The 72,089-nt window shown below is 40.9% G+C and overlaps 1 long non-coding RNA gene across 1 annotated transcript; it reads left to right on the top strand.

Annotated features, from left to right (window-relative positions):
* The first annotated feature begins 31,202 nt into the window (after nucleotides 1-31,202).
* LOC132330602 (uncharacterized) lies at nucleotides 31,203-63,688 on the top strand. The gene is made up of 2 exons (XR_009487355.1): nucleotides 31,203-31,298; nucleotides 62,893-63,688. It is a non-coding gene; the product is annotated as an uncharacterized LOC132330602 (long non-coding RNA).
* The last annotated feature ends 8,401 nt before the right edge of the window (nucleotides 63,689-72,089 follow it).

Here is a 72,089-nt window from a genome sequence, read left to right as displayed (position 1 = left end):
GCTCTGGCAGCTGGGGCATAGGAAATGGGCATGGAAACTACTGGGAGAGGGGAAATACACAGCTCCAGAATCACAGGGCTGACTTGCCCTAGCAAACACTTTGATGTTGTAGGTGGGGAAGGATGAAACACATCAGGCAAAAAGAAAAAAATGCCCCCCTCCCCCTTCCTCCTTCCCCCTTCCCCCCTTCCCAGCCTTATGCTTACAAGGGAAAGCCCCTGCCTTTGGCTCACTTAGCAGAAGGCAATAAAGCTTCCTATTATGAGGCTTTCTCTGATGTATCATAACTGGTCTCAGGCTCCAGAAATCTGATCCCTCAGAACAAAATTTACAGTAGATGTTAATAGAGACTCCAGCCCAGCAATACTATGAACAAGGCCCTGCATGGGCCCAGGAAAACTTAAAATTCAGTCATATGCTTTATTCTTCATCTTTCCTGACCTGTTTCTTTTTCCTAGGCTGCTCTGCTTTTAAACAGAGGTGAGCCAAACTCAGACTACTTGTGTTCAAGGAATTAATTCCCCCAAAGCTACAGGCTGAGAGCCAACTTCTTTTTTTGGGTCCTTTGCAATGGCAACAAATCTATGTGTGCTTGTTTGAGTTGGTCCTATTAAAGATAAGGATGATCTGCGGGGCTGGAACCTGCATCTGGAGTCAAAATTCCCAAGACTCAAAGGGTTTAGATCAGATGTCTGGGAATGGAGCCCTTGTTGTTCACTTTAGACATATGATCTAAAAAAACTTCAAACTTGTAGCTCTTTTCAGATTATCTTCAGCTGTGAGAGGCCTGGAGATTCATATTCTTGGCTTACCAGTATGACTTTTCTTTCTGTGCCTCCCATCACCACAGTTGATTAGAAATACCTTCTTTATTAACTTTCAGCTCCTGCTTCATGCATGAAGGTTAATAGCTGAGAATATCCTTAGAGAAGGTACCTTGTATTTAACAGATAAAGACTAGGATGGGGCACGAAAAGGGGAATAAAATTCTCCCTCAGTCCGCTAGAGGGAATCTCCCTCCGAGTAGAGCTGAAAGCCTCGGCCCAGCCCCTGGCGTAGCGTGCAGGGCTCCCCTGGGTCACACAGCCTCTCCCTCCTCCTGCTACCCTCAGTGAGCTCCCATTTCTAATTTAGTAACCACAACAAAAACATCAAAATTCTATAATGGCTTTCCTGGAGAAAGATAGGAAAATTAGCACCCAAGAACAATATGCATCTGAAATAGCTAGACCTTTAAACAATAGATAAATGTCCACTAGACAATGGCATTTAAATATATAACCTGGATTAACAAATTTAAGTCCCATAATTTTGTATCCCTGGTATATTGCTTATGGTATTTTTGGGTTACAAACATTGATATGAAGCAGATAGTTCGTGTGCATTATGTGGGAAGCATTTACATTATATATAATGCATAAAGAAATCTACACAGCCTTCAGCACGCCAGCTGTTTCTGTTTATGACACTGAGTTATTCATGAAATCCAGGAAGACATTTTGTAGTAAAATATGCTACCTGCTTGCTTCTAAATGTCTGGAGCTGTCTGTCCATCTTCCTAAATAATTAAGGGAGCAATGTGAAATTAAGCATCATGTTTCAATTCACCTTTTCCCTTCATCAATCCTTTCTTGTAAGAGGAGCCAGGAACTAGAGAAAAATATGACTCACAGGGGCTGTTTAGGTGTTGCTGTCATATGTACAAAAGTAAAGAGAATGATAATATGCCTTTCCTGTCTGTAATAGTGTTCACTGTAGCAAACCTTTCTGCTTGTTACAGTAGAGTAAATGGGGTGTTTAATTTGGGATTGAGTGTAGTCTGGAGTCAAGGTGCAGCAGTTTTATTACAGAATACAATTTTATTGGAGACTGAAGATTTAAATTCCACCATACATACAATATATATGCACGGAAGTTCTGCTTTGCAGATACAGGCTAGTACACACACACACAGAGTTCTTGTATGTTAAACACAAGCTTTGATTTTTGATTTTATGTAACCACGGGATTATGCCATATTTCTGCATTTTCTAGTGCACTGTGAAGCCTCGTTAGAATGCAGGCTCCTCCAGCCATCAAGGAAAGAAAATACACACACGCATTCAAAAGGAGCAAGTGCTATTTTTCATTTCCTCTTTAGATTTTTGACAGTACCCGCAATGTCTCCAGTTCATGACCCTCAGAAAGAAGCTTTTTGGTTTGGAAAATATTTTCTTTGTTCAGCGTTTTTTTCCCAGCAAACATATCATACCCTGCTCCCTTCCCCCAGAAAGGTGCTTGGATCATGTAATCGTTTCTCCTTTATTTAGTTTAAATCTTAAGACAGAAGACTTTCAATAGAACGATTTTCTGGCAAGGCCACCATATGATGTGTATATTTGGAAATCAAATTATTTAGAATTATGACCATGTCATCAAAATAAGCCATTTTGAAATGCACTGCTAGCTCTCCAAACAGATTGTATGGGGAAAATTGGATAACACTTGGCTTGAGCGCTTAGAAGCCAGTAAAATCAAAACACTAGGGACCGTTTCATTTCATTTTCCTCCAAAGAGGAGAGCCCCTCCGGCCGCGCGGGGGCTGCGGGACCCGCGGGAGCCGCTCCCGGCCCGGCCCCGCGCCCGGCCCGCCGCCAGGTGGAGCCCGCAGTGTAGGGACATCTGCCCGCTCCTTTTTCCCAAGGATTCCGAGATAAATAACAGCCGAGCGGGGATCCTGGCGCAGACAGGATATTTAACACCCGCAGATCAAAAAACGTAAAGCTTTTACCTACCCCGGTACAATAAACCTGGCTTTAAGAGCCTTGTTATTCCTAGATTTAATAGCTTAGTCATTTCTTTTTTTCTATTTACAACCTTTGCAAACCAAAGAGAGAAAAATAATATTGTTGTGCAGACTATAAATACTGTTGCCGTGAATCTATTTTATCTGGGGAGAAAGTACACATAGATTCTCAGCTGGCAGTGTATTTGTGTCTCATCCGTGGTAACTGGCACACTGTCAGGCTGCTCTCTCTAACGTGCCACGGCGGCTGCGTACCTTGCTGAAAGGAAATGATTTCTTCCCAGGCAAAGGAGGATCCTCATCCTGCTAGGGGCAATCACACGCAATTTCCATTTCGTTAACATTTTCGCAACCCTCTTTTTTTGGAGCTCTCTGATAGCTAGCTAGTGGTAGCCAAGGTCACTGCCTGCTTTGGCTGCTGTTTTGCCAGCAACATATTTACGCTGCAGTGTTGAATAAACTGTATCCAACTTTTTTTTTTTTTTTTAAGGAAAAAAATTAGGCTGGACACAACTCTTATGAAAGACCGATACTGACAGTCAAGTATTAATTCTTTTATTCGCATGTGCACATAGCTTTAGAATGAGCTTATGCCTAGATCTTGCCAATGACCTCAACCTTGATCTGGAGGGACCATTTATTCACGAGCAAAACATTCATTCTCCTTACAAACTGGTCCTGAGACCGCTGCCTGTGTGACATTTGGTCCTCTATTAATAAACACAAGACACAAAATTACTGTGATTTTGTCCTCTTACCATTTGGGGTTGTATGTCATGCACACAAGCACTATGGCTACTCCTGAGAAACTTTAAATTAAAAATTAGCATTTAGTGGCTTTGTAGATCTCACAGAGGAATTCCGAGCAATCCGGCGGCGACCGAGGGCGGTGAAAGCACAGGGAATCAGGCACAAAGGCGAGCCTGGCGAGAGAGGACGGCCTTTTTTAGCCTTTTTTAGCCAGGGCGAGGGCATTTCTCATGACCGCACGACGAGCGTGCACAATGAGTGTAACGCAGGTCCCTGCTCATCAAAATCATAGAGCCACCATTTTGCAGCCCCCATGCAAGAGCGAGAAAATGGAGGTTCAGAACAACTAACACACCCACCTCAGCGCCGAGTTCCTCTGCTCACTCAACAGCCCTGCTCTTTTTTTAATTATTCTGAAATGGCAATAGATTTTAGATTAGGAATGAGACAGGAAATGAGAGGAAAATCCTATGTGCATCTGGAAAACACACAGTATAAAAATTAACTCAAAGCTCAAAGAAAACAATGTATGTATACATGTGAAAGCAGTCTCCACATGAATTTTCTAATAACTGTAAGATGTATCTTCATCCTAAATCATGCAACTTTAAGAAGATTTAACACAATAGGTACTGTTGTATTGCTGCTGAAAGTAATGAAGTATTTTTTTAAATAAAATCGTACAGCAGAAGTAATTACATTCAACTCTGAGCAGGAATTAGCTTGGCACGGCAAATGATGAACCTTGCTTTATAAGAAGGGGACTTTTTAATATGATGATTTGGCAATTTGGAGGGATGGTTACTTTCATTTTAACAGGCCTCTGCTTAGTGTATGTCTCCCTAGGGATGTAATGAAGGTTAACAACTTACACGTGGGGAGAAGGGATTTTAGTGATTAGGGAAATTGCAGGCTCCAGTTTATGTGAGCATGTATGTGACAGGGAGAGAGAGATTCCTCCTCATTTCAGACATTGCTGCACAAAAGGCACATAAATGTGAAACTTTTCCAGGGAAAACCCATAAGTAACGTAGATAGTAGTTCACCAGGGGCTGAACTGAATGGCAAATATGGCTTCAGATGGGGTCAAAACAGAGAGGGCTAGTTCACTTCCAGCAGTGCATCAGCATGGTCTATCCTACCAAAAGTCTTGCTTTCACAAAACAGTGAAGATCGTGTATTGGGCTCAAGAAATCATGACTGGCAACTCAGAAGAGCTGGACTTAACCTCTTTCTTTTCTGTACTTCAGGAACATTTTTTCCCTGAACTTCCTATGTACTTCATGTGAACTGAATTTAGATCTTGGAAGAAATTCCAGCTGAATTTTTCACTGCAATGTTTTATTTTATAAGATTTGTTATTAAATTACTTTAAAATTGATTTGGTATTAAACAGCAAATCAGAACTCTTCTTTCAACCAAAACCAGCTGTCCACTTACATTTCTGTGCATTCTTGACCCAGTGTGACAATTACCAGGGGAAAAACATCCCTTTACAATATTGAATGCAGTCCTGCGCCTGGACATTCAACAATATTCATTGGCTTGTATAATTTAAACAAGAGCAGTTTGTTAGCCTAATAAATACAAGATTTGGGCTGAGAAATAAAGGTGCTGTCAATAATCCTTTAGCCGGATAATAGAAAGGGGATTATGTGATTATTCTGTCAAAAAATTAGGTTTCATGCTTTTAATTGGCATCATATCCTGTCATGAGTCTGTAGGGTTTAAATCACAGTCCACCAAGTTAGAGTGAGAAGGAAACCTAATAGTAAATCCTTTCATCCCAGAGCCTGTAGAGTTTTTATGTGAAGTCCTAATTTCTGTTAAAATACTTCCAAAGAAAGACAACAGGAAACAGTAAACATGGCAACACCACAAATATATTTCTGACTATTTCTGTCAGCGTTCAAAGAATAAGTTGTATGGCCTGGAAAGGAAACTGCTGTATCATTAAAACCCAAGTAGGCTCAAACAGCCACCCTTTTGTAAAATGGCCCCCCTCCCCACCATCTCTCATAAATCTTCAAACTCAGCTAAAGTCATGGATTGACTTTGCCTCTTGCAGTAATGGCTTGAAACTGTTGTGCATCACAGCTCTGCGTTCAAAGGGAATCAGGAGTGTTTAAAAACAACTTCTGGTGCAGGATGCAATTATAACTGACAGCCAGATGTCTGCCCTGTCTGGTACAGCAAGCCTAGGAGAGATTGCAAATGGTCTCAAGACCTTTGGATCTAAACAGTGCATCCGAGTGAGTGATACACAGATAAACAACAATACCACAAATCACTGACACCAGCCGAGGGGTTGCTGTTACTGATAAAGATTTTAGATGTCAGGAAGAGGTTGACCCTTCCACCCTGTCCTCTCTTATTTTTAACTGCACCAAAACCAAAGTATGTTAGTGGAAAAAGTCTCAGCCCATGGAGGGTGTTTATATATCCACTGCCAGAAGTTCACCTTGTGAGGAAAGTCCCCTAAGTAATTGTTTAGTTTACAGAGGTTAACTGGACAGTAGTGAAAGATACTTTATATTTTGAGTAAATTATATGTCTGGAGCATTTGCAGAAAGTTCTGTAATACAGGGTGACCGTCCCAGGTGTATTGCCAACTAAACACATTTTTAATTGAGCACTAAAAATGGACCTTCTTCTCTCTCCAGAGTCTGAATTGATTATTATATACAAGAGATTATGGTACACAATAATCAATACAATTGATTTTTATGTACAATATTATACACATTGACATTTGATGTCAATGTATTTTTCTCACAGTACTTGTAGGAATTTTTAGATTGCTCTCTCTCTCCACACAACATCCTACTTTGTGTATCTTTTGTGGAGCATGTGCTGGGTCAGACCTACTGACTGAGTAAGCACAGGTTTATGTGGGAAGTACACAGAGAATAGTGCAAAGCTTTCAAGGAAGCAGCTCTTATCTTCCTATCTTTTACTAATATTCACTATGAGACCAACCAACTCAGAGGCTTTAGAAGTGCAAGGCTTTAATTGATTTTCCAAGGGCAGTAGACCAGGTCCTACCTGGTTCTGGTGATATTTTTAAAAGAATCTGCTGTTAAAATGACCTACAATCACCATACCATAATGTTAGGCTACAGGGAAATGGCTGAAGGGTGTTTGGATGGTAACGATTGAAGCAGTGAAGACATGTGAATAATGTGAAGAAAAAATTTAGACACTTTAAAAATAAGTATTATATTTGATATTTGATATATTTGATATGCCTTTATGACCACCTTCTTCCTGTGATATTGTTACTGTCTTTAAAATATCTGATATCTGATAACAAGTTTATCTGATTTGAATTATCTCCTGTTTTGTAGCAGGATTTTGTAAAATTTATGAAGGAAAAAAAAAAAAGAACAGAAGCTGTCCAGGAGACATCTCTTTCTTATATCCCAGTGAGAAAATTCACTGCATCACTTTATCACAGGTCTTCAGTGTGTCACAAAGACAGGTCTGTGCAATATTATTAGAATGAAAGATAAGAGACTCCATAATACAAAGATGTCATCAGTGATGGGAAAATTCCAATTTTGAAAGAGGACACCATTCCAAATATCAAGCTTGAAGGATTTAGTACCTTGAAACATTTTTCAGGTTGGTTCAATGTCATTGTGATAAAAAGGATGTCACTTAAATCACAGCAACCTGATGTGCAAAGTTGTCCTGCTGGATGAACTGCTAAAACTTTTACTCACAGAAGACTCATTTCAACCAGCCTGAAAACTGACCAGACCCCTGCACATTCCTTGGGCCAGACTGACTGCATGGCCTTTATGGTGAAGGATGACCAAAACCCATCTCTGTAGATTCTGTTCCTGCCCTGGCTGTCAGTGCTTGTCTGACTCCCATTCCCAGAGCAGGCACTGCTTGTTTGAGCATCCCCAGCTGGCACAGGCAGGGTGGTGCTCTGGGCTGGGCAGTGGGGCACCCCCAGGCACTGCTGCAGCACTGCACAGATGTGCCCCAAGTCACCTTCAGGCCAAGAGGAAAGGCCCCAGGTTTATGCTACGTACCAAGAAGCTGCTGCTTTAGTAGAAGTGTTAAAGCATTTCAAACCATAGCTTTTTTTAAGTGTGAATAAAGGCCCTAGAATTCCCCATGGAAAATAAAGAGTTACCAGGAGTGTGGATGTGAGAGGAAGGACTGTCAGGTTTGAATCTTCTCTGAAAAGCCAGATCACACAGAGGGAGGGACCTAGGGCCTAGTGGTGGCCCTATTTTGGCCAGCATTGAAGTCTGGGGAATAATTAATGAGAATGTAATATATAATAATATGCAATTCAATAAAGCCTCTGGAGTCTTCTTTAAATCAAACTAGCGCATGAACGAGTGCTGACTTTTAAGCATTCTAGTTTTTTCAAGTTTGTCATTTTAATGAAATTTGAATGGTCACACAATCCAAATCCATTTTGACATGTTGAATTTTATTTTGTTTGTAATAATTTTTAAAGTTAATGATTACTGTGTAATATTAGATATGGGACTCTTCTTGGAGACAGTCTTTATTTACATGAGAAACTTTTGAAGAGCTACTGTCAGTGTAATGTTCATTGTTTCAGCACTTCTAAATGGTATTTTAAGATCCTGGTAATTCTCATTGATAAGGGAAATACAAATATCTCCTCACCTTTGCCTTAGAGTGCATCAGGAAAGAAATGCACACAGATCAAGACGGAAAAAAAGTCTGCAAGATGTATCAGCCCTCCCTCTCCCCTGGCAAACTTCCCAGCAGTATGGCTGGGACTATGCAAGGAGACAGGAAGAAGTTCTGAGAGACCAGGGTGGGCTGCAGGCCATCTCCATAATGCTCTCTTAAAGGCAGAATTTGGGTCAAAAAGTGATGCTTGAAATGGCCCCTGTCCCCAGCCATGAGGGTAAAACACACCATGCTTTACTCAGGTGAGGGCAGATTGCTGCTGGAGATTTCATGCTGCCTTACCTGCTTAAGGGCTAATCTTGTAACCTGAGGGGAATGAATTTATCTTCCTCATTTGCTTCTCAGATCTATAAAACCTTGAAGATATTTAAACTCACCAGGATATTTTAGGCAGATAAAGGTGAAAAACAGAAGTCAGGCAGGTCCTGTGAGAACAGAGCAGCTGGAGGGACTTCCCTAGGAACCTAAATACCTTCAAGCCAAGTGCCTCAGTTTCTCCTCTGGAAAATGGTTATGAGGATAATGGTGTACTCTGCAAGCTGCAGGGTGTTGTCCTGTGAGAGAAACTAGAGCAGCACTTGGGCAGCCAGACCCTTCCCAGTGGCTCTGGGAGCACCCTTGCCATGCTTGTTATTTGTGCCAATGCTTCTCATGCAGAAGGCACAAGACAGGTACAGGGGTGTTAAATAACATAAGAGTCCCTAAACCCTAACAGGTCAGCAGGATGACTATAGAAGTTTGGTAGGACTTTCCAGTAAAAGGTAGGAAGTTCTCCAGCTGGGTTTGCTGTTTTAATTCCTCCAGCTAAGAACTGCATCTTTGATTCCTTGTAGATATTCTGAGTTGTGTGTTTTAAGGTGGTCATGTTAGACTCCATTTCTCTATTGCTACTTTACCATTAGTAAAATTGTCTCCATAAGTTTCCAGGAAAGAGACAGTAAAAGAAATGTTAACAATTTCTTGAGAAAAGGTAATGAGATAGATAGATAGATAGATAGATAGACTATAGAACTATGATATATAGTTGCATAGAGTGAAAATAAAGGAGAAGAAAAGTGGGAATAAGCTAAAATAATAGAAAGTATTAAATGATTGCATAACTACCACTCAGCTTAAGAACTTCAATGACATTGCATTATAAACAATAACTATGTTCAAGGAAATCCAAAGCTCTGTTTTGAGAACTGCAACTGCTATTCTTTATCTGGTCTCAGCCACAAAAACCATAGTCTGGAGCTACTGCTTACCTCTCAGGAAGGGTTTCTGGGCTTTCAGAATTACCACACTCATAAGAGGAAACTGAGGGAGCCAGTTTGTACTTCAGATGAGAGTTCAGAAAGTAAATCCAAGGATGTGGGTAATATTGAGTTAGATAGGAGTTTCATTGATTGAATAATCTATAGCTGCAGAAAGTACAGCTATTTTTCTACTGAGTTTCACTTATCTGACTTTCTTCTGAGGAAAGCTTTTATGGGGTACATCTATCAGATTGGACACAGAGGCACAACGCTCATCGGCGTATGTCCATTAAACTGTAATGAAACTACAATGTAGGTAGCACTGCAACTGTCTTATTTTTATATACTTTAAGTTTATATCATTATCTTCAGGTACTTTCATTCTTTAATACATCTGCAGCATACTAAACTTTGTAGCAGATAACTACAGCAAAAACAAAAAGGATAGAGTTTTGATAGGAAATGTGTGTTTTTCTCAATTGATGACCTAGGCTGGAGCTCCAGCCTCAGTCACAGGCCACAAACTCCCCAAACTTCAGGAATTGTATTAAAAATTCATAAGACAGGTTAATTAAACTCTGCTGTTATTTTCTGTCTTCCCTTGAGCTCCCTGGAGTAGCCTCACTGGAAAGATCCCATCACTTAGGCATTAGGCACTCATTTGGGACATGGCAGATGTGGACTCCAGTCTGTGCTCTAATTTACAGAGAAAGAATTGTCTTATGGTTTCCTGAATAGCAGGGGACTATGTTAATATCTAATCTATAATCTTCCTTCTCAAGTAATAGTAACCAAGGCCAGGGAATGTTTTCATCACTTTGAGGGACCCATATTTTCTTTTGATTTGGGAAATGGCAGCTTTCAACAAGCAAATGATTTGCCAACCAAAAAATAAAAAATAACAAACAGCCCTTAAAAAGTACCTACTGCTTGTTTTACCAGCAGTTTTGAAAAAGAAAAATTAAAGACCTGATTAAAGTCCCTTAACAGATTTCAATAGGGAGTGTACTTGACTTTCTGGCTTCATCATCAACCCCAAATTTGTTTCAGAAAAGTGAATGGGCTTCAGCTGCAGAAATCCCACTCTTATGCATATGAGTTCTACAGCTAAAAGAAAAATGGCTTTCACAGAACACGTCTCTTTTTTAGTTAAGGACTTTTTGGTTGAGTTTCATGCTGTTGGCATGTTGCATGTAAATAAGTTGTTAATCTACTGTTGCTTGTCCATCAGCCTACAGAACACTGTACTCCAGCTTTGTGCTTAGTAAAAAGTCATTACAAAGCTCACAGGTAACTGCCTATTAATAACTAATTAATCATGACTGCGCTTTTAGTCTCATTGTGAACAATGGCACAAGTTCCACTGGCTTGAATAGGGGTAGGGTTTGGCCTGTTAAAGTGATTAATATGTATCTTCTCACATTCACCAGGGAACCAGTAGGTTTGGCAATGCCCTGTGTGCCAAGTGTGCTGCATTTCACTGGTGCACCTGCTTGATGGGCTGCTAGGGAATGACTGAATCAGAATCAGGGGTTATCTGCAGAAATGGTCACAGATTTCTGTATCCACAGATTTCTCCCTGGACCCACGTTCTCCACATAACTTCTTCTGGCCATCCTTGGTGGAGGAGACCCACATAACTGCCCTGACAGTGCCCATTGGGGTCTGAGGGACCTCTCCAGGGGGTGGCATTGGTGCATCCTGGGGACAGGGCTGTCCTTAGTCATGCTGCTTCCTTAAATTATTCCACAAAGGTTGTTCTCTTTCAGCCAGGACTGTCTTGCCGGTCTTGCACACCTCCTGTAGGCACCAGTCCAGGTGCAGGTACTGAATCCCACCTCTCTGTTTCTGTGATGGTGGAAACTGCTTCCTCAGGCCTTTTCTGATGTTCCAGAAAAAAACTGAAGCCCCCCAGGAAAGGGTAAATTAGTTAGATGCTTCATTGATTAAATAATGTGTGGCATGTTTACGTATTTATATTCAAAGCATTTCAAAGTTTGCTCTTTCTCTCAAAAGCACAATAGCAACAACTCCTCTTCCAAATTTAAAGTTTCCAGTCCATCACTTCTTTTACCCCATCATTTCATCCTGCAGGTTTCCAGTTTGATTGCTGGTAAAGGTTTAAGAAGTTTAAATTGACCTTGACCTGCAAACATGTGATTTACAGTAGATGATATTGTTCTGGAAACACAAAACTTCTGTCCTGAAGCTAAACTGCATTTAATGATTAATATTTCTGCTCCTGGGCCAAGTTCTGGCATATTTACTAACACTGTACATTATTTTAACTCCTCCTGAAGCTCTGTTGATTTTGGAGGCACTCTTCCAAAGTGAGTCAGATTCACAATATGAATAAATATACAAACATGGGCTACTCTAATATATTGTCATGATTTTGAAGATAAAATCTTTGATCACTTCTAACCTTGTCTTCAGATCTGTTTGTAAAGTCCTTGCAAGTTATTCAAGCATATTTTAAAAATACACAGATATTGCCTGTTTTCTTAAAAAGAAATCCCTACTGGCAGTATCATGAGATATTGGAATATAATACATATGTTTGTGCTGGGAGAAAAAAAGTCCTCTTTCTGCTGTGGAAATTATGAAATATGTTCTTGTTGGAGACTTTAATGAGGTAGGGTTAAAATCACAGGGAATTACACAAGTAATTTTAATATTGTAAAAGAATATACTTCTAGTGTCCCTGTGAAGTTTGGAACAATGTGTGTTAAAGAGACCAAACTGGCCTTGAAGTGTTCCTCATACTATTGGTACCTTTTATCTTTTTTGCCATGTCTTTAGGAAAGAGCAGAGGAAGAAAAATATGAAATTGAACACAGCAAATTTAATTATAAAACAAAGCCACCCACCTTGCTGTCAGGGTCAGGAAGTATAATCGCCTCCTTTTGATGCAAGAATGAGCTTAACAACATATGTTAAATGAACAATTATTTAAAATAAAAGGAAATTGCCTTAAAAACAGCTGCAGTATCTCAGACTGTAGCACTGCAGCAGTGCAGAAAAACAGACCATTGTGGAAGGAAGGCACATGCACAAACGAGAGCACTCCTACAACCCTGTGCTGTGACAAAAGCTTTGCTTTTGACAAAAGCAAAAACCAATAATTTCACAGAGTGCTCTTAAATATCTCACTTGTATTTGATCTCAGCAGCTTATTCTGCTTTTGATTTTTTTTATATTTGTTTATTTTGGTCTTTCTTTTTTCTGTGTAATTTTTTGTTGGCTGCACGACTAAATCCTAACGCCCAAAGCCACTGTTTGCTGCACAATGGCACGATGACATTGGGTGTTTTCCAGTAAACTGTGTTTCACTGAGTGTCACAAGCACTGGAAACGCCAGAGCAAGTGTGTCAGCATTAGATGCACACCTAAGAAGAATAAAAAGAAAAGAGCTTTTTGCACCAGAATAAATCCATTTCTCTTGAAAGCACCGGGAGTCACCTGACCGAGCCCGGAGCCTCCAGGATAACACAGCACCAGCCTGCAATGGGAAAGAAATTAAGCAGGGCTGCCTCCGCCTCGCACACGCCTTTTAGCCTGTCGACGCATTGCCTGTCCGTATCCCTCACAGCGCATCTGTAGAGCCATTAAATTGGATAATCCCTCTGGCCTTTGATACATTTCTGGACATGATTATTTCATTACTCGCAGTATATCAGTAGGATCATAATAAAAAGGACTTCTGACAACCTGCCAAGAGTTTTGTGGCCTTGTAAACACAAAAGTGCTCTAATAAAATTTTATTAAGTGTTAAAAAGTCATAAAAAGTGAAATAACATAAACTACAAAATTTACTGTCCTCAGCAAATGCTGAAAATATCGTCCATAGTAAAATTAAATTAGCATGTAATAGCGCAGCAGCGTGGAGTGGGCTTGAAAGAGGATCCAGGAGAAAAAAAAATGGTGGTGGGGGGGGAGGCGGGAAAAGAAAAAAAAAGAAAGATTGCACTTGAACTGCGTACGGGTCACGGGGGGTTCGTTTATGGCGATCCCCGCGTGTTCCCGGCGGGCCGCGGGGACGGCGGCGCGGGGCGCGGCGCGCCGCCAGGCGGCGCTGTGGGAGCGGGAATGTGCCGGGCTCCGCGCCGCGACCCCCGCGGGCCGCCGGGAGCGCCCCCCGCCCCAGAAATGAGCCATTTACGGGGATTTTGGCGTCTTCTTGCAAATCAAAAAAAAAAAAAAAAAAAAAATGGTGCGAGGAAAACAATACGGGTATATCTGAGCTGGAAGGCTCCTGGAGGGGCAGGCAGCGCCGAGCGGGCTCCCGACGGCTTCGGCCGCGCCGCCGCCCCGGCTCCCCCGCGCCCGGGGCAGGGCGTCCCGTGCCGGGGGCGGGCGAGGCTGCAGAGAGAGCTCGCCTTCTGCGCCTCCGGGCCACCGCAGGAGCCAGGTATGTTCTTCGCCGTCGGTGCTGCTCAGGGAAAAGGCACGGTCGGGACGGGGACTGGGCGAGCATCGCCGCGCACGGCCGCGGCGGGGCGGCGGACGCAGCGGGACGGGACGATACGGGACGGGACAGGCTACCGCCGTTCGCCGTGCTCCCCCCGTGCCGTACCGACCGTCCTTGCCCGTGGGAAGGGACTACGTTCGTGTCCCGGCTGCTTCGGGGCCGGCAGCGCCCGGCTGCTGGGGTGCGGGCATTGAGGAAGCCGGCGAGGCGGCGATGCCAGGTTCTCGGGGCACCGCTTCCCCCTCGGGATGTCCGTCCCTTGATGCTCCGTCGGGATTTGCCCGTGGCTGGCCGGGAAGGAAGCGACCACGCTGCCGTCACATGGAACCGCTTGCCAGAGCCGCCCGAAACTTAATGCGGGAGGGGGGAGAGAGAGGGAGGGGGGAAAGAGGGAGGGAGGGGAGTAATAGTAATAAAACAAGGAAATTGTGGGTAGAAGATATTTTTATAGAAGATATTAAGCTTCGTTTTGTTCAGGTGAAAAGGATATCTGCTTCTCATGCGGCAAGGCTGATGTTCAAGGCCACTGTACGAAAAATAGTGACTCGCTGCCTAAGCCCGGCTTGTCTTTGAGCCTGAGCTGGTGCTCGCTGAAGTGCAGCCGGAGCAGCCCCGGCAGGGAGCGGGGCAGTGAGGGATCCATAAGGGAAAGCTGGCTGGAAAACAGACGATATACGAGCAGGAACAACGAGCCTCATTCTTATTAAGAGGAAAAAAAATAACCGTGAAGTTAGTTTTAGTAGAAATTCTAACAACTGTGTGCATTTCAGTCACTTTTAAATCTCTACACTGTGTATTAAGGCAGGGTTTCAAAGAGAAAAAAGAAACAGTATGGTTATATATTTGAGACATCTGAATGAACAGGAAAATTGTAGGTATAGTATAGAGCAGTGGTTGCTTCAGCTCGGCTGCCTTGAATTAAGGCTAGTTTCTAAAAATAGCTATTTCTGTTTGCACATAATTGGCTCGGTGCATGTGCAGACCATACAGCCTTAAAATGCATATTTATCTCACTGATTCAAAACTTGTAATGTTTTGTATACCCTTATGTTCATCACCTCTGATTAAGGCAATGGGGATATTACTTGGTAATTCATTATAAATTTACTGACAAATTACAGAAATAAAATCCATTTGGAAAAGGAGCAAAGGCCTTATTTTTCTTCCGTGTCAGATTTTTATATAAATCTTCCATAATTTTACAGTAATGACTGCAGTTACTAATGCTCACAGAAAGTTGTACTTTTTAAGCAGAAGAAAACGACCACGTCACATTGTCTACTGCATTTTTTTAAAATCTGAGCTCTAGACCGGTGATCCATGGAAACACACACGTTTTCAATGAAAGCTAAATAATGATTTTCTTTTCTCTCTAATTAAATTTTAAGTCTTCTCTCACCAAATATAATGTAAAGGCTGCAAAAATGCAAACAGAAACTGTAGCAGCACTGTGATCAAAGCTTTGAACTTAGATGAATTAAAAAGTCAGCAAAGCACTACAGAATTCCACATACATGTGGCTAAGGTGTGTGCATGCCTGCATAACTTTGAAGAGTTTTTAAGTGAAATGAAGGGGTTTGGAATTAGTTTGCTTTACCGAAATACTTTCCAAGATCAATGCTAATGTTTGGAGGACTTTGGAAACATTCCTGGGAATTCCGTCTTTAGGCTATGGTGTGCAGAACATTTTTATTTTTAAATAAGGTCTTAAAAAGATAACTCTGTCATCTGGCTGATCAGCTGTTTGCTATTTTGTGCTGCTCTCTGCCTGAGCAAGTACTTGTACAACATCACAACATGAAGAATCCCATTTGCCCCCTGGGGTTTTCGGACAGGAATTGGGCTACGAGCTTAAGTGTGCAGCATCCAGGTTTCAGTGGTAAGAGAAACTTTTTTTCCTAAATTTAGCATTCTAATTTGTGATGGGTGGTTTTGAGTATGCAGCATTACTTCCACAATGGAATTTTTATATCAGCTCAATATGATGTAAAATTCAAAAGATAAAGATACACCAGGCGACTGTAGGTTATGTTTAAATAGAGATATTAAAGGTCCAATGTGCAAATGTCTGACACTGCCCTAGACAAGGCTGGAACTCCTGTTGTTTACACCCAGCTTCATCCCCGGCCGTTCATTATCCGACGCTGCCTTGCAATTCCAGCTGTGACGAGCAAGCACTGGAGCTCTGCCTAGGGAAGTTTGCAGGCTGCCTGTCAGAAGGGCCTCAGAGGGTGAGGAAGGAAAGCCCAGTTACAGCAGAGTGCAGTACTTGCAGTAGGCAGGATGGAAATTATCTGGGCTCCGTGACTGGGGCTGCACATGTGGCACTTTTTTGGCAGGGTTTCTTTAAGTTCTTGCAGAATTTAAAGGCACGCACCGTCCAACAGAGGCCTACCTTGCAATACATTAACCAGATCTTTCTAGGTTGATTAATAGCTTCAGTCTTTTGTTGATGGATTTTTATTTTTACTTTTTTTTTTTTTTTTTCTGCAATACAGCTGGACCCTATGCTAAGAAAGAGATAATGGATGAAATCTTGTCTCTCCTGAAGTCAGTCACAAAACTCACTGACTTCATTGGAGCCACGTTTTTATCAACTGCCTCATAATACTTTGTATCAGCCATATGGAGGAGATTTAAAATTGGCTTTAGAAGAAATAGAAATTAGCTTCTCTACAAATGATTTGCATGGGTTATCTGGGGGGCTTTTCTCCAGGTAATATAAATGGCAGCATAAAGTATAAACTGCCAAAAAGACAAATAGGTATATAACATTTTGATTTCCTGTAACTACAGCATAACTCACCTAAAATATCATCTTAAAATCCACAAGGTTGGATTACTCTATGTAAGACCACCAGGTCTGATGCAGATGATGCAAGGGCAGGGGAAGACATTCAAAGGCACAACAGGCTATTTGCTGTTCATGACACATTTTAGAAGATGTGAAACTGTGTGTCAATGATGCTGTAACACGAGAGGCAGTGAGTTAAGCAGGGGGGACAGTATTAATTCACAGCCCTTGCTTTTGTATATTTAGTGTTATTGAATTGTGCTTCCTCTTGATATTTTAAACAGATGCATCATAATGGACTTCTCAAAATCTGATTTAAACCATAACACCAGGAAGTACAATTTTGCTAAAAGGAGAGGGAGGGAAAAAGAAACTGCTGGACTCCCTGCCACTGCCACAGTTGTCTTTTCACAGACAATTTTTTCTGATCCATTAGCCTGCCAGACAAGGATGGCACCTATCCAGTGTAAATATTACATTTTCAACATTTGGATGGCATTTTGAGCAATATTTCTTATCCCCTGAGAGTGTACACTTTATAAATACAATATTATCTGCAATTCAGAGCTAAGTTGTGGTAGGATATGACTTTATAATGCAAAAGATATTTAAAGAACGCTGTGTATGGACTCACTTACTGAAGAATAAAACTTCTTCCTCTCAGTTACTTTAATTTACAGTGAAAATGACTTAAGCACAGCATCAAACACACTTTTTGTTTTTCTGGAATAGGGAGGATCCAGACATGATTTTAGAGGAATAACTCCAAGTGTAGACAAGATCGGTTGCTACTGTTCAGCATAATCTGCACTGTGCATATCTTGAAGTGAAAAGCCACACTAGCATTTTTGGGAGCTAATATCCTCATTGGACTAAACTCTTCACTGTGTATATTCCAGTAATATCCCACGAACAGTGCCAGATGCTGACAGAACTCCGTGTTGGAAATAATTATGGAAGTGACTCAATCCTCATCCATTGCAAGCAGTGAATCTTCTTAGAGCAAGAACTTTTTCTGACATTCCCTTTCTGCTTTAAATCCTCTTTCTTGTCGAAGGGAAAATCAGCCATATTTGGATGGAGCCCCAATACAATTTCTTTGTGTTTGTTGTTGTAAGTAAAAACAGCATGGCTGGTTTGGATAGTCTTGTGTGGGGAAGGAGGAACCACACCCAGACACAGCAGTTCTATCACATGCTTAGGCTGAACTATACACCCTGAAATTTGTGTTTGCAATGAAAAAACCTGACCCGTCTTTAACTACAGGAGTATTGCTTAGGACTGTTTTAATATATACCAGATAGAGTCCATTCCATTAAATATAATCCTGATAATACTAGTTTCACTTTTTTCTGGTTGTAGGTATTTTTCCATACTTTTTTTCTCCTGTTTTGAAAGAATGTCCTTATTTCCTGACTTGGAAGTACAGAGCAATGTATTTGTCTCCTGTTTAGTTTCCCTTCAGTTTCACCTTCCCTTCAGTTTGTGGCTCATGATCCTTTGTGTCTTTGGCCTTTTATATTTACACACTTTAATAAAGCATTATCAGCTGCTGGGTGATTCTCATTTGCCAATTGCTGCCTGCAGATACCAAACATGGAGGTCTGGTAGAACAGTGGAGGGCAGGCCATGGAGCCGAGTAAAGAGGAAGCCCCACACCCACCTGGCTACAACAGCAAACTGAAAAAGAAATTACAGATTTTCATAATGAAAAGATTGGTAGGGGAATTCATGGCTTTCAGGCTGGTAGAAGTGTTTCATTGAGGACCTGAAGGAGAGACATCAGTGTGACTGGCTGAGTCTGGGCTTGTACTCAGAGCTGGGGAGTCCCTGCTGGGGGGCCCGTGGCTTTCCAAGAGCCTGTGGAATGCCCTGTGGTGCCCCAGTGCAGGCAGGCAGGGCACAGTTCTCTCTGGCAGAGAATCATCTCTTACATTTCAACCTTGTTGCTGCAAAAATAACCTTGGAAATGAGAAGCCTGAGTAAACTAAGGAGCTGGCAGGAAGCTTGGAATAATAGTTCCGAGAAGTGCGAGTTGTGCCCGTCAAATGTGATACCTCAGAGGCCTGATAACAATGCATTCAGTGGCACACAACATTAACTATTAATGGCAAGCCCAATGGTAACACAAATAACTGGCTAACCTGCTCATCCCACTGGGGGAGTCCATCCATATGCAGAGGAAATGCAAACTTACCAGGGCTTGAGCATTCCCAGGCAAAAGGAATGTCCCAGTTGAGTACCAGGACATCTCGTTCTTGTCACTCTGTTCCCTTGGTAGCATTGTGTATTTTGCTGAATCAGCACGTACGTGGTGTGCCCTGTGAGGGAGGTGAGATGGGGAATAAGCAGAAGGATCTGGCTTATGGCCCATATCAGTAGCTGGGCACAAGTCTCTTCAATTCAAGATACCCTCTGATTCTTTGAAAGCAATACAGGGTGATGTGGAATGTTATGGGAAGGACTGATACATTAACATTTTGATGATTAGCAAGAATAACAAAATAAGTTACTGAGTGACAGATACTTGCTTTGGCATTATACTAGTATGAGTGAAGCTAAGACCCATTTTTGTCAGTTTTGTTTTTTTTTTTTATACAAACCATACAGCCAGTTACACCAGGGTACCTGGGAGTGTAACACAGAAATGAAACCAAAGTCATGATGCCATGGGTGCTCTCACAGAAAAGTCTCATCTTCTTGTATCACAGTTCCTGTAGCAGACAAGCTGAATAACTCCCCCTGAAATGCTTTTGGTCCCTTGGCCCAAAGGCTTAGGATGGATCCTGTCACACTGCCTGGAGTCCCTCTACCACCCAGATGTTCTGCCTTGCACAGGGCTCTTCACAGCACCCAAAAGCACATATCCACCCCTCCCTCATGGTTTACACATTCAGTCCATTAACCAGTAAAGCATCTTGGTCAGCTCCAGGCTCCCATGGTTTAGCTGTGAGCAGGGACAGCAGAATTTTGAAATCAAATCAGAAGGCACAAACCTTCTGGTATAGATTGGTATATGTACCTCCTGGTATACACCAAAGCTTAAAGTGAGTAAACCATCATCCATTCCCTGCTCACTGTTGTTTAGAATGTGCTGCATCTGAGAGCCAGAGCCATCGGAGTAAGGAAGAACAGCTGTAGTATCTCTAATGACATCCAGTGCTAGAAAGTTCTTTGAAGTTGTATAGCTGCTGTTTCTTCTCTATGATTTCCAAATGTGGGAGGGGGGGAAGAATATCAATGTTAAAAGCATCAGTCAGTCTACTTATTTGGACAATTGTTGTCTGTGTCACTTATTCTTATGGTGATCTGAAGAGGGAAAGCAGAGAATTTTTTTGATGGTTATAAAACATGCATTATTTACTTCTGAGATGAAACCACGCTGCATAGTATTTGTCAAAGGCCAAAGGCCAACATACTTAGGCATTTCCAGAAGAGCATTTTTACCTTATTATGTATGATTGCTGATGATGTGCCTGATCACTGGGTAGATGACTGGGCATTTCTAAAGTTCCACACCATTTTCCAGCATCATCCATTCAGTGGCACTGACACTGTCACTTTAAAATCTATCAGAAGTTTGCTAATTTTACTTTATTCCCATCAGATGGCTGTTATTCCAATACAAAAGAGGGCCAGAAAGAGTATGGACTGAGCCTTAAGGAGCTCACTTGTCAGAGCTTGCCAGGACATCGGGGGCTGCACGTTGCCACGTCCCTCTAAGGAGGGCCAGTATAGACCTTAGTGCTCTGCTTGGCCAGTTTTGCCAGCCAGTGGGAGAAAATACCAGTTTGGAAGAGTTCTGGGTTTCTCAGTTCTGGGGTGTGACAGGTGTGGGAGGAGGACTGAACCCCAGGGCGGGCAGACCCCCTTTGGAGCTGGATGCTCTGACTCAATGTGCAAAAGCTCCTCCTGGAGTAATGCCAACAAGTGCTAACACAAGATACCTTACAACTCCTGCAGCCTGTGAACACCTACTGCTGCACTTGCTCTCTGATAAAGTGTATCTGGACCTTGTAACAATCATAACATTCACTCCAGAAAAGTTGTGTTTTATTGGGCATTGTAGGTCATTACTCACTCCATGGGAAACAGTAAGACTGTATGCCAAAGGCCAGATTCTGCTTTGGTGACTTAAATATGCAGGTTCCTCCGGTGACTGCAGTAGGAAAGTTACTTTTCAGCATGAGCAGAGCCAGCAGAAACCCTGGTGCTGCACTTAGCACTGCAAGCCCAGTGAACACAGTGTGGCTACACATGGCTGGCCACTGGCTCACATCAAAGGGTGGGGAGATACAAGTCTTGGCTTGTGTTGTAGCTGAAATAGTGAGATTGACATACTAGTTCACTGTTTTTATTATTTCACTGTTTCAAAGCACTAAAAGGACTTCAAGGATTTTTTTTCCACATTTCCCATCCTTTGTATGTGCAAATACCAGTTTATAACAGTTGGTATCAGGTAATAAATTGGAAATTAAGGGTATATCTGCAAGAGCCTATAACAGCATGGTAGTAGAAAAAGAAATACAAATCTCAGCTGTTACTCTGCCAGTGACCCAGAGAAAAGAAAGAATACAGACAGAAAACTGCTGAAATTTAAATGCCCACATAAGAATACTAAAATACAAAGCTGCTTATGAGTATTTTGTAATAAAATACTGTCCTGATAACAGATTTTGTTTCAATTTTGGGCTTATATGTGATTTTAATGTATCCAAACTATTTTCATATACTGTTAAAGTAATTTCCTCTTTTGATTAGGTATAACAAAATTGAAGGTTTCTTAAGTACAAGCCTGGAAAAGGGAGCTGTTAGAACACTCTTAAGTAAGTAAGTCCCATTATTGACATCTCTAGCATGTTGAAATAAATACACAAGTAAAGTTAATCGCTACGTGGTTTAAGAGAAGGAATTGCCCTAACTTTTATGTATGATTATGTTACCATGTTTAGATAAATTGCCTGATGTAGGTCATTATAAAGGGACCAATTCATTTTCTGTCTTAAAAAGAGCTCGGAAAAACATGATTTCTCATCAAACATCCACTGAAAAGACAACTCACTGTAATACACTGAGATAAAAAATGGGTTCAGGAGGGAAACATGCTTCTTTATCTGGTGGGTCCATTATCCCAGTTGTCCTTGACAGCCAATGAAGAGTCATGTAAAGTTTACATTAATTGATTTTATTGTTAATCTGCTTGAAATTTTGTAAGTCAAAAGAGAAAACAACCTGAAAAACAAGCAATCAGCCACTTTCTATCATGTTTAGCTATAAAAAAAATGCTGTTCTTCCAGAGATCCAATCACCAGCAAGCTGCAGAATGCTTTGCAATTTTTACACACACTTTTTTGTATGAAGCCACAGACTGTCTATATTTTGCATTGCCACCTCTAACACTTATATTTTACCACTGTGGGCTGCACTATTACATTGCAATGGCGCTGAGCCCACATACCCCTAATATCTCTCTTGATGAGATATTTTCTCCCACAGTGTTGGAGATGGCCTGTAACATTAAAAAAAAACATTTTCTCAGTACAGGAAGATTACAACACAGGAGATTTCAGTGCAAAACTATACAAAAAAAGACCTTACAATTGGCACATGTTTCTGTATATTTCATTTGCAAAGATGGAAAAACTACAGTTTAAAGGAAATCTCTACTCAGAGGAGAGTTTATTAACTTCTTTAACTTCTTTTTTTGGTGATTGGTGTTAGAAGTGCTGTGATAACTAAGTTCTACCTGGTTACCACTTTAACCTTACTCCTCCCCACACACTGCTGTCAGCAATGCATCCAAATAGTCAGCAGAGTAGGATGTTAGTTGTGTTGTGGAACAAAATATTACCTGTTTAGAAAATATTTCAGATATGGCATTGCTAACCAGAGGTAGGCAAAATACTCTGCGGAAGTAATTTATTTATCAGAATGTTTTATCGACAATTTTTTTTTAATTCCCCAAATGTAATTTGTAAATTCCCTAACTTTTTTTGTCTTTAGATTCAAGACTAAAGGATCAATCAAGACACTTCTAATTGTGCAACATTTTTTAATTCCTAGCACTGAGTTTACGGTGTGTAGCTAGAGTCAAATTTGCTTGGGCTAATTGTTGACAATTGAGGTGATGATTATTTCATCATCAGCAAGCTTGGTTCCTGAGGTTTGATTTGGAGGGAGCCCAAGTCACTCCTGTCTGCTGATGAAGCTGTTCCACTGCGCTACCCTCCTGTCAAAATGGGTCAACACAGTATAGCCCGTGGCCACCATGCTACAAGAGTAGCATTTCTAAATGCAAGGTCCTGACAAAAGAGGGGGATGAAGTCCTGTCACAGAAAGGAGCTTTTCTTTGCTCACTCCCAGTGAGTTACCCGGCTCACCGAGGACAGACGTTCACTGCATGCACACATCTGGCCCAGCCTCTCCTCGTGTAACATCATTCATCAAGTCCTGTCATGTTAGCCTTGCTGCCCACATTCCCCCAGCACGCCACAGAAAACTTTCCTCTCAGCACCTTACATTTCACTGCCTCGTAGGCATCCTTTGTTCACTTTAACAACAAAATGGTGCCATTCAGGAGCTGCAGCAACATAATTGGTACTTACCCAGCACAGTCCTCCAGTCACCGAGAGGTCTGAGAGTGCAAGGTCGGGCTAGGATTGCTGCGCTGTCATTCACTGCTCCAAAAAATGCACACTTCGTATTTTCCTGATGCTTTTTGTCCCTGTGATTTCAAGAATGCTTTGTAGATATTCATTCTCTCCATGTAGGTACTAGGTGAAGCTGGGAAGTTTTAAGTCTCTGTGGAATATGAGAGAAGAAAAACATAAAATTGTACTTGTCTCATTACTGCAATATAGATGCTGTGAACCCCAGTGGTCAAAAGCACTATTTCTGCTCTTTGAACATAATTTCAAATTTTTCCACTTCATAGTTCAGTCCTGACAGCAAAGTAGGCCAGTGTATTGCAACTTAATGACTTTTGAGACCAGACTCATGCAGTCAGAGGTGTCCTGTCCTGTGAAATGGAAGGCTGCAAGGACAGTGCCTCCCAGGTATGACATCCATGGAAGAAGCATGGACAGGACCATCAGGCAGTTCATGCAGTTCATAGGTTGAGCCACTCCTCAAAGGGTGATATTTTAACTTTCATTTGTACTGTATTTCATCTGCTGAGTACCTGTCTGAGGCCATTTTTAACAGGCTTCCATCACTTATAAAACTTATCTCATTATCAGTAAGGACAAGGGGAGAAGCTCCTTACCTGTGTACTTTAATACACACTCCATGAGTAGTTCATGAGTAGGTAGGTAAGGGTTGTGAGGTGCCTGCAATCTCCTGATCCCTTTTACCCCACTGTGGTTCTTGTGATTCTGGGAGGGTTTTTAAATTGTATTTCCACACACATTTATCAGTTTCTTCTTTTCCAACTACCCCTCAAAACCTGGGTTTTGTCTTTTTGTCTTATCCAGCACCTACTCCTTTCTCTGCTGTTTGTTCTAGATGACTACATTAGACTATAATTCTCCAAAAGAAAAGTATGGTGGTTTTTTTTCTTAATTTTCTCCATCACATCCCATTTGTCTCCTCAGTCATCGCAACCCTCTTATCTTGTCAGGCTCAAAAGCTTGGCACCATCATTAGGTATTTGCTTTCTATTGCCAGTATCTATTCCACTACTCAGTATTATAGATAACCTTCCCCTAGTACATCTGCTTTCATCTCTTTCTGTACATCTACTCACTGTTCAAACTATGGAGTGACTCAGCTCTATGCAGCCTTTTCTTGACATAGCTCTGTTTGTATTTGTTTAATGAGATTCACCTCAAACAGTCATTTAAAATTTAGGCATGTAGACAGAGCAGTAGGTCTGTCAATGTGTGAATCACTTGGATCAGTCTTTGAGTTGAAAAATTAGCAATTAACTCAAAAATAATATGCTGTTGAGGTTTGCTAATGGAGAGCCAGACAATTGTGCCATAGATGAACAGAGCACGGGTCTATTCACAACCACCAAATTAACCTATGTGTTTCAGAAGAAAAATGAATTGTTGAGGATCTCTGTTCTTTCCTCAGTATTTGACATGCACCAACACTGCGTCACTGTGCCCTGAATGTCTGCTGCTTGCCTGTGACACAGTCCACGAGGCACAACAGCTATGAAATGTGGATCCTTCCGAGACATTTCATGCTTGTCAGCTTGGCAACCAATTTGTGCTGGTGATGAGACTTGTCTGAGTTGCTGGGCATTGCAGGCCTGTTTCTGTTTACCTTGCCAGCCCATTTGCAGCCAGCTGTTCTCCAGCAGGAGACAATGTAAAAGCAAACACACACATGGAAATTGTCCGTAATAATTAAGATCCCAAGGCAGCAAGTCCCTTAAACATGTGCTTAAATTCGTTTAATCAGGTGACCAGTCTAAAGCTTCTCCTCAAATGTCTTCTACACCTGTCCTATTAAAATTTCCTCAAGGTGATAAAAAACTAATTATATTGGTATTCCATGCATATGTCATCCAAAAATGCCCACTTCTGAGTGGGCATTTTCCTGCAGCTGTTTCAAAATTTCTTTCATATTTTTGATTCCTCCCCCTGTTGATTCTCCGACAGTACTTCTGCCTGCCAAATTGTCAAGTTGTTGATAATTTCTCTTCTCACTCATTTTATCTTTTGTCATTTAAAAATAGAAGACTCTTCATTCATATTAAAAAAACCTGCTTATATATCTTATCTCTGCATGCAGAATACCATGGCTTATATGCTTTCTGAGAATAAATGTTCTCATTAAATGCCTTTGAACATTATCATCTTGATAATTATCATCAGTATTTAGGAGATGAGCTTCCCCATATTTTGTTGGTATTCATTAGAAGATTAAAAGTTGTTGATATGCAGACATGGAAGTAGATACTTGTAGCAACTCATAGTCTTGGAGGAAACTTAGCAATTAGACAGATAAAGCCTGATGTAACAAAAGGTCTTAAGATACTTATAAAGTAGACATAGTCAGTCATGGGCTCACACATTTTTCTGAGGGACAACCCTTGTCACACCATCTTTGCTTCTTGTTTTTGCAGATTCCCAATTTGGGTCTGCCAAAGTAGGGTGAAGTACTTTGGTAAAACAGAGTTGCTCCTGTGGAAGAGAGGCTTTGGTGGACACAGAACAAAACTGTCAGCTCTCCCCAGAAGAGTGTCAAAGCAGAAGTTTGGTGCAGCTGGGCAAATCAGGCCTGCCTGCAGTACAAGCAGGCTCACTGTAGCTTAGCTGGAGCTTTCAGCTAACACAGTCCTGCGTTCTGGGTAGTCTGCCTCTCTCTTAAGCAGACTGCAAGAAAAACTATCAGTAGTTTTAGAGCTGAAAATTTCTAAGAGGAAGAAATTTAAGAGATATTTAATGACCAGCCTTTACTGGACACCTTTTCTGGCCATTACTTCTCTGACAGAAAGTCTGTCACAAACTTGAGGTAAAAAAGCAAATGCAAACCTCATACAGGTTTCTCCACCATGGTTAGTTCTTAGCCTACTACATAATATCTACACAGAAAAAACTACTTCTCAGGATCTGAGTATCAAGAACCTCCTTATCTCCAAGCTTGCCTCAGAGAGCTGTATGCAAGCCAAGACCTCCTGCTTGGCCATTGGCTCCCATGCAAATAGAGAGGAGCTACGCTGCTCCTTTCCCATCCTCACATGGTGGTCTGAGGAAATACCAGAGCCAACATCTCAGCACCACTGTGTATTCCTCTGTAAAAATAACCCATAACACCAAAAAAAGGGGAAAAAAGCTCCACAATGGTTACTGCCAAATGCCATGAACCTGCTATCAACAAAAATATACACCATTGCATGACAACAGAGCAGTGTTTCTGTGTATGACAAAGCATGGTGGAGCCATCTGCTCGCAGTGTGTGGCCCGAGTCTTGGGCTGCAGGAGTGTCTGAAAAATTTGTAGCACATTTCTGAATGTCCCATCTCTACTGCAGATGTTTCCATCTGCACAGTAGTGTGATGCTCACATACCACAGCATTTGCAGTTTCTCAATCCCTTTAATGGGTAGTTCTAATCATGCCAGTTATCATTTGCAACCACCATGACTGCCCTCATGACTGGATGGCATGAGATACAATAGTGGTGGTTATTTCATCTCTGTAGCAGATGTCAGAGGCCCTCAGCCTTCTGAAACTCTGCTATCAGAAATAAAGGATGTGAGTGTTTCATCGCTTCTTTTGAGGGACTGTAGCTGTGGTGCCACCATGGCAAATGGGCAAGAGAGGGTTGCTGGTTTCTGTGAGTAAGATCCATTTGTGCCCTTTTGCCCTCAAAAGAGCCACCCTGGGGATGGTGCACTCTTCTGCAGGTCCTCACTGTTCTGTGTGCAGGGCACTGATCCCTCTTCCTGTTTAAAGGGAATCTCAAAGAGAAATGTGGGGTAAATCCCCAGAAGAGAGCTGAATAAAAGCTAAGAAACTGAATTTCAGTAGTGTGGAAGATATTCCCCCACAAAGCCACATAAAAATCATACAAATTGAATTCTAGACACTAGGAACTCTTAGCCAGCACTTTTAGATACCATGGATACTTATTATCATGTCTCCATTGTAGGGGTTTTGATAATCTATGATGTAGCATAGATACAGTCACAGAGACTTTACCTACCTGCATTTATCATTCTGGAAAGATCATGTCTATTAATCACAGATAAGAGCACAGCCTATTGTGTCCCTGACAATTAGAGCTCTCTGCCAGCAAAGCAGACACAAATGCTAAGATGAACAAAATGTAAGGTCTCTTTACAGAGTTTGGTTGTTTGGGTTTTTTTCATAAAGTCCTGTACATGCTATAAGTCGGGTCTTGAATTTCTGAGGTGTTCTGTAAGTGAAACTTCAGCAGGGAAGGGAGAGCAAATACCTGTTTCTAGCTGCTACAAAAATGTGCTGCAATTTTCAGGAGGGTTGGAGGGTTGCTTTGTCTTTGTGACCTGCACTAGAGAGAGCTAAACAAAACACAGGTTTGAATATACAGGAGCTGACGTGGCACCCCAGCACTGAGCACATGCAATTCCTCACTTTTGGAGGTGAGGGGAATGACTGGAAGAGCAAGAACCTTTGTGGGGGAAAAAAAAGCAACGTTTGTTAAATGTTAGTAGAAAGGAGAAAGAGAAACTGTAGTGGGGAAAAAAAAAAAAAAATCAAAAGGAACAAATAAATGGATCAACAGATGGTAGACATGGTCCCTGGTTCTGCAGGTCATGGTGTGAACTGTTTGAGTGCATTGGCCACTTCCCAGGCAAGTCTCACCTGTTTTGAGTCTGTGACCCTTCTGCTAGGCTGGACCAAGTCTGCCTATTCTTTTATCCATGTTTTCAACTGCAGAACAAAGCTAAGAAACTTTTCCTGACAAAGGAGCCATTGAAACTCTCCCCTGAAAATGTCTAGATTTGACCAAGAAGCATGAACAAATTATCTAATCAGAAAATCCCCAATGGTGGAAAACAATTCTACCCATTTATGCCTGAGCAAGATCAAATGCACAGCTTTTGGTTGTGCATTTTGCAATTTCAATCTCACTTTGTCTAGATAAATAATAGTACAAAACAGTATTTTTCCTGGGGGTTTTTGCCAGAACTTCTTCACGTGGCTTTGCTAACTTCCCAAGTATTAAGCCAGTTTTAAAAAATAACAGATTTTTTCTGAAGTTCAATTTATCTATTCTTTCCATTGGACTCTTGTACACTCTTGAGGGTGGATCTCTGATCTTCACCTGTCAAGCATCTAGTACATAAGGCTATAAAGCACTGATGCAGGAACTTGGAAAACTGCTCTTGGTTTTTGTGGTTCCCAGAACAAGGGGTCCAGGTCACCAGTGTGTTTTTCAGGCAGCTGATGGTACCTGCTGGGAGCTGGCACCTGGGAACCCTGAGACAGCTTTTGTGACAGCTGTCAGAGCCATACCCTTCAGTGTCCTTTCTGCAGGAAGATGAGGGAGAAGCTGGGATCAGAAAATCCAAGCACATTTGGGTTTTACCTGCAGGAGGCTCTGAGATGGCTGGAGCAGGCACTCCCACTGCTGGTGCACACTCCAGACAGACCCTGGCTTTCCTCTCTCAGATATGGCCTAAGGGACTGCTGTGGTACAGATGATAATTTATGATAGTTGCACATACATCTGTAGGAATAACATGTTCATAGTAATTAATATATGCTTTCAGGGTGATTCAGTGGCCATAAAGAGCACTTTAATTTGCTTCTTAATTTCCCCAAAGAAGTTACCTGCTATATGAGAAATCCAAAGCAGTGGTCTTCAAGCCCTAGCAAGATACACACCCCTGCAAACAAGACAAAAATTGCTCCTGTTCTTTTCCTTATAAAATGATTTGTAATTTATTTCTGTCAACATTCTGAACTCTGAGTAAGCTTGCTGCTGGAAGACCAGAGACAGAGAGCACATTTTAAGACTATTTGATTTTTTGAGTTTTACAAGTTCAAAGAGAAATAACATTTACTCTTGGTTGCTGTATGTTTCCCCTATATTCATTTTCAAATCAGCTGGGTTTTCTGCAGAAAACAGAACACTCATTTTCTTGCCCTTTAATAGAAGGATTTATTTCTATTTTAATTCAGGAAAGCTGCCATTTGGAGAGAGTGGAAGATCTAGGAGGAGCCTGCAGCGTGTGTCATTGGGGCAGTTGTGTATTTGTAGCACTTGTTCAGGAACCAGAAGAATGAGCCTTGGCTTCCTTGGCATGAGAAAAGCCATTGGCATTCTGGGTCCTGGTACAAGTTCTTCTGAAAAGCATGACCCTTGCACACACTGCTTTCCCAGCTGAAAATTCATCCTCTGCTCCTGCACCTGCTCTCGCTGCAACACACCTTTGGAGTGAGTCCACTGCAAGTGCAGCAGTGTGGAGGTGCTATGGCAGGAGGGACAGACATGTTCCTATTTAGCTAAAATGGTAGAAGCAGCATTCTTGCAGCAATGTAGGCATTCGTTTTCTTCTGTAAAGATGAACATTTTGCTTGCTCTGCATTTTTAATTTACCCTTAATCTGTATATCAGATTTTTATCTGACCAACAAATTCCTGTCATCTCATCCACCAGATCCTGACCATTCCCAGTATCCCATTAGGACTCTTAAGAAGCTTCTGATGTTCATGAACATTATGGGTGTTATAAGATAATGGTATTTTTTCCCATTGTTATGTAGAATAAGATGGGTCATTTAAAACTGTTAGCTTTTGGATTAAATTCCTCCCTTCTGACCATGCAGAAAACATGAAAGGCAGACTGAGGAGTTGATGTCAGCTGAAGCTTAGAGAGGATTTTCAAGCTCTGTTTGGAGTTTTTTTGGTGGGTTTTTTGGGGGGTTCTTTTGTTTGGTTTTTGGTTTTGGATTGGGATTTTTTCGTTTGGTTGGGTTTTTGTTTTTTTTTTTTTTTTAATTTAGATGAATTTACCTTTCAATTCTTACATGCAACTGAACTGAACTCTAAATAATCCAGAACCTTGGAAATGTTCTTGGGGAGAAAAGGATTTCTCTACAACTGAGAAATGCTTTCAGAAATGTCAAGAAATCTCTGAAAAAGCAACGAAATGAAAATTTGTTGGAAGACATAAATGTGATTCACGGGTGCTTTTTGGGACTGGGAGCGTTTGGAGTGTTGGAAACTAAGCCCAGGTCTCTGTCCCTGAGATGAACTGATGTCACCTCAGCAGAGCTGAAACCTGTTTGCCTCTCATGTCTGTTAGGAGGGCTGTGCAAAGTGATTTGTCAGTGTGGATGAAGACTTTAGCCAAAAAGGTCTAAAGGACATATGCAGGACATCCTTCATTGTTTTACACAGGGATTTAGGAACCAATGTGGCTTAAGCTGAGTCACATTGTGGGGACACAAAAAAGGAAGTCAGATGTGGTTTTCAGCTAATTAAAAGGTTTTGAAACTCCTTTAAAGTAGATTTGTGTCTGAAACGGTGTATTAACATTTTTATTAAAATATTCTTTCACTGTCATTGTGTTCAGGGACATGTTCACTAGCACAGGCAGAAGTGCAACTAAAACCATCTGGAAATGCAGCACTAAGATATCTAGAACTGCATCAACAGGCCACTCACTAGACACAGGCCACCGAGGAGACAGCAGATGCTAATGAACTCGAGCCTTTGCTGAGGTGATGTAGTAGCATAGGTCATTGAGTTGAATGAGCAGATTTACTCAAAAGCATTAGATATTGTGTGACTAGAGGACATAAGCATGGCTAAAAATACCAATTGAAGTCACACATAAGGAATCAACAGATAATTTGCACCCTGAAATATGAAACTCTTAACACCCCACACGTGCTTTTAAATCGCAGTGCTGGATAGAGATGCTCCAGTATTGACCTCATACAGTCAGCAGCCAGAACTAAAAGCATCACACTAAGCCAGTGCCTTTGCTTGCACTTAGCCCAGAGTGACATCATGGTGCTAAATCATTTGTACAGGCAGAACTGAGATGCTGAGTGTGACAGAGACATCTTCCAAAGAGGAATTTCGGAAGTCTGTTCTGCAGCCGTGACGCTGACAATGTCCAGTTGGTAAGTGCTGTAAAGACCATGTGCCACGGAAATCAAGGAAAGACCATCAGCCAGAAGTAACTGATTTGTGTCCAAGCTGTAGGATCCCCTTCTGCATAACACAGGCACAGGAATAAATTCCTGGATAGCCAGTGATATTGGCTACATTTTTGTTGAATAGGTACGCTTCTAGAAACCCTCTGGAGCTCCCCTACACTCTGCCCTGTCAGTTCTTCCTCCTACTGAAACCTTCTTATCTTCAGATCTCCAGCCTTTTGTTGTTCTTTGATGTCCTACACTTCTCCCAGATTTTACTGGGGAAAAGGTGGCATTTCTGTTCAGACAGCTTGAGTTTCTCCCCCTTCCTGAAAAGCAGAAGGAAAGAAGGTGCAGAGTATTAGAAAAGCCTCAGTCTTGTTTTGATCTCAGTAGGAGTTTCACATAAGTTATAACTGCAGTCCCAAGCATAGAAAGGATTATCTATGAAACTGTTTCTATAAACAATATTTTGTAAATGTTATGTAAGCTGAACTGATCAGCAATACCTAAACTTTTTATTCTTTTCATGGCAGAGGAAAGAAAATATTACAAATATGTAAAATAAGGCACTAGTACATTAGCATAAATAACTATTAAATTGTAAAGCTTTGTAGAAAACAGCTAACTGCTAATGGAATAATGCACATTTGTTGATTCTTGGAGCAGACACTGGCCATATATCATGCACCAAAGCAAGTGCTAAGAGTATCAGCACGTAACAGCATTATTTAAACTTCTTTTATGGGAGAGATTAAATAGTCATTAAAGCAGCCCATACTGAGTCACTGGCTCCATTTTCTATTTTTTGTTTGCATACAAGAGACTATCACAGGATTTGGAGTTTTCATTATTACTTATGGATATAAAGCAATTACCTTCATGGCAGTTGACCATTAAATTATCAATAATGAAAACTACCCTTCCAAAAGGACCAGCCCAAAGATCAGAAGCTTAAGATTCAGTAATTCCATTTGGTCATCCTGCCTCCCTTGTGGTCGGTCATTCCATTTCTTGGCTGCTTTGACCAACAGTGGGCCAAAGGTGGTGTTGACTCCTGGCCCACAAGAAGTGACCTAAACCCATTAACCATTGCATGTAGAACACAAAAAACAGTGACAAGATAAATGATAATTACTGCTGGTCACCCTGGTCTGGCATAGATTTGAATGGAGGAGTAAAGGACATAGACAAAGGTACATGAAGAACAAAGCTCCTGCAGAAGTGGTTATTTTTAAAAGTATGGATTTGTATGTAAAGATCTTGATTCAAGTATTTTCCCCTGCATGTTTCTGCAGCTCATGGGGTTACTCACGTTCTTAAAAGCTGAAATGGAAGCCAAAAGTTACCACCCACATAAGCCTTCCTCCATTCAGCATTAGGGACACCAGGAACAAAAAGGAACCAATCTTCTGAGGAGGAAACTATTAAATCCCACACATCCAGCCAGGGCATAGGTAAAGCCAAGTGCCATACCTGTGCTCTGGTATATGCTGCAGCTTTGTAAATTTGGCCCTTCCTTTTGTTCAGGAATGAAAATACTTTAGAGCCAAGTTAAAGGGATGAATTGTAGATTGAAAGTCCTTGGAGTGTTGATGCTCTTTATGCCAAATAAAACAAATAACAGAGCTCAATGGAATGGAAATCTCTATAGTCTGCCATACACTGAACTTGTTTATGGTTCACTTGACACAGTTTTTTCCCCTTGGACAATAAATGGACTTTTAAGCTGAAAGTTAATTTTTACTTTAAGAAAGCTCTGGCTGTAAAAAATGGACAAATTAACAGCAATGAGCACTTTCACACAGGAGAAAATGATTCATTAACTGTTCTTTCGCCATTGTAGAAGAGTCCATTTTTGGCTAGTCCTCAGAGAGTCCAAGGACGTTATAATACAAGCAACACTTAGAAAAACTTCATTGCACTGAGAAAATTCCAGGCTTCAATTTTCTTCTTGAGAGAGTTCAGCAGTTGCTTCATTCTCTATGTGTGTGTGTGTGTGTGTGTGTGTGTGTGTGTACGTTTATACACAGAATTAAGTTCTAGCAAAGGGAAAGTGCATTTATGCAAAAAGCAATTCATCAACCACTTCTGTGCTCAGAATTCACTGAGGTAATTTAGATACTTTAATGGCAAGGTAGTTTAGGTAAGGTATGCAATAAATGTTTCCCCCAACCCCTTCAAACAGTTAGAGTAATGGAAAATGTTTGCTCTAAATGAATCTTTTCAGTAAAGTAATTCTTGTTTTAATTATTTATCAGTTAGGAAATATTAAATATAATGACATAGCAGACTTCTCTGGAATCTCTTTTCATGTTGAGGGAGCACTCTCACATTAGTTGGAGTTTCATGCAAGCTCTAACTAAAAGGCTAACATAATGTAGTGTGTGACACTGATCTGTTTCTCATAATATAAAATGTGCAGCAAGAACCTACCACAACGAGGAGACCCTTTGGATCTATTTGCAACATTTTCACCATGGCCTTGACCTTAGTGATGTCAGGCATATATTATATCTCCACTATAATTTACTATTGACATCATGGATTAAATTTGTTGTTTCAGCTAATGCAACAGAGCAAGCAAGGTATATTGTGAAACAAAGCCAGCTGCTGAAATACGAGGGTTGTCAAGTATAAATTTACAAAAGATATTCAGACAGAGCACAGAAGACAAAAATAAATGGACAGAGAAGCTGTTTTTGACAGACTGCAAAGGGCTAGAGACTTAAACTTGAGCATTGTAAATCCAAATGTCACAAAACACTGCTACAGAATGTGAGACATGTCTATTTCTCAGGAATATAAATGGTGATATGAGACAAAACTTTCAAGATGCTGTGCATTTTTGCAAAGTCTATCACTATCTCCTGATAAGCAACTTAGTGATCTTTTCCTCTTAGCCTTAAAAGAAGGAAATTCATCATTTAAATTCAGTGACCAACATAACAACTGTATTTGGAACGGTAGTTTATAAAAATAGCAAAAAAAAAAAGCTTGCTATAGTTTTTTGGATTTCTAGAAAAATATAAACTGACTGATATGTTTGTTCTCTTGGTGAAATTTAGCCAGTCACATATAACTAATTCTTATTTGGGCATTCATATGGATAGATGGTAGGTTTTGGCTGCTATGTGTCTGTGGAAGAACAGCCCTATATAAAAATAAAATCCTTTTTTTATTTTTTAGGTTTTATGTCAGTCACATAACTCAGGGAGGGTTCTCTTGTAAAGGCTTTTCTGTGATTCCCAGAATGATGTACTGCCTGTCCACCAGAGAAAGGACTCAGTAAAGAGAGACACCCACGGAGCAAGGTGGGCAGCAGTGCTCAGGCAGGCCTGCAGCTGAGGCTGGGGAGCATCCTGCAACAGCCTCAGCTTCCAAATTCTTATCTCATGAAGCCAGTAACTGAGGCTGAAAAAAGAGACACAGCATGTTGGCCAAAGGCTCCACCTTGGAGACTTTCAGCTCCATGTTTGACTCAGCAACAAGCATGCTCTTTCTTACTTCTTTGCAGTTAAGGGAATAAATCTAACCTGAGGAAATTAAACTCTGACTCCATGACCTAAATAAGTTGTCAGCACAGATTTAAGAGGAACATATCATAGCCACAGGAACATCAATGAAGCAACTGTGAGTTCTACCAAAATATAAACAGAGGGCACTGCTTTGGGATAAACGCAGAGATGGGAATGATACCTTTTTGTGTGACATCTGGAATACCTCCAAAACAGCTGCATTTTGTGGAACCCTTTCCTCCAGTGCAAATCCATTCATGGCCTGAGTGATGGGGTGGCTATCTCTAGCAATTGAAGAGCAGAAGAGGTAAAATAATGGCTAGCAAGAGCAGGGCTTGCTTTGAGGGAGTTCATTCTTTCTAGTTGGGTTTTTCAGTACTCAAAAGGCCTAATCTTAAATGAAAATTGGGATGGGTTAAAGCAAGGTTTTGACACATGACTAAGAGCAGTGTTAAGACAAATGGTCTATAGCTTTCTCCTATTGTGTCAGAGATGCTGTGGAAGATGATCAATGTAGGCCAGGCCCAGAGAGATTCCATGCTCCACTCACTGCATACACCTCTCTGGAGCAGCTCGGATACACTGTGCTGCAATAGGTAAGAGCAACAGCATGCCACATGAGCTTAGCATTAATTTTGATTCATTTTGCAGGTCAAGCATGAAATGCCTCTTGTAGTGCTCTCTGGTGCTAAACGATTTACACCAGTTTAGAATTTTCCAATCTTAGCATCAATTATTTGTGACAATTTCAGATAGCTATCTAATTTTGACCATGCAGTATTCATACCTAGGACTTCATTCCCTTTATATTGATTTCCTCTAAGCTTTGCTTTTTTGGGAAAATCTTTTACACTGATACACCTGGTTAGCAGATGTGGCTTGGCTATTATATGTAATGCAATTAATCTGGAAGGCTGGCGTCACAGGACTTTCCGCGATGCTGTGGCAGCGTTATTGTGATTCATTAGTGTCACTTCCTCAGCAAGTTGTAATTGGCAGTGCATATTGTTTCTGTAAAAAATCAGTCGTTGTGCTGGTAGGAAAAAGAATGGCATATTTTCTTTTCTGAGGAAAACAAAGGTTATCCTTGTTTACACATCTAGTGTGAATGTAAAATGAACAAGCTCCATCCTTAATTTGCCTCTTCTACCTCACTGCAAAGCCTAGGTGTTAGAGGGTGGCGTTGAGATGCATTCACCAGACAAAAAGTGTTTCCTATTATTAATGGCTGGAGGAGCCCTCTGTGTAATCAAAGGGCACAGCTGCAGTGATATACGGCCAGTGACAAACGGAGAGATCTTTCCTTCTCACTGCTACAAGCTTGCCAGCTTGCAGCCAGCGACTTCCAGCGCTGTATATCTGCAAGATAAATAGCACGAGATATGAATATACGCAGTGCTTACAGTCTTGAAAAGTATTGTTATATCCCCCACATACAATCATTCTAAATATGACTCGAGTGCATTTTTCACTATTTCAGAGCTATTCTTGCTGTTTGGAAATAGATACAGCTTCTGAGCAGAGATTTAAAACCCTCTAACCGTGCTGCTTTCGGAGGTCTGGTTTGGAAGCGGATGTTGTACAGCTGATGGTGTCAGCAAAGCAGCTTTCATGAGATTCATAGCTCTCTTTTGCAGTGACAGGCAGCACTGAACTTTTCAGTGAAAGGAATCAGCTAAAGAATATACAATAATTCTTTTTTAATTTTCTGATGTGCCTATGACAAAGCAATCTAAGTAAAGAACTCATTCTCTTCAATATGTATGTATTTCAGAAAAAAAAAAAAACTTTAACCATTTCTTTTGTAGTTTTCTAGTCATGTTTTAGTCCTTTTGTTTTTACGAAAAAAGATATTCTGTGTAGCACTGTTTCCTTAAGCTAAGGATGTATCTGAACTGAAACAAACTTTAAAGCTAAATAGGGAGCAATTGCCAGCGAAAAGCAAACAAAGGTTCTTGGTAAATAAAAAATTATGTGCCCTTTAGCCTGGTTTGCTGTTGGTATAAGTGGGTCCAGATTTCCACAAACATGAAACCAAAGCTGTCAGTGGGCAAGGCCAGCCTTGCATGGAGCCAGTGTCAGGAGGGTGTCCCCACGCACATGCAGCCACACAGGCACAGGCACACACGGAGGAAGTTGGTGCCGCTCTGTGACCTTTCCATGAACTTTCCAGGAGATGCAAAGATCAGTCAAGAAGCCAAAGGTCAGCATTCATGCTGGTCACAGGCAAAAATCAGTTTTAACCAGACACTGGAAGAGTGTTTCTGCCCCTTGAGTTATCTCAGCAAAATACTAATAATTGCATTTTATATAGAGGAAAATTGACTCGGTCGGTGTTTAATGTCTCAGCATGTCTCAGTGTTGCTGCACTCATTTGACAACTTGTTAGAAGCTATGTTCACTTTTCTCCTGTAATATATCTGTGCAGGGGTAAGATGGAGTTAAATAATATGAAGGAAGTGGCACAATGTGAGAAAAATCTGGTAATTCAGAGTGAACAGTGCCACTGCTGGTGTTCGTGAGACACAAAAGTATGAGCTGAAGAAAGGAAATTACATGTTGATTGCCTATGAAGAAAAACATTGAGTTAAAAGCAAGGCAACAGTAAAGGAAGTCTGCAATTTCAGTCGTAATTGACTTGTCCAGCCTCTCACACAGTACTTGGTATCAGATTATACCACAGTGGTATCTTTGTTTAAATCAGAGTTTAAAAAAAAAAAAAAAAGAAGAATCAGAGTGAAATATACAAGTAATATAATCCTACTTTCAGCAGGTCAGAAGTGAAAACAAATGTGGTGATTTTGCTTCTGCTGTAGCCTGAGGTGGACATTTGCCCATGTGACAGCATACAAGATACATTTTAGCACAAAACTCCCATTGACTGCACCGGGACTCTGATGGAACCCAGACACAGCAAGCGCTGTATCCCAGAAGAAGCACAAACCTCTACCATATGACTGTCTTTACTACAGCAGGCTGGGAGGATTTTGTTCTAAGAAATGAGTTATTAGGAACGTTATTTTGTTTCCCCTTGCCTTTGCTTTTCTCGCTGGCACAGTCTAATAAATTAATAGTAAAGTTCCACTTAGGAAAAATGGTGAGTGCAACTCAAGAGATGAAGCTATAGAGAAGTGAAATTTTGGTTATGGATTGGAAAACGATACTTTGAGTTTTTAACAGTGTACATTAATAACAGCAAGTGGTTAATGAATGCATTTTTATCTAACATATTATGAAATCTCTCAATATATTCTTCAACTCAGAAAGTTTTCCAAGTAAAACAAAGTAAAGGGAAAAGAACATAAAATATTTTTCCCATATTGGCTTATTGGTGACTACAATTATTTCTCATGCTTATTCTTTTTTAGAGTCATCTGGATTATTTTGACCACTTCCTCACATCTTCTAACTCCTAAAGCAAATTATTTCACCAATAATTTCTCACTCTGGGGCTAGTTTTACTGTGCTTTCTTTTGTAAAAAACAAAACAAACAGAAAAAACAAACCAAAACAAAACAGTTGGGTTTGTTGTCCAGTTTTTGAACTAGAATATGAGCGAAAATGTCTCTGCACAACCCAAAACTGCAGCATTTCCTGCCCTGTCCCTGAGAACTGAAGTGCTTTTCAGAACAGGGTCAGGAGCTGTCAGGAGCACTGAGGGTGCTTTGTGCCTGCCCAGGCAGTGGGAAGGCAGCTCCTCGCAGCTGGGAGCTCCCACCTGGACCAGAGCTGGGCTGAAGCTTCCAGCTTCTTCAAGAAGGGGTCTGGGGACTGTGGGCTCAGTGGTAACTCTAGATGAGGCTTGCACTGGGATAGTAAAGTAAGGCATAAATTAAACAAGTTCATGGCAGGCAGTATTTAATACAATAATACAGGGAGGACTTAGAGCCAGGGCTACTCTTCTGTCTCCATTACAGAGGAGAATAATGGAAAATCCGATCTTTTAATCTCTCTGCAAATATTTAACTCCTTTTAAAGTCCTTCTGATGATTGCATTTACTTCATGCTTGTGCCAGCACTTCTGTGGGTGGGAGTGCTCATAGATCCTGAAGTGACTGCGGAGCATCTTCTCATTCCATCAGCCAGCAGAGAAATATTACCAGGCAGCAAATAAATGGTGCTGGCCAACTTCTACTTGGGTATGAAAACATCTTGCCAGGGAACACTCTGATCCACATACACTGACTTCCTTTAAAAGCTGGAAGAGTCTGAGAGGACTATAAAAGAAGCTAAAGTCATGCTAATGTTTTAAAATGGTCAACATGATGACTAATAGACATTCAACCTATTAAGATGAAAAGAGGTATCATCCCAGTCTTGGAAGCTTAACACTGGAGACAATCAGTCATAATTAAATGGTGGCAGCAGAACCTTCATCTTGGCACATTTTCAGGGAAGTCTTGTCAGACAAGCATGGTCTTATTTTTATTTATGAAATAGCAAGTTCTGGTGATAAAAGCCCCAACAAAGCCACATAGTCACATTGAATGGACTAAACCAAACAAAGAGATATCGAGAAACTGAAAACTAGAAGTCACCATGCTCTGTTGAGGCCTCAAGGGCCTCGTTCCTCTCCTGTTCTACAGCTGCTGGTTACAGCAAGGCAGGGGCAGGAACACATCACCCATACAGGAGCAGGGCTAGTCCAGTGATAGTAACCAGAGTCAGCCAAATCCTCACGCCCCAGACAAGTCCACAGAGCCAAGGCTGGTCTGGGGTCCAGCAAGGAAGTCAGGTCAGCAAGGCCACATGGGGCTTGGCACAGTAGGAGGCAGGCACAGACACACCTCAAATGTAACTTCAGCAAGGACCAGGGGCAGAAGCCTGACCTTAAATTCAGCTTGGAAGCCACTGGACAAAAGCCTCACAACAAGGCTTTCTCCAGATCTTTCTCATGTAGCTCTTTCTCACAGCCTGGCTGCTTTCACAGCAGCTCAATCCAGGGCTCCACAACTGCATGGCATTAGAGGGTGCAGCAGTGAAAGCCAGGGCTGAGGAGAGGAACCAGCAGAGCAGCTCAGGGCCTCAGTGGGATCTGGGAATCACGGCAGCCAAACAAAGGAACACAGATTTTTCATACAATATACAGAGGAGGATGTGGAGGCAAGAAGATACACAGCCTTAACTGGATTTCAGAAGGGGATACCATGCCTGAAAACAGCATTAGTGAAAATGCTTGTGGGAATATTGGGTTGGTTCTTGAAGTACACTATGAAACTTTAAAAAAAAAAAAAAAAAAAGGTTAAAAAAACCCCCCACATTCAAAGAGAAAAAGAGTCAGGAAAACATGCCTTAATCTGTTGAGGTTATCCAAGAAGGAGTTAAAAAGTGACTTAATCAAAGTCTGCAGGTATCTACATAAGGAAGAGATTTCTGATAACAAATAGCTATTTAGTCTAACAGAAAAAGGCACAATAAGATCCAATGGTTGGAAGCTGTCGTACTTTCTCTAGCATGGGCCATTAATCATTGGAACAACCTACCACAGGATGTGGTAGATCATTTGAAGTCTTTAAATCAGGACTGCATCTTTACAAAAGAAATTCCTTCTCTCAAACAGAAAATCTGCATTTTATGCAGAAACTGAATTGAGCAAAAAATTGAGGTGAAAGTCTTTAAAATATATTAATTAAAGAAAACAGCTCAGTGGAAAAAAATTATGGACAAATTTATGGAAAAGAAGCAGAGAAGGGAAAGGAAAAAAGTATTCTTTCTAAAATATATGTCTTCTGTCCTTTAAACACAGTGTGAAAAAGATGCTTTTTTCCTTGAAGTTCATCTGGGGGCATTCTGACTGCACATGGTGATGGGCTCACCAGTTGTTATTTATGAAGCATGGATTCTTGGGCATGGTTAAAAAATACCACTTGGCCTTCTTTCAGTTAAATGCCATTCCTCTGAGGTGAATTTAATCATGCCTGAAACATATCTGTAAAACAGAAGCACTTTGAGATTCCTACAGGGAAGAAAGGAAGATACCAGCCTGCAGGAGAGAATACAACTCTTATGTCAAAAAGAGCAAACAGGGTGCAATTCCAGGGCTATACTTTTGAGTTCAGAACACCAAATTTATAGACAGAGATCCCACGAGGAGGGACAGGAGTATATGAGGATATTTGCTACTTCTTATAGGTAATAGCACTAAACATTTCTACAATTCTAGTGCTCTGCTTTGCTAGGAACTTCTTTGTGCTGGGAGCTGCAAACAGAAAATGGCAGGGAGTAGACAATCCATGCACAGGAAGAGAGCTGCAGCCCAAAACCTCCAGCAGCCTGCACAGAAAACTTGAGCTGGTCTTTCAGAGTTGCAGCCATGACAAAAAAAGGACTCTGGTTTCCTGCCTGCTTTGACCATGCATGAAGTCTTTCTCTGAAATTTTCTTTATGATTTTAGCCTCTGATATGCAAGCAGCTGTTGGATAGAAGTGTGTGTTCCGAGTTCACTGGGCTTTTCATGATCAGAGAATAATAGTAAAGAGCTGGATGCAGAGATTATGCTAGCTTTGCTCCACCTGTCCTTTGGGATGCAGTAGTTATGTCCCTAACCCTTCTGTGACCTAAGCATATGTAACACATGTAGCATGGCTGGAGACAGGCAAGAGGAAATGAAAATGCAGAGGGACATACCTGCTAATTGATTATCTGCATGCCAAGGCACACAGCGGCGCAGCTGCGTGTGTGTGCGTGCTCTGGGAGCGTGCATGCCACATGTGCACCCCAGCCCCCACTGCAGCAGGACAGGTTCCCAACTAAAACTCAGACCTCTCTGGACTAAGTGGCCCACGCCTCTACTGTTCCTGGAAAACCTGCTGCAATGCAAATAAGAATCAGTTGCAACAATTCAATGCAGTTCCTACTGTCAAGTCTTTAAATTCATTAGCCATTTCACATACTTTGTCATTTACATTGCTGGATCACTTCTTCTCTTTCCATAAGCTTATAAAAACAAACAATTAGTTAAGACAATTTCTATGGCTTTTCTCCCCACACAAGTAATTTTTAGTCTTCCTTTTTCTAAAGCCTGCTGTTGGGCTGAGCTGCATTTTTACCCCCTGGGGTGTGTGTTTCACCAGTGATGGTCGCCAGATGAGGCTGTTTCAGGCTGACACAAAGTGCCATCTCCAGAGGCTGAACAGCTCTGAATTACCCCACAAGTGCTGCTGGCTAGAGGAGCCAGGGGGAAGGCAAGAGGCTCAGCTGCTGTTCAGCATGTCACAGCACCTATCTGTCAGTCAGCACAGCCCAGATCCCACACAGAAACCTCCATGGGCCTTGGATCAAGCCTTAAGCATTACAGTACTTTGGGACTGTGTGTGCATGTGTGTGGTTTCTGGGTGTATGATTTAATTTTGTTTTGCTCTGGAAATACCAAGTATGTCCCTTGAGACCATTAGAAATGAAGTTTATATAGACATGGTAAAAGACCACTGTAGGCAAGGATAATAAAATATTAAATCATTATGAGAGACATAACGACTGGTTTAAAATAGGAAGTGCTGAGTTTTCCAAGTTCAGTAAGTATGATTATTTTTCTCTTTCATTTTTGGAGCACCTGTGATTATACAGAACTAATAATTTAAGAACTGAAACAAACTGGGTTTGTTTATGAGCAAGCAATATAAACTCATCTATCAGACTCATCAGTATGTGAGCCAAATCATAAATTACCATCTTACTGTTGGCTTTTAGAGAACAGTGACACTTCCTCCATGTGAAGATATGCCCCTTATTTTTGAATCAGGAAAGCTAAGAGCTTTGCTTCTGGCAAGGACAACTCTAAAAGGAATCACTCCTAATGCAATCTGCCCTTGAAATAAAGCTTACTCTCATCTGCATTCCCCGTGTTATCTGATATGGGCTTCAAATATAAAATTTTCATTGTTTTTCTATGACATTGTCAGGATGGGAAGAAATATTAGCAACATGATTCCTAACAGAATCTGCATGAAGTCGTCACACATTTGACTTCCTGCTAGACATAAATCCATTATCCTACAAACTGTGTTGCTCACATGACATTCCTACTAAGCAGCTGCAGTTGATAAGAGCTATTCTGCATAACTTGCTTTGAAGTATCTTTTAAGATAGAATTAACCAGATGATGTATTCTTTTTTTCTTTCCCTCTTTCCCTCTGTCTCTCTTGGTGGTGGTGGTGTTGTCGTCAGCATCGTGGTCCTGTTCCTACAGAAATGTTTGTGGACTGCAGATACCCATGTGGTGTCTGTATACCTTGTGAGCAGTTTGTCTGTATCTTACAACTAATGTGTTTAAACCTAAATGTTTGGATTGCCAGAAATAACACAGAGAAATCTGGAACTGCTAAAATCAGAAAATAAAAAGCCACTGTAGTTAGCCAGTATAAATGCTTGAAAATACATCTGATTTACCAAGAAATGAATGTTCTGTCTTTCCATCAGCTTGCTTTCAAGTCCAAGTATGTACTGTTTTTCAAACACTTTGGCATTATCTGAAAAAAAGAGAATAGTTTGTATTTGTATTGAGTGACAAAATCCCTGTCTCTAAGACACTGAATGGTTTTGTAGTTTCTTCCAAGGGATAGTTTAGTTATGTGGAGAATCACATCTTTGCCCTCTTGTTTCTGCATCCCTTGCCATACACAATGCAAAGGAAGTAACTGTGAAAATGCAAATGAATATTCTCATGTAAGTGGTGTTAATATGATTGCATGCTATACATCTGAGTGGCTCAGAAAACTAATGGGCACCATTCTGAACTGTGGAAACATGAGCCATGGTGAAAAAGTTGGAATTCAGATTTATTGCTTCTTTCTTCTCATCTCCAATGCTTGAATAAAAGAAAGAAACATTTAAAGGACGCAAGTTTATCTTAATCTCATCAGCTTCGGCTTGGCTTTTTGCTCTTCTATGTTCAAATGAAGCACCTCATCAAAATTACATTACAATTATAAATAAAATCAAGGTCCACTTTTTAATAACTTTTGCTTTTTATCCTCCCTCTGTTTAAGTGCATCGGCTCTGAAGTCTCCTGGCTGCAGCCGCTGGGTGTTTAGAGGCAATACTGCAGACTTTTATGTTTTATGGATTCTACGAGGACAATATAACATGATACTGACAATCATAAACAGATACTAAGTTGTTTCAGTTTGGAAACAATTGCAGCCATATAACCCTTGGTGGGCTCTTTTATATGAACTTTTATTTTTCTCCATACAATGGCTAACATGGGAACTATCCTCCCTCCAATAGAGCAGCTTGTATTTGCTCAGGAAATGGTTAAGTTACAGCTGGTCACCCCTGTTACTTCATGGAAATGCTTTGATTTGTCTTCCATACTAAAACAGTTAGAGTCATTTGTTTTACTAACAACTCCCCTCAGAGCAGAACCTCAATACCATCTTAAAGCAAAATTAACTTCACACATGACTTTGTCAAGAAGCTTATTTCCATCTCAGGAGAGTTCAAATTTCATGAAATCTGGACACAGTGTAGTTAGGAGAACAGACTTTGGAAATGTTATTTCCTTCTTTGTTCTGCCCGTACTGGCCACTCACCCAAGGATTTTTCAGGTGACATAAAGGCAACTTTTTTAATTGTATAAAAATGCCTGTACTTGACCAGGCTACCCAGCTTGGCCATTGCCAACAGGGCATTGGGCAAAATATTACTTGAATCTCCAACCTGCACTCTGACTTGTTCAAAGCATAACCTCAAGGATGCATCCACAGCAACTACACTAAAATAACTTTATTCTGAAAGCTTCTGATAATTTGTAAAATATTTGGCATATCTAAGAGTAGGGAATAAGTCTAGACTGGCTCACACTTTGCAGCCTCCCAAATCAACTGACAAGGCAGCTTAAAGATACCAGCAGTAGATGGACAGCAAACATGGGGTCTGTATGTACCTTGCTCCACCCTTTTCTGAGGAGTTGTATGAATATGAAGCTTTTTACTGTTAAATTTATTTAAGTCTTCTAAGGAAAAAAAAAAAAAAAGAAGACAAAAAAATTATTGTAGTTTAATGGTGCTACTTCTAGTTTGTCTAGGAAATCCAGATCATTTGAGAACACCTTCTGGACTTGAAACAGAGAGAAATGAAAGATTTCTCTTTGTTAGAATTTCAAAGCACTTCGCATTCACCACAACCCGCCTGCAAACAGTAAAGCTCAGAATACCAGCCCGTATCAAGTCATTAACCTTTTAGGACTCAATCAAAGCAGTGTTGTGTGACATTAATGAATGCTTTAATGTGGTATATAAAAGCTAACAAACATGGAAACTGGCAATGATTCATCAAATTTAATATTCCATCAAACATTTAATTTTGAAGACTGACACTTTTTTAAAATAATGCAATAGACTGCAAGTTCAGAAGAGTGCTTTTAATGAGAGCCATTCCCCACTTTTTAGGACTTTTCCAAATTGCATTTAGATGCCCAACAAAAGCAAGAAAAGTGCATAAAAAACTGAAACAGTTATGCAACCTTCTAAATAACATTTGAACATATTTTATGGAATCTGTTGAGAAGAGTGAAGGAAGTTGTCCTTATAAATACACTTGCAGTTTAGGTCACACATTGTCTGCAGTCATTGCTAGGAGGCAAAAGCCCTGTTGTAAAACAGCTGGGCTTATTGGCTTGGGGCAAAGGCAAATTCCACAGCCAGAAACCTAATTAGACACTTTTGGAATTCACAGCACCCTTTCACGCTATGACCTTTTCCTTTCTCTGCCTTCCCCTTGCTTCTCTACAGCTCACCCCCATATGTCCTCCTCCCCCTGTCCCCACATGAACATCTGATCCTCTCCTTACTAATTACGTTGCTCTTTATTGCATAAATACTGTCTTACTGGCCAAATTCAATCCTGCTGGTAATAATACCAACTTGGAAGTCAACAAGTTTATGTCATGAATAAATTTGCCCCTGTGATGCATTTAACTTGTAAGAGACTCTGCTTATCCAATCTCCTAAAATTTTTTGAAAATATGGACTGCAGAGAAGTGATTTCAAAGAAACAGCTTTATCTGTCCTGGAAAATTTCAAAGTAACCAAAGAATTCTCATGTTGCCCTGGAAAGAAAAGCAAAATAGTCTGACTTTTTTAAAACCCATTGACACATGGTCTAAGCCTGTCCCATTGCCAGGGCACCCACCTGAATGTAGAAAGCCCAGGTTCAAATTCCTGGAGGGACTTGAACCTCACACTGGCTTCTTTTTGGACTGAAGTAGCAATTCTGTTCTGCACCTGGCTTTTTTCCCCTGAAAGATTTTGCATACTCACAAAGCATTTTTCATATTGACAGATAGGTATTTTTCAATGAACAGTGCCTCATCACAAATTTGCCAGGATAGGTATTTTTCAATGAACAGTGCCTCATCACAAATTTGCCAACCTCCTACACCCTCAGACAAACACATTCAAAACTTTTCTAAAGGACTAGTACACTTTAATTTAAATGTTATTTGTGTCAAGGGGAAATAATATCCAAAACCACATAGATATAAGAATCTAGATGTCTTACAAAATAAATGTACAACTGATAGAAATGACAGGCTATTAAATGTCACTGAAGATGTATAATTTACAGTGAGACTAATATATATCATTTTCTTAAATTGTTTTTATAACATAAGCTGCAGTTCTTATCCAAACTCATTTCCAGCCAAAGAGCAGGTTCCCTCACACAGATTTTTCACTTAACTAAAAACTGCAGGATTCATCCATTTAAAAAGGAAAAAAAAGTATGATAAATAGGATATTTTAACTGAATTGGGTAATAGAGAACTGCTGTGCCACTCATGAGAAATGCCTATAATTCACTTATGCCTTCTGGTATTTGTATAGCACGTTGACTCATGAATCACTGAGTAGCTATCATAAAAAAAACAATGTCTCCTTAACAAAAAATACATTTAACTCAGCTGAGATTTGCAGTTAAGATTCATGCCTACATTTTTAAAATCACAAATTCCCCACGTTACACTTGGGGAACTGTTTTTGTAGACCTGTGCACTTTGGTGGTACATTTCCTGTTCCAAATCCCAGAAAGCACTAAGGAGTTGCTTCTTGCCACGCTCCTGGCAGCATTATTCTCACTTTGCACAAGGTAACTGAGGCAGAGGAGCTCAGTAAGGAGGTCAGGGGAGAAGCAAAGTTCAAAGCTCAAGGCAGAGGGCAGAAGTAATGCTGCTTTGGGCAGCTGGTGCCCCATGTTTCCCATAGTTGCCAGCTCCAACAATAGGTACCTTGCTTCCTCTGCAACTACCTACCAGCAGTACCTTTCCTCTTTTTTTTTTTTAAATTATTATTTTTATGGAAATGTGTCTTTTTCAGCAGCCAAAGGCATTCTGAAACGGTGTTGGCCCATGAGGAAAGAATCAGACAGGTTTAGGCAGATTTTTATTAAATATATAGAGGAATTGGGATAGGAGCAGGTGAGAGGTGCCTACCAGGGCATGTCAGTATGCTTTTGTCACATCTGAAATAGTGAGAAACAGTACTTGTCACAATCGCTGGCAATGGGAAAGGGAAGAAAATACCTATAGGGTGTGCAAAGGAAATGGCCAGATTTGGGTTTTCCTCCTAGGAAAAAGAGTTCACCTCTCAAGGCCTGTGAGGCAGAGAGTAAATATCATTTAGTACTTGGAGGGTGTCAGAGGTGCCAGGTGGGAGGAGATCCTGCAGAATAAAGTCCTGATAACAGAGAAAAAAACAAAAACCAGCAAGCTCTTTGTGACTTCAAACCCACAGAATATTGCCTCTACCATGGCAACTGGGGATGCACAGTCCTGGGCTTCACTTCACAACCAGAGCCAGGCACGTTGGGCTGACTTCCAGTTTACCCCAGCCTCATCTCTTCAGCCAAGACTGAAGGGGTGAAGCATCTCCCTCAGCCGGGGCCCTAAAAATATCTCTTATTTCATCTTCCCCAAGAAGCATGTATCTACTACATGCTATTGCTTTTTTGCTTGAGATTCAATATCTCAATCACTGAAAAATACCATTCATTATAATTTGCAACTATCATTTTAATCATAAACTAAACCTCAAAGCAACACTAAGTGTGCGTGATTGCTAAGTGGTCAGCACCATCAAAGTCCCCTGGAAAAACTAATTAGTGTGTTACTAGATATCTGCATATCTGGGAGATAAATGTTGTTCACATCCCCTTCCCTAAGGACAGAATGGAGATGGTTCAGTAAAACACTCTTCCTCTTAATATGCAGGGTTTGTTGTAGGAGCAGCTCAATTCATATTTCCACCGGTTTGATGGTAAGGGAGCAGCAGTAGCAATATTAATCTGCAGTAACCTGTCAGTGAACTCTACAGCTAATATGATGTAGTTATGATTTTACCATCAATCAGAACTGAACAGGCCCTGGACAATCCTTACAGCACTGCCTCAAAAAATCTAATTGTGCAAAAGCTTCATCAGTTTCCAACATTTCTTTTTTATCTGTCACAGACTTTTGGCCTACTACACAACCTTTTATTATTGGTCTTATTGCATTAGCTTGTAGGATAAAAAAGAAAAGGCTAAATCTAAGAGTTCCCCTGCATTCCATCATTTGTTACCATGTAGGATCCTATTTGACAGTTCCATATTATTTTAGATTTAGATAAATATTCTTAGGACATATGGTATTGCATGAACTTTTGAACCATGGATTGCCAACATATAAAAAAAGGCTAGCAATATTTTTATCTCTGCATTTGCATGTTCAAATGTATAAGAAATAGATAACAAAAATGGGAGAATTAAGCTGTAACCAGGATCGGATTAGACAAAATGTAAACCCAGACTTTGTTTTTTCTTTTAATTAATTGTATTCACAGAGCAGAATAGTTGAAAAATGAATTATTAACAGCAAATATGAACTTCTACAGGAGTTAGAGTTCTACTAGTAATTAAGATAACTGTTCATTATTCTTTTCAGGCATTTTTAGTACAACCATTTATTATGTAGTTTTGTAGCTTAAATTAGATGTAGATGTGTGTGTGTGTGTGTAAATATCATAAAAGAAACACAGACAGGCATTCTCAGCCAGAAACTTTCCTTCAAACAGTGGCCATAAGAAATTACAACTTGCAGTGAGAGGCATTACAACCACACTATTTCTGGTGAGTTTACTATGCGAGAAGTTCTGGTGTAACTTTTGTGATTTTAAACAGATAAACCCATCAAGGAAGATGAACTATTAACATTATCTGTTTAGTCATTTTAATCTTTTGCATCTTAAATGTAATCAGGCTTTTCAGAAATGAAATTGCTAATCAGCATGTTGGATAAATGTTTCCATTTTAAAATGTGCACATTTAGACATAACAGCTGGCTGTAAAGAATATATTTATATTTGTGATTTAATGTATCACAAACTTTATATTTGATTTCATTTAGCTTTACCGAGAAATTGAGAAAATTTTTGCTAGCATGATCTGTTTTCACAGCAGTTTTACAGCAGCAGAAAAGCATGGAGTAATAAATGAGGTGTGCATACAATGCATTATGTAGTCTTTAAAGCAAGCATGTCTTTTTAACAAAGCAGATTTTTTACACAATTTCAAGTGATTTCATCCCTTTCTAACATGAACTTAATTCATGCGAAGCAATACAGATTGTGCATAAACAGAACACAGCACTCCACTACAAGGGCTGTTCATTAATTTTGCAAACTGTGTTCAAAACTGAGGGGAAATATCGTTTTTAGAAGAATTCTAACTTCAAAGAAATATTTTTGATGATATGAACATCAAATGAATAGCTGAGTTTTAGCCTTCAATCAATCATAACGTAAAGTAATTGTAATCTAATAAAAATAGCCATACAAAATAAGGAAATGGCAGTTGCATCCTGTTAAAAACATGCAGGAATGCAACTTTGGAACTACTGAGAGAACCGAGGCTGTAGAAAGACAAAAACAGGATGTTAAATTCTTACGACAATTGGAAGCAACTGATTTTTTAAGCACCCGCCACCACCCGTGATCATTTGTTCAGCAGCCTCTAGGGGGTTCTGTGCGACTGCAGAACCCTGCAATTTCAGGAGCACCTATGAACAGGTTTGCAGAGTACGGGCATTCACACTGATGTTGAAATGTCCAGCTGAATTGTCACCGCTGCAAATTTGACTGCTACACTAGCGCCAGTGTTCTCTAAAGTGAAAATCACAGAAGAAAGTTCTTGAGAACTTCATCCCACTTCAGAATGCGTACTTGTCATCATGGCAATAATAAAAACATTTGTTATAATTAATATAATTACATTAAACTGCATGTAGTCATTACTTAGGCAAGCATATTTAAATGCCAACCACAAATTTATTCACTTTCCTTTATGTTTTTAACAATTATTAACTCCTTGTTTTAGAAGACTGTCAGTAAGAAACACTAGTTTTCCTTCGTATTTCATATTCCTGGTTTTGCTAGAGGCTGGAACTTTACCACCACATACTAATTCTGCTCTGTACTTTAAGAGTCAACTACAAGATGTTATAGGATTCCTGCTATTAAAAAAAAGCCACTAGACCGTTAATAACAGATTGGAAAAAAAATTTAAGTTAGTGTGGTACAATGTGTCATGCCTGGCCAACCACAAATATAGCAATAGAATTATAAGCTCAGTTGGTTAGAGAACAATAAAGCCACATAAAAGTTCAAAGATTAATAACAGGATAATTATCAAAAAACCTCAACCCATTCTTTAATAAATATTGTAACAAAAATAACAACATTTGGGGATTTTAAAATCTATTAGTCTGGATTTTTCAAACATGAGAATATATAGTCAGAAATCCTGATTTTCTCTAGAAAAGGTCATTGAAGAAAAGGCTGAATATTCCCAGACCCTGCTAAATTACTCTGGTTTGCTATGATACCTGCAAAGCAGTTCAGACATTGCAACAAATGAGTCCTCTTAGTCATAGCTGTCACAAGAGGATGATTCTTACCTCATACTTGTGGGGAAATTGATAGAATGAGCTATACAAATAGTTCCTATAATGAGGATTTCCTTAACCTTTATTATTCACATGGCCTCACTTTTACATAAAAGGTAAATAAATGAAAGTTCTAGCTGTCACAGCTTTAACTACAAATTATAAAAGACCTCTTGCTTGTCAGTAAGTTAATTTTAAAGTCAAACCTGGGCATCCTATAGAACAGGGCTGGATGAGTCCAGGAATCAATGCCTGGCTTTGCTGGCCTCATGGTTCATGGCTAGAGGAATGCTTGAGTACCTTTACTTCTGGGCATGGTCCTTCTTCTGAGGGACTGTCAGGCAGGGATGTCATGCCCTCTTGCACCCAAAACACTTTGTCCTACATCTTTGGAAATCAAAATTTAAAGGAGGCTTCTCCAAAATGGAATTTAGTACCCTGCAGTTTAAGCTTCTGTGGGACTTAGGGTGAGTTTTGTCCTTGTCACAAGCCACAGTCACACACAGCCCCCACCACAAGTATGCTGTGACTGGGTCAGAGGTTTGGTGGTTCCTGTGGCATGGGAAAGCTCCCAGGCAACCTCCTGAAAACACAGCCCCACCTTCCTGTGGATTTGTGCCATGGAAATTGAAATAAGATTAGTAAAACCAAAGTGCTGGGCTATAAAAAGGATTGCAAAATATACACTGATATTGCCCAGCTCATGAGAGCCTTTTCCACTTCAGCCAGAACACCAGTTACAGTGAGGTCCCTGTACCTGCACACAGCTTATTTTGCATTATACTGGCACTGCAACACAAGTCTGAGTGAATAACAGTTATGAGCAAGCAGAGAAGTAGAATATTAAAAATTGCCAGGTTAGACTGCAAGAACACTAGGCACATAACAGGTGCAATTTTTATCTCATTTTAAACATATTTTTTAAGATTTATATATGTTTCAAAACAGTTAAGCCTGACCTTTTCTTAGACTTCCTACTACTTGATCTACAATACACCATGTGCCTACAATACTACAATGTGCCTATTTCATCTCCCAAAACAGAAACTTATCTAGTGAAAGTAAGAGAGCTGGACAGCATCTTCACAGCTCCTGCTAACCAAGAGATAATGTAACAAGTTCAGGATGTTCAGAACTCTCCAAAAGGATTCACTGAGAATTCATTGTTTCCAAAATGTCATTGAGGGATGGGTAACATGCGTGCAGGAGACCATGGGCTATCCCAGAGACACCCCAGGGAAGAGGCAGACAATGTGAATAACAAATGTCTCCTACTTTGGAGTCAGTCATAGGAGACCTCATTCAAAGCACAGTCAGGTTAATAACATTTTGAATGTTTACTCCAAATTAATTTGTCTCAGATTCTGTATAACCACAAACAAGCCAAGAAAGGCTTCCTTGTGTTAAAAAAATATGAGCTATCAAAATTCACAAAATTGAAAATAAAACATGACAGGGAATCAAACGCGTCTTTATTAATTTCCAAATGCTAACATTTCCTTTTTGGATATTTAAGCTTGTCTTGAGTTAGCCTGAGTTTCAAAGGAAAATGTAACCTCAAACAATTTTTGTTTTCCATTAAGAAAATGTTGACACAAGTCCTCCAAAAATTAAAAAATTTTCCCACTACTTTCTAAATCAAACAATTTTGAAACTATGACCCTTCCTTGAAATCATTTTGGTTGCAATGACTCACTAGTTTTATGAGAAAACATAGCATTGTGACTGCACGTGACTCCCTATCCCCTTGTGAAATCCTAGAGAGAGCAGATTCCCATCCTGTCACACATTTGGGTCCATTGCTCAACATTTCTGTGAACTGGGTAGATGGTTCAGGAGTATTTTAATTCTTCCTTTATATATTTAAAAAAAAAAAATAGTGTTTTGTGTGTAATGCAGTAAGGAGATTATTATCAATCTTAAAAGGAAAATTAACACTTAAATAATAATCATAATCAGGGCATGAAAACCCTTGAAACTAGCAGCTTGACTGGCTATTTTCTGATACAGTGACCTTATGTACACAGTGAGGGCAGTGAACACAAGCCTGTTCTCCATTCCCATCAGGGCGCAGGGGAAGGGTTACAGCAGCCCATCATGCAGCCTCTCTGCTTTTATTCCAATCCAAGAGGCAATAGTTTCCTCTGTAATTGAGCTGAAGGACACTTAAAAATAATTAATAGGATTTGGTGCAACTAGTATTATTTGTTCTGTTGTGTGACTTCTAGTTTTTTATTGCCTGCTTCCAGAGCCTAAAGGCTTTTCTTCAGAAAGGTTGAATACCAACTGTTCTGAAAGAAGTCCCAAGGCAAGACAGAATATAAATAGCTCTGCAAGCACAACAAGCTGAAGGCTCCACAGAGGCAAAAGTACATCAAGTAATTAAAAAAATACTGAATCATATATGTAGGGAATATCCCTTTACAGTTGCAGGACATATATATTAAAAACACTACCAGGATCTGAATTGTTTTTAACTGTCGTGCCAATGGGAGTAATGCGTAAACAGGAAGGGTAAATGCACAAGGGTCCACATGCAAAACTCTCCCTGAGGCCAGTCCACCTTCCCCACTTCCCCTCAAGGAAGGAACAAAGTTTTGTCAAAACTTTTTTCTAAAAGCACGTGAGCCATGTGTCCTCTTCCTACAGCTGCAGATCCAACAGCATCGTGTGCCTAAGCCACCCAGTCCCAGGGGGCTCTTGCCTCCTCCAGTCCCTCTGCAGTGGAGCAAGAGCTGCCAGAATGATGAGCATGGGGTGGACATGTGGATGATGTCCCCACCCCCTTATATATTTATTTTTTTACTTACTATACCATTACCTATACCATGACTGCTTTATTTCCAGAGGATCTGGTTTCTCCATACTCCCACAGGTGGAGCAAACCCAGCCATGTGTACCAGTCCTCTGCAACAGCAGCCAGGTCTGATGTGCAGCAGCTATCTGACAGCACAAAGGAAGGCTGTGCTTTAATTGGCTCTTTTTATGGGCCTTTCATACTGGGATTGACTTGACTTTATAGGAAGTCCTGACATGGAACCAATGCACAAGGCCTTCCGAAGCCTCAGGAGCCCCTGAAGGGGGGCTAAGCAGGGCTCTACCTGACACTGCAGCACCATCCATCATGTCAGCAACCTCCACAGCTCTGGGAGCATGATTTGTTAGTTAACACAGCCTTTGCTAGCTCACTCTCCAGCAGCATACACTGGTGGAGATCTGCACCTTTCACAAAATGGCCAACAACAATAGACCAGAAAGAACTTACCAAAAACTAGGCCAGGTCCAAACTATGCACTATTCAATCAATCAAAAATGTGCCCAAAAATATTTGCTTATTATCGAGATGATCTTTCTTGCCCTAGAATCTGAGGCAGATTATCTTCACAATTAAAATGATGGTGACACTCTTAAAATCTAGTTTTTATCTCCTTTTAAACATATGCAAGGGGTAGGAAACAGAAACCTTATGGATGTGGACTTTGGCCTGTTGTTGTTTACCTCTTTATTTATAAGAGCAAGCATAGATGCACCACAAATATTCTAACAACTACTAGTGGTGCACTGCATGCTGTATTAGAGGAATAAAGAACAAAGCTGATGGAACAGGGAGAGTAATTTACTGTGCAGTAGTTTCAGCTGCCAGTGACTGCAACAGGAACTCAGCAGATGTTTTGTTGATAAAGGTTGTTTCTTGTTGCAGAAGCAGCACCAAAATCCATAGCGTTTTTCTGCAGAACTCTGCACATCATAATTCTGCCATTTCAGTTAGTCTTAACAGCTGGAGGATAAAAAAATGTTCCACTGCATTATTTGAAATTTGTCACGTTGATTTAGTTTCATTACTGTTATTAAATTTTATTCTAGAATGGTTTACATATCAAGAATACATAATGGGTTTCTGTGTGGCCTGGGATTTATTCCTTGAATGAGGAAAGGACTCTACTGTGACAAAGTCATAAAGCCTTATTGACTTGATCCTTTGCCATAAACATTGGATTCAGGGAGTTAGACTGAATAATAAATTGATACAATGGTTGTATTTTCATCAGGAGAATAACTCCTTCCAAAACAGAACCTAACAGTAAGTCTAGATCTATGAAACTGTTTTAGAAATCTTCTATTTCCAGGCACAAATAGGAAAATATTCTCCTAATTAGGCAATAAGAGTAGAGAGAAACAGCATGAATATGCATATTTAACATATTGTTCCAATCCTGAAGGAAAATAAGACAAAAAATGTAACAAAAATTAAATGTGCACAGACATATGGAAGGATATAAATACGCAAAAGGGTGCTTCTAAACAAAGAAATACCGAACACAAAAAAGCCTTTTAAAATATAAGTTGTATTGAAAGACAAGATGAGCAAACAAATTGAAATTACAGACAATACTCCAGTTTGATTCAAATTCAGATTTTGGATCTCTTCTAATGGGACCACTAACAAGTCCAAAAAACTTTTGAATTGGCTCTAAACTTTGTGGTATAAGCCAACATTAAAATGTGAGTGACTGCCATTTTGTCACATTCCTGAAAGGCAATTTGCACACAGGAGAAAGTTGCTATGTCATGTAATGTAAATTACTCAAGATCACATGTCACCTCAGAGAGATATACTCTTGCTGATTTGTAAATTAAAGACAAGCCACAAAAGTTCCTAATTCCTTCACAACATAACTACTCATGAGTTTCTGCTGAAAGACTGCCATCAAATGGCAATAAATCTTCAGGAAATAATATCACAATGCTAGCTCTAAAGCACTCATGACTTTTTCCCAACTTTCTCTGGAATATTTCTTCCAAAAGAAAGCAGATGGCAAAATACTCAGTGGGTCAACTTTTGTGTTCAGACACTCCCAGGGGTTCCCACTAATTCGAGTTGTCTCTGCACAGACATAGACAACAACAGAAATCGCCACCCACCCTTCCTTAAGATCACCACATTTTTCCTTGCCTCACTATCAGAAACATTATTGGAAACCAGCATGGCTGTTCAGTGCATTCTGGATACATAAGCATACGGGGAAAAACAACAAAACGCTTCTCACTGAAATGGATTCGCAGATCCAGGACATGCCTGAGTCCAACCTAAATCCATCCTTTTGCTGGTGAAGCCCTTTGACAGATGACCTAACTTTGCTGCTCCTCTGCCAACCCAGCCACCCAAAACCAGGTCTTCTCTGAAAGCCACACAGCACTGCGGAGCTGAAGTGTCTCAAGAAGCTAAATCACTATAGAGTACCAGATTATTTATTTACTGGTTTACTGGGGAACAACAAATTCCTTAAAGGACAGATTTGCAGAAGAATTCAGTGCTGACCTCATTGTGTCATTACTGATGTCAGCAAAACCTGCTGAAACAAAATAAGCCCAGTGATGGACGAGTCTGAAAACCGCCCATGGTGTGAACCACGAAGAGGCTCACAGCACCTTCATTCGCTGCAGTGCTGCTGAGGAACAGAGCCCAGCCAGGGACAAGGGCTCCTGGCAGCTCAAGAGGGAGCGTGTCAGGCCACACAGCCCGGAGCGGTGTCCCCAGCCGGATGGGCGCCGCAGACGTGCGCTGGAGCGCGGGGAGCTCCAGCCACCGTGTTTGTGCCGAGGTCCCGCGTGTTGCCAGGGTTACTGCGCACACAGCGAGGGACAGGGGCCGCACAACGAGGGGAAAAGCGTTTCAGCCCAAAAAAGGAAAACATCAGCTACAGAAATGCAACGGCAGAGGCAAACCACCAGAGATAATCAAATGTTAATATAACCACATTCCTTTCCAGTGTAATGAAAAAACATCAGAAAGCATGAAGAACATGTTTCAAGTAACAGAGGGGTTTTTCTAACAATAAATTCAGACAACTCATAGGCAACTGTATGAAGACTAGAAGAGAAGAGCCACTGCAGACCTACAAAATCAGCTTGGCACACCTCCATGAGAGCTGTGCTGCTGGGCTGGGGCCAGGCAGGACCCCCTCACTCTGCCCCCAGCTGCTTCTCATGCCCACAGCCACCACCAACCCTGACCCAGCAGAGAACAAGGCTGAACTATTGCTGCTGGCACCAACCAGCCATGAGGTTCAAGCAGTCCACAACTGGGAGGCATTAAGCCTTTACGGCTGTGTACACACCAATGGCATCTCCTGAGCAGCTGAGCAGGGGAAAGGCAGAGGAGCCCCCCACAACACCTATTCTGAATGAAGGCAGCCAGCAAAACAGCCAACACCTAAACGTTGCCTGCTCCATCTTCAGACCACACACATTTGCTGTTAGTCACCTAAATCCAGGCTGTTCTTCAGGTGCTTTCATTTCTCAAGCTTGCACACTGTGAGAAAATAATACTCTGATAGTCCTAGGTTAAAAAAAAAAAAAAACTTTAAATTTTTATAAGAGCAAAAGCTGTTAGCTTGAGAGTCCTGTTTTCCATAAAACTCACATTCATAACAAGCAATAAAAATGGAAGTTTGTTGCAATATAACTTATGAGTCTGCCTAAAACTAGATCTGAAGAGATCTCCATTAAAGGCAAAATGCAGCATAGGCTTCATGCCAGACCATTCTTTTGTTTCTTTTCAATAAGAGAAAGAGTGCCAACTATGATAAAGTTTTATAAGGAAGTCACCTATTTTCTAACAACATGACTGAAATTAGCCATTCATTACGTGTAGGCTCTTAACTACTATTAATTGACATCTCTTTCCTTCTCATCTCTGAGTAAGCCAAGAATACTATTTTTAATTGTATTTCTAACTCAACATTGATATTTACTGCATTCCATATAAATTTAGACATTCCTCTGTTAAAAAGGAATCAAATGAAAGCCAGAGACCTGACCTGCTAAGTGTGGTACTTTTCACACTTTTTATCAATTTCTTTGGTAAGATTCACATTTAGGGCACAAGGCTGCAGCAGAACATCAGATGAGTCACTCAGAATAAACATGCTGCTCTGAGTCCTCTCTGCCTAAGCAGAGTGGATTCATAGCACACTGAAATCAAGAGCAGACTTTGCATAGACAGTATTGAACTTGAGTTGCATCCAGCAGTATGGGAAAAGGACAACATGCATTGGGCTGAAATAATGGTTCTGTCAATTAACCCAGCTACAGTGCACTGCTACCACATCTGGGAGGACTACAGGCAATCATTGCAGCATATTCCATGAACTTCTGAGAGAGTGAGCCCTACCTGTGATCAAATCAGTCACTGTAAGAATATCCCTAATAACTTGAACTTAGGTGTTAGAACCAGACAGCATCTCAAAAAAATTGCTCTATCCAGGAATATAACTCAGAATGTTAAGTATTAGAAATGTGAATTATTAGATCAGTCTCCTAACAATAGAAGAATCCCCTGCAACATTATTTCCCAGTTCTTTTGTGTGCCTTTTTTTTTTTTTTTTTAAATATATCACATCAAATGGCAAAGAATGTTGGGTAAACAGAAGAAAGAGATTTTTTTTAACCTCACTATAGGTCTTGTTCATGCCACGTGGTCAATTTGCCTCACTGCCATCTCTTTGCTTTCCCACCTTTAATAGGAGAGATAGTAATACCTGTCTGCTCCTTAAGACATTTGTGTTGATTGCTTATCACTTACCAAAATCTTTCAAACTGAAAGAAGTGTCACAGAGGCAATATGAGACATAAATTTGTCTTTCACTGTGTTTCTTACTTCCTTTTTGTGTTGAGAGCCAAGACTCATTTCTGATAGCTATCATGTTCTACTCCTTCTCTCATCAATTATTTGAAGAAGTTACTGTCATCCAAGGCTATGTTTCTAATGATTTTTTTTAGCTGTGTAATTTAAAGAGTGCAAAATCATTCAATTTCATCTTATTCTGGAGATCACTAACTGTAATTATACATGGAAATTATGAAATGAAGAAAAACTAGATATACTCTAATCCACTTTCAGGGTCTAGCATAAGAAATCCAGGTCAGTTATGCTAATTTCAAACAGTGTAAGTTCACCAGTGCTTCAGAAAAAAAAAAACTGGTATCAAGTTATGGAGCAAAAGTTTGTTCACAACAAGGATTTCATTTTCCTCACAGAAATGTGGAGCTAAATAAATAAATTATTCTCTTCTGACTACCTGATCAATCAAGAATTGCTAGTCAAATATAAACACACCTTAAACACAATTCCAAACCCAAAAGATACCCCTCCCCAAAACCTTCAGCCCTCCCAAACCAATTGAAAAAAACATATCACAAAATCTCATGTTATGCAAAGAGTTCAAGGAGATTGACCTTGGTTCTTTCAAAGGCTATAATAAGTATTCTTTGAAGAAAAGGAATGCTAGTGAGAACAGATCCTTTCACACATGAGAAGAGTAAATTAAAGATTCAGAAATGGTTCTGACATTAAGTTCCTTTTCAAGTTTTTCCTCAGTGGGAAAGAAAAAGGAAGAAATGCTGGAAGCATGGAGGGAGAGTGGGATGAGGATTCTGTGAAAGAAACTGCAACAACTAATGAAGGACATATAGGGAAACACATTGGGGAAATGTGAACAAATTAAAAAACCTAGGCAACCTGCATTGTACAGGACTTTAAAGAATTAGCTAAACTCCTTTATCTTCACAAGACAAATAACTGAAGAATTAAAGTAGAGGGAAATATTAACATTACCACCTTAAACAACAGCAAGAGTACTGCAGACAGACTCGTAAATCCAGTTTCTGTCCCTAATGGTCACTCTGTCTTCAGTGAGCCTTGGGTGCAGAGCCTTGAGCAAGGACAGGGGACTATCCTAGTGCAGATGGGCTTTAATAGGGGCACAATGTTGTATCTCACAGGATCTTAGCTGAAAAAGTAATTCACATTGGCTCAGCCATTTCCATGTGGCTTTCAAGTTGCTGAGGTAATGAAATTACAGGAAATAAGCTGCAATGTAGCAAAGTGGTGGGAACTGTCTCCTGGCTGCCATGTGGACGACCACTAGGAAGAGACTGTTAGACTTCTTTGTTGATGATCTGGAAAAGAGAATGCACAGCACTTTGATGAAACTCACAGGTATGAGTGTGAAAGACAATGTACAAAGAAAATAATAGAGAATTTCCTAAAGATAGAACCATGGAAACAAAATAATCAAAGGAGACTCAACTTGGAAAATAATGCAGCCTGGGAGTGCATCTGAGAAGGAATTACAGGAAGGTGAAATCTCAGATGCAATAATGATGACAGAGATATAGGGAGATAGCTCAGGCTAAATGGCATGAATTTGTAACGTGCTATGGTGTGAAAAGGCCAGTACAATATGGGACAGGGTAAATAGTGTCACATCACTGAGAAAGGAACAAGTACCACTTTCTGCATGCTGCTGGTACAACTCCATCTGGAATATCATACACATTTCTGAATATTGACAAATTTGAGAGTTCAGAGAAGAGCACCAAACATGATCCAAAGACTAAGAGGATTGATTTATGAGGAGACATTAGAAGAGTTAAAAATATAAATTGCTTGGCTAAGAAATGATTAATGGGGGACATGATAACAGCCTACTAATATTTGAAGAGGACCACCAGTGAAGGAAAGGCATTTTTCAGCAGTATTCTCATGAAACATGAGAGTACAGAGAGCGACTGAGAAGCAAAAACATATACTGAGTATCAATAAATGCTTACTGATCATGAATTATCATAATCTGAGGAATAATTTCCTCCATAGGAGAGGCATGTGGCTTTTACTTGTGGCTTTCAAACACAAACGTGAAGAATTCCTTAAGAAACCTAGGCACCCACAACTGTGAAAGTTTGAACTCTGACCTCTCTGATCCATTCCAGCTCAGCCAAGCTGCGTGCAGTCTGTAAGTCCCTCTTCCCCAAGATGATTTGGGCATATTTGTACAGTTGTTACATTCTGATTTGTGTTTTTTCCCATGCTGTTTGCTACCCTGGCATTCATAAAACTAAAACAAACAATAACTGCTGTTAGAGAAGTACTTTTGTTACTTGAGGGCCAGTGAAAGTCTCAGCACCTGTCTTACCACTGCATGCAAATAACAAACCAGCAGTCAGACACCTACAGAGCCTTTCAGTGACTGGGCTCTTGATGAGCTACATTCATGGTAAATATTAGATTCAAGTGCTTCTTCCTTTCTTTTTAAGGTGAAAAAATAACAGCATAGCAAAGCCTGACTACTCTGGTTTGTCAGAAAGCTCATGGTTGGCCAATAACACTGGAAAAACAGTATGAACCTGGCAAGGCATGGAGCTGGAAGGTAACTGGAATCCTTCTTCATCCAGCCACAGACTGTTTCCCAGGGAGACAGAACGCTGTAACACGTGTCATGCAGCAGCAACAGAAGTTTTAAATCTTGCAGTTCCCTTAGCTAGATATATCTCCCAAAGTTAGATTAATTGTGTATCTTTCATCTTCAGCCATCTCTGAAAGGTCTTATCTTTATCTCTGCTTTCAGAGGTCCATAAATTTCTCTGTGTTCAAAGGCTTCATCCCTTCCCCCAGTCCCTCCCTAGTTCAGATATCCACAAACTCCAGCACGACTGGCAAATCTCTCTGTATTTAATCCCCTTAAATTATCTTCCCCTTCATACCTCCTTCCATGTCTTTCACCTATTTCCTTCCTATGCTTCACTGCTGAGTTCATCCTTGCTGAATCCTTCTGCTGGCAACCTCCTTTCTATCAAAAACTTCCCCATTATGGAAATCAACATTCCCCATTATGGAAATCAATATTTTCTTTCCTGTTAAATATTTCCCCAGTACTGGAAACCTAAATTATTTAAAGAATAACCAAGAATAAAGAATTGACCAAGTCAATTTTAAAACCATGAAATTTGTTTGAAGGTTTTCACTTTTTCCATGGACATCTTTTTCCCCTCTGCAGAGGCAAAATTATCCATAAACTGCTGCCAATGGTTTTGCTTAAAGTGCTCACTGAAGAATCTAGAGTGAAATATATTCAACTTTGACACTTGTTTTCCACCTAGTAAAGGAATTTAAATCCCTAAAAAAAAATGGATTTAGTTTATAAGCAGGCAGTTATGTTTTCAATGTAATTTTTATTCATGTTTTTCTTCATCAGATATGACTGATTCAGGTAGATCAGTCCCTGTACACTGGGTTACCATAATTATGCACTATACCCATTTCAAAATTAGTTCCAGCTAGTTAGCTTCACTGCATGACAATTCACACTGCCAATTGAGAATTTAACCTAGTTTGATGATGGATACATATAAACAGCAAAATCCATAATTTATACACTGTAGGAAATAAACTCTCTGGCTGGCCAGGGACATGAAGGATATGAAGGGTTTTCATTTTAGATGGTTGGAAATTTTAAACTCAAGCAGCTTTTAATCAACAGACCATTGAAAACAAATTTCAGCAGTTGCATTTCTTATTCAGCAGCAGTACAATGTAACTGAAAATAGAAGCTCCAAAAGCTTGATGGTCTATTACTCAACATGTGCTTATAATAAATTATATGTAAATAGCAGTTATGGTGTACTAAGAAAAGCCAGAAAAGACAACCAGTTTCAATAAACTGGAGGGGCTGAGAAAAGGGCCATTTCTGTCCTACTGTTCTGAAATAAGTCCTATAATTCAAACACTTGCATGTATCACTGGTTTCTATCATTGTTAAGCTGCAGTGGCATCAAGTCCCATTGTACTAAAATAGTTTTCAGAAAGCTAGCACCAGTTACCAGAACTAGATACTGTTATCCCTCACTCTCAGCGTCGGCAGCAAGGCTGGAGCAGGCTCTGGGCTGAGGAAGAGCTGCAGGAGCTGTGCTGTGCAGAGGGGTGATGAGCACTCAGGGGTACGGGGTGAGCTGCCCCAAGCCTGCAATCCCAGCAATTCCCCACCACTGCAGTGGGCACCCGGCACTGAGAGTGGGGCTGCAGCAAAGCACCTGCAGGTCACACCTCAGGCCTTCCAAGAGAGCTGGGGGCTCCTTCCCCATGAAACCAAGGGGTGTAAAGATTGGGCTTAAATAGCCATGGTTACACGAGTAAAAGGGAATTAAGAAAAGTGTTCAGCCTGAAGCACTGGAGCAATGAGCATCTCCCCACACATGCAAATTTACTACAATAGAGTGAATTTTCCCTGCTAGTATAAGGAGGAAGGGCTGGCTTTATTTCTGAGTTTGGTTTCCTATACTCTTAACAGCTTTCTTTTTACTCTAGGTGAAGATGGCTAATTACGGACCACACAGACAGACAGTGAAGACTGCACACTCCACCAAGAGACCAAGATACAGGCTACAGTTTTTCACAAGGATAAGAAGAAAGTGTTATAAAAATCAGTTATGGATTCACCATGTGACATGATGGCCTCCATCACTCCCCTCCATTAATCCCTATCCTGCATCCCTGTGCTGCTGTTGTGGAATCTCATCCACTACTGCCATGCCGTGGGTCCACCTTAGTGCCTCAACTCAGGGTGCTGGTTGGAGGGAGCTGGATGCTGCAGAAGCAAACATATGCTGGAGACCTGCCTGTGTAACACAGGACAGGCTGAGAGGGCAAACTGGCTCCCTTTGGACTGCGCATACTTCTGAGGGGAATGGAAAAGGTTGGTTGCAAAAGTTTGCTGCAATTTGGTACAGAGGACTGATTGGGATGAGTCACTGATAAAACTTCAACGTTGTGAGTTGGAACAAAAATCTCAGTGGAACAGTACAAGAATCATTTAAATGTTTTAAATTATAATTTGTCATGAAGAAAAAGACAACACTTCATCCAAAGGCAATTTTACAGGAGTGATTGCTCTGACATGAGCAGCAGACATATAAGGGAGGTGCCATCCCAGGAAAATGTGTGGAGCCATTGGCAGGACACGCAAAGGAAGATAAAAACTAAAAATCCAAGTGAACTCTGGCATAACGGTAGACAATATTGCAGCTGATGATATTGAAGTTCCCACACTAATACTTCAGTAGGAAAAGGTGCCAATAAAGACCTTATTGAAAAGCACACAAAATCAGAGCTTGATCTGAATTTAGAACAACGGAGTTTCAGAGCACACATGGAGCTGTCACCTGAGGACACTTTTTCCAACAGAAAACAGAAACCCAGACTAGCTGCATTATTACACACTGGGGACTTGTAAAAATGGAGGCTGAGACAGCAAAGCAAACTCAATCAAACTCAGCGCTGTCAAATCCATCTTATCCTGGAATGAGAGCTGGTACTAAACTTCATGGGGATTCTGAGTTTCCTGGAAATTGCAGATGTGTATTTTTTACAGTAATTGCCACATAAGAGATCCTTTAATTTTCTTGCAACATCCTCTTAATACTCTCTGCAGACTCATCAGCCTTCACTGGTTATTATCCCTGACCTGATCCATTAGATCGACTCCTATTACAGCACCAGTCTTTATTTTATATTACATAAATAGGGTCAGGCAAATGCAGACATGAAATGTGCAGTTAGAAATATGCAACTGTAAACATATTTTTGTTGGGCAAAATATGCAAGTACCTAAACAGATGAAGGAATAGAGCTCTCCTATCAAAGGTCTTAGGCTTTCAAAAACAGAATTCCAGAAGTTGTCAGTAGAAGGAACAGGATTGTAAAAAGCATGGAAAAGAATCCTGTGCTTGTCACATTGTCATAGCCCACCACCTACTGCACTTCAGAGCTGCAGACTGTGATGGGGTGAAACCTTTTAGCAGGGCCTGTTGTAATGAAGAACAAAGGAACAAAGGATAATGGTTAAAAAGGAGGGTCGATGTAGATTAGATATAAGGAAGTTTTTATGATGAGGGTGGTAAAGCACTGGAACAGGCTGGCCAGAGAGGTGGCGAACCTCGCATCCCTAGAAACATTCACGGTGGTCATGCTGGTCTGGTGGGAAGTGCACAGGGGTTGGGCTCGAAGGGCTTTAAAGCTCCCTTCCAAGCCAAACGCTCAGTGCCCCGGTGACGACGGGCCCTTCTCCGGTGCCCAGTGCCGGGCTCACACCCCGCAGTGCCGGCAGCCCACCCCCGGCCCTCACGGGCGGCTCCCGGGCCCGGCCCAGACCCAGCGCGGGGCCCGGCCCCGCCGGACCGGGCCGGCCGTGACGTCACGCGCGGTGTGAAGCACAGGCGCGGCGGCGGTGGCGCTGAGGCGCCGCTGGGTGGCGCTGTTGCCGGGCGGCGGCGCGCGGGGCGCAGCGCGGTACAAAGCCGGGGCGGTGAGGGGCGGCCGCCGCCATCTTGCGCGGCCCCGCCCGGCCCCGCGGCTCCTTCAGGCGCGGCGCTGCCCGGCCGAGCTCGCACCCTCCGGGGCCGGAGGGGTTCCGGCGCTGCCGTCCTCGGGCAGCCCCTGGTCGGCTGTCGCCAGGCCCGGCGTGGCAGCTCCCTCGCAGAGAGGGCGGCCCTGCCGCCGTGAGTCCGTCGCTCCTCTCTGAGCGGCGTGTGCCACAAAGGAACGCAGCTCGCTGCCAGCGCTCGGGGGACGCTTGCGAGCAGCTGGGATAATTTGCCGGAAAATTGAATTTCGGGGCAAAGAGAAAATCAAATTAGGAGCAGAAAAGTGATAGGAATGCTGAACAGGGGTTTGTAGACGCTTTTGCAGCCGTAGAAAAGGCTGAGCGGGCTGAGCTGCCTGACATTCAGGGAGGATGTGGGAGGTAGTGTAAGGTGTAAGTGCCCAGCCCAGGTGCGTTTGGGTTTTATCCCTCTTTAAGCCTGATAAAGTCAGAGCTGCGGAAATGGACATTCATTTCTCGTCCCTTCTTAGGGACAGGTCACATTGAGGGACACTTTTCGTCATGGAACTTATGCTTTCCTCCCCTTTATACCTGGATTTTGTCCCTGGAGATTGATTTATGCCATAGTGTCCATGCACAGGTTTGATGGTTCCAAATGGGAGATGTTTCCCATCCCCAGGGCAGTCCCAAGTGACAGGGTAACGCTCCCCCACCAGGGACACTCCCCTGAAAGGAGGACAAGGAGCCCGGGCTGGGTCTGTCACAGCAATCCATGTCACACAGGGTGATCCTCTCCAGGAGTATTCCAGGAGCCCTCCTGCCTGGGGCCACTGTTCAGCAACACGCCCTCTTCAGATGGACCCCTCTGGCACCACCACTTGGAACCGCTCCCGTGTGCAGGAGTAGTCTGAACACTTAATAAAAGAAAGTGGAGAAGAATGCCAGTTAGGAGATGAGAAGCTTGTAATAGGAATGGTTTGTCACGACAACTGTGTGCAGAGGTGAAAGATGCTCAATGCCTTAGGCAAGTAGATGGCCCAGTACTACTCTGACACAAGCTTTGATTTTGAAAGGCAGACTCAATAATAAGCAGCACAGAATCAAGCTTTTGGGCTGTTACAGGAAAGTTACTTGATCTGAATGAGGGTATGTGGAAGAGTAAGATACTGTCTTTTTCTGAAATTCTGTGATTTTGTGAAAGTTGCTGAACACCCACAGCAAATCCACATATTTCAGCTCAAGCAGCATTTTGAGGCAGGTTCCCACCTCTGCTGTGTAGAATTTTTTTTCCTCTGGGCTTGCTCCTGCCATTAAAGAGCAGTGATGGGAGAGGATTTGGATTTAACACCTTCCTCCTTCCAGAACTAAGGTGGAGGGGAGCAAAATGCAGCCCCTCATTCATGCCCTGGTAGGTCATTACACAGCCACAGCTGTCACCAGCCAAGCCCTGCAGGGCTGCTGGTCTGTGATGCCTTAGCAAGTTGTAAAAGGAACTACTGGTTGTTTGTTACTACAACATAAACAAGAATGTGTTCCTTTTGTGCCCATCTCCTTTCCTCCCTAATCTATGAACTTTCCTAAAGAGCTGGTTATGGCACTTGCCTGAGTTTACAGGGAGCAGTATCTTGTATCTGTCTAATAAAACAAGGTATTTCAAGAGCTCTGCAAATCCCCTTTGGACTGAGGGGACCTTTGGAACACTCCTCATCACAGCAAAGAGCTGTGTAAATTCAGCTTTAAAAATGTTGCAGTTCAAGTGACAAGCCTGCATACATCAATAGTGGCAGCACTGAAGCAAGAAGCTTTGGCAGTCCATGGGAACAGCAGCAGGGACACTTTGGGAGCCAGTTGTGTTTTGTGTGGTTTTTCCACCTTGAGCACACAGTCCAGTCTACCCTGGCAGCAGATTGCTGACAAGTGTGAAACAATCATTTCTAGACAGGTTTAAATCAGTCTCATGGCTCTGCCCTGCAAAGCAAAGCACAAAGCCTGCACTTCTCATCCAAAGTTGGGAATTTGCCAGTTCCAGGTAGAATTTAGCTGGAATATCCGCAACTCAAAAAATTCTTTAGAAAACCTGTTAAGCTGGAGCTGGTGCTGGTGGCCCTCAGCCTGCTAACCTTGGGCATCTAGACTGAGTGTCTTTGCTGCTTAACATGAATCAGAAAGCACAGACAGCCAGAACAGGTCTTGGGAAAGACATCAAACAAACACCAGAAGGGATTAATGAATACAAGGTTTTTCTTTCTTTTTTATGTTTTGGTTAATCTTTTGCATTTAAAAGTTCTACTAATTTCCTTGATTTTAGGAATGAGCAATCCCATGTTTTATAAACATTCTAAATCCTGCTATAGAAAAGGTGTTGGGTCCCAAAACCTGCTGTGTGCAGTTTGTGTCATAGCCTGACATCAATTAAGACATAAAGAACAAAAGAGATCTTTCTGCTGCTGCAAAGGGGGACATATTGAAGCCAATCCCCTTCCCCAAGAACATGTGTTTCTCTACTAGACAGATGAGATTGGAGTTCATCAGGGAGTTGTTTTCTTTCTTACAAGTACTGTTTCCAGCCTTGTTTGTGAATTTAGCCATGGAATAAATAAACAACAAAATAAAGCTGTGTTGTGAGTAATCACCCGAGGTGTGTCTGTCCCAAAGGAAAAAGCCCTGCAGCTCTGGCAGGGATGCTCTCTGCTGCCCACACAGCCAGGAGGATGTACTGGTGACAGCAGTCTGCATGGTGGAGAGTCTCTGTTAGGGCTGCAAACCTCTTTTATGTGGGTGACCATCAGATGATCACGCCAGTCTTTTTGGACTGCTGAACTGAATTTGAACAGGCAAATGAGAATTCTGTGCTTGTCATCCAGCAGTTGTAGTAATTGTCCTAGGCACAGTTGCTGTAAATAAAATCACAGATGTTGAAGTCTCCCTCTGTTTTGCTGCTGGTAGCAGAACACAGCTCACTGCAGCGGATTTTTCTGGTGCTTTCAAGCTGGTTTTTAGGGCCATATAAAAATAAGTTGTTTGCTTAACCCCAAGTAAGCACACAAGAAGGAAGTCTTTCGCACAAATGGCGAAGATCCTCAATACAGTCCTTTTAATGTAGCGGAATGGAGTTGTAAAAGTCCCAGTTCTGCAGCAAAAGGATTCCTTTGATGTAGAGAATGTGGAGTACGCTTTGTAGAGACCTTGCAGATTCCAGTGCATGGTATGTGTGCTGACAGGCAGTGGTTCTGCATGGAGGGGCTGTGGAGTGAGTCCAAGCAGTGGCCTGGCCCTTGCAATGACTCAGGGGAGGGGAGGGCTTCATCAGTCCTCTACACCAGCAGACTTACCAGACACTTCAAAATATACTGTGGGCACCAGGGAAATTTTCCAAGCTACTTTACACCCAACTTTCCAATCCCTTCCCATTAATTTCTCATATATTACTTAAGGCTGGCAAAAATCTTGGCATTACCTGTATTCCTGAAGCAATTGCAGTTCATTCATACAGAAACCCTGACAGGATTAAGGAGGCTTCAAATGAGCTATGTTGCTTTTTTTCCCCCTATTTTATTCCATTTGTATCCCAGCTATTCTGGGATATTTACAATTGTGTTCATCCTTGGTTCCCATCTACTAAGTCTGTGTTTCAAGTGAGTGGGAAGGAGTTCTATGTGTTGTTTTGAATAAAAGATTTTTTCCAACATTTAGAGCATGACGTACCCTTTTCTAAATCCACAGGTAAAATCCAATGTGTAGGAATGCAGCAGTCCAACCTCCCTTATCCTTGGAACCATCTACACAAATCTTCACTGAGCCAAGACCCCAAAGAGGGGATGAGGAACTCATGAAGAGGTTCAGAAGTGGCACATGACAAGAGGTCCTGGATGTCCTGTCAGCCCACTCAGTAGGGCTCAGATAGGCTGGGCCATTCTCTCTCTCCTCCCGTTACAGAGGGTTCAGGTTAATCAGTAACTGATGGTTGTGTAGTTATGGTTATGTGGTGTAACCCAGAGATGAGAACAGCTCTCAGACCAAAGGAGAGAGGCCTCCCCAGAGAACTGAGGCCATGTGTGAGACAGCAGAGCAGTACTAGGACTTAAACATGAATCGTTACCGTGTTGAAGTCTGATGAGATGCATGCTTGTGGCTCGGTTCTGACCCTACCCCCACTCATGACATTTTTGAGAGCTTTTCCTTACATCAACAAACATGTCCAAATTCTAAGTTGCCTGCCAGCCGGAACTGGCCTGCCTCAGCTTCTACAAAGAGGCAGCTGCTAAAGCATGTGTTTTCCACTCACACAAGGACTCCAGCATCAAACATGATGGGCATTTTTTTCCCCTCTGTCTTCTGCTTCTGCATCAGTAGAGTGTTTCACAGCAATAACTTGGTCTGTGTGAATGTGCGTGACACCATATTCCCTGAACTGTTTAGCCCTGAACCTTACAAAGGGTGTCGAGAGGGTCCCTCAGATAGGGAGTCTTCATTTTATATGGAATAATGAGAAATAACCACTAAATGATATAGAAAAAGCTACATAAAAATTCATTTCCATTCCTGCTGCACAGTAATGGCCTTATTTCTAGAATCAGAAAGACAGCAGAGTAAGTAACACAAAGCATCAGACCCATTTTTATTAAATAGGCTGTTTTGTGTCAGTGATAGAAAGGACAAGAGAGAAAATGCCTCCATCAAGCTGTGCTTTCTGGTATATTTAGTGTATATTGAAGTGCTTCCTGGTATATTTAGAAACAACCAAATGACAGAAAATACGGGTTGTAGTTAAGGTGCCTTATTAACACTTTGAATGAGTGCAGAGTAAGGAAATACACAATATTCTGCAATGAATAAATGAATATTTAACAAATCTGAATGAAGATAAATTGAGAAAATTCTGTCATAAAGACAAACAAATACATCTTTATTGCATAGGCAGCAGCTCCACATTGCACATGACAAGGTTTGCTTTATGTAATAGGGTGAGGAGGTATTGCTAACAGTGTGGAATACAGTTGAATTGAGAAAATATATTTTTAAATTTCCATAATGGAATAAGGCAGCATGTCTGAGGTTACTCACATTTTAAATTATTATTACTGAAGACATTTTTTACATCATTAGTTTTTAATATAGATTCTGTTTGCTTCCACTTTACAACTTAACTCTGGTTTTTAGATTGAAGATATAACACATGGGTGCCTGGAATGTAGGTTCTGTTAGAGCTTACCAGTTTTTTTACTGAATTTTACACACATATATCTAGAATAGTAACAGTTTCCTACATTTTTCATTAAACAGCCCATCTGTTCCAGTATATTTTTCCATGTTAAAAAAAGGCAGAAAAAGCATCATAGCAAAGTCAACATTCTAATTTTTGTAATATATCTATTTGGGTGAAGAAATTTTCTTTCTACTGACGTTTGCCAAAAGAAGATAAATATTATTGGAAGTTTGCAATGAAGGTGTAATGGAGTGCATTTCTTCCCATCCTCTTCAGAGGCCTGTATGGATTCCCACTGCTGGAAATTTCCCAGAGGAAAGTCTGTAGCACTGCAGAGGTGCTCTTGTGCAAAGCTGTGGCTGCTCCATGAAGTCACATTTAGGATCATTGCTTCAGGTTTTAAACCTTTGTATTTTTGCATGCACAGATCAGTGCAAATATCTGTTTTAATATCATAATAGGCATTGGTGGCTAAAGTGACTGTAATGTTTTTCTTCCTCATCCCATATTTAATGTGTATTCATCAGAGATCAATAATCTGAAGAATGTTTAGTGTAAGTTTCTACTATGTATGTAAGCCTCTGGAATTCTTAAGAAAGCAAGTCATTCAAGTGGTTTCAGCAGGGTTACTCAGAGAAGTCAGTCCTTTATGTGGAAAAAAACTCATTTGCAACTCACTTGCTCCATTTATATTCCAGGGATGCCAAACACCTGGAAGTAATGCATTTCATTGGCATTGTAGTGATGTCGTATAAAAAACAGGCATAGATGTAAACAACAATATCTAACACTGGCAGGAAAATATTAGGATTCCAAGCACAGGGTTGTGTGCTTTGAGACAAGTTGAGATTAAATCTGGGAATCTACCATATGCCTAATCTTCCTACAGAAGGGGGAATGCCACCAACACTCAGCTGGTGTGGAGCCACTGTGAGGTGTTAGCAGCAAGTGACTTCTCTAGATAACTAGAGCCACTTAGTCTGCTGTTTGGTATTCCTCAGCTTGAGAGAAACATCATCACTACAGATGGCACCTGCAGCTGAAGAAAACCCCAGTCCACAAGTGTTGTGGAACTGAAAACATTCTAGCAATATCCACTATCAACAGGAATTTTTTTTTTCTTCACAATCTGTTCTTTAAGGATGACAATGAATTAAAAAAAGAGAAAAATATAGGAATTTACACCCATTGAACTCAATGATTATGAGAGCCAGGTAAAAATAGTGATGCTTGTTCCTCACATAGGCCAAATGGTCTTGGTATTAAAAGTTTATCATTATGCAATAAACACATTATGCAAGAGTTTAGTAACTAAACCCAAGAAATTAGACTTTTCATTTTTACAAGTTATAGTCGATTATGAAAAGGGAAACTATGAGTCCATGAAATAGATCTGCAGTCATTATGGGTCTTTTTTATTATATTGCTATAGTTTTTACTGCAGTAATGGTAAATTTCTAAATACATTATACCGCTTTCCATATTTATTTTTTACTTAGTTCTCTTTTCAAGTGTGTTGAGTATTATTTCATTAGTCTTCACTGATTCATAGGAAATGTGATATGGACTGTGTCTTTTTATTAATGAAAGGAAAAATAAGAACAAAAATATAGATTGTGATGAGGTTTAGAAATATGTTTGCTTCATTTTAAAGTAGTGCTGATGGAAATTATTACATGACTGGCAAGTCTAAGTTGTGTTGTGGATTGCTTGTAATACAAACCATGCCTAATGAGAAAAATGATGTAAACAAAAGCTGTGTTTTTGAGACTCAGTATTCCTCTCTATCCGTACAAGCAGGGCTTCATGTCATAAACTAATGAATTAACTTAGGTGTTAAAAGAAAGATGTTACCCCTATAATAAATAAATGGCTATTTTATTCAGAGAGTAAGAGCAGGGGAAGAACAGGTATGTCATTCTTTTTGCTTCTTCTGATTCTATGTGGGTTAAAAGTTAAATTTAGTTACAGTACTTT

This window comes from Haemorhous mexicanus, chromosome 8 (assembly GCF_027477595.1).
Source record: "Haemorhous mexicanus isolate bHaeMex1 chromosome 8, bHaeMex1.pri, whole genome shotgun sequence".
Taxonomy (NCBI): Eukaryota; Metazoa; Chordata; class Aves; order Passeriformes; family Fringillidae; genus Haemorhous; species Haemorhous mexicanus.
This window is presented reverse-complemented; position numbering and strand designations above follow the sequence as displayed.